The following is a 72,089-nucleotide window of genomic DNA, read 5'->3' on the forward strand; positions in this document are numbered from 1 at the left end:
ATAATAATAATAATAAAAAATATCCAAATATATTTATTTGAATTTTCCTTTTTTAAAATGTGTTCTTTTTGAGTGCATGTGTTAAAAAATATTGATTATCTTTCTCCAGCTAGGTTCTTGTGAGAGAGCAAACTACTTTAACTAATCAGTTTAATGTAGTCAGGTAACAACCTCTAAATTGCCATTCTGCTTTATGGTATTCTTCTATAAAATGCTATCTTCTAATTTGGCTGTGATGAGCTGCAAAGCGTGCCCACAAAAGCCCCAGATTACCCAATATTCGGTTTTTGGCCCACTTTGCTGATTAGTTACCCTCTTTCACATAAATACTTACTCACACAGACAGACTCCCAAATGAGAATTGCACCCATGGGACACAATGACTCCATCATACTTTAGCTAGACATAGACTGGGAATTAGTTGACTGGATAATCAATTTGACAGAGTGCCTCAGCAATAAGTGAGTGACTTGCACAGAAACAGCATGTTGGGTAACCCATATAAGTCTTAACATTTGTCAAACACATCACATGTAATCTGTAAGGAAAGAGAAGTGAACACTCAGCCCAACCCCTGTAGCAACCCCATTAAAAGAAGAAATTGATCATAATTTATTTTATGTCTTGCATGGCTGCTTTTCTAACCATACAATGCTCAATAGTGGAAGTGTTTTTGGGTAAAAATGTTAACCCTTTCAGTGACCGTCTACTGGTGTCTCATATTCCCAATCACTTTATAAAAAGAAAATATAAAGGGCATTTTGTCAGCATTTTAACTCCAATGCAGATAAGCACTAAACACCTTTAAAACCAAATTACTTCTGAATAATTATCATCCATAACCTTTTCTCTCAAGGGGGTGATCTAGTGAGCCCAGATGGCCACCAAAATAGGATATAAGTGCCAAATTGACAACATCACTCACACAGGGATTATATATCACCTAAACATCAACGGTAGTGTAACCTTGCTGAATAGGAAGAAGGTGTCGTCGATGACATGCCATAAAGGAAAACCAAGACACTAACTGCTGTAATGAGCACTTATTTCTTTGCAACTTTGCCTGAAAATGCAGGTTGAAAATGTAAGTATGGTTGCAGGTTTTAGTGGAAATTAAATTAGACTAATGGATTTGATTGTGAATATTGTGTATGGTGAATATGCCATCTTCTGTAACTTTGAAAGCATTAATATTGTTCTGGTGCCAGTCTTTCTGGACTTGAAAAAAGCCTTTGATACAATTTTCTACAAGGCCTTTGTCACATGTCAACCATTCTTGCCAAAAATGTTAGATTAGCCACCTCCCTGTAATTATTTATAGCATCCAAATTAGGACAAGGAAGAATGAAGCCACAAACATAGGAACAATATATGGAATATGAGAACAAAAATCGTCACAGGGATGTTATAAGAAATTAGATATTTTTGGCCAAACACCTTTCCATGATGCTCATGTGAGGATGTTGTGGCAAAAAGTAATGTTCTGATTTGTATTTTTATTTGTCAGCCCTTCTGCAGAGCATGGAACAGCTTCTAAGTATTTAATTATGTATTCAGTCATTGAGCTTATATGGTTAAAACTGCTAAACATGTCTTATAAATCATGTCTTAGGTTGCTAACAAGCATATTGTTTAGATTCCTTCCTGACTTCAACATCTTGACTCTTTTTACTTGGCAGATTTTCCGTGAAACCTCTCACCCTTCACGTTATTCATTTTCCATTAAATCTGCAAAGTTTGGGCGCATGTAATTAAGAAGTCAGGCAATGCAAATGAAACGTTTCAGTAAGTTCTTTATGACAGTGATTTATACAGCATACATCATCTTCACTTCTACTGACTCGCTAATTAATCAACTTTATTTATTCAGGAAAAAGCTAACTTTGTAATTAGCAATGGGCTTGATGTGGTGGAGCAAGCTCAGCAAGAATTACGAACTTTGAATTTGATCTGGAAGTCTAAATAAGTCATTAGCATTATGAGTTTGCAAATGTTACATGAAATCAGGGCTGCTAATGCCTTACATGTGCATGATTATGTTAGTCAGTAAATTAGTGCACATAGAAATAAAATCTCTGGGAATGCATAATGTGGTGTTTCAACAAGATCACATTCCGTCTAAAAGTGAGCTTGTGTTGACAGTCATTTGCTGTGTTAGGAGTGCATAAAGCTAACAGTAAAACACACTAATTTAAACCCTGTTCCCACCAAACAAAAATGTCTTTTGGTGAGGCTCAAAACGCAGACTGAGCCTTGTTTTTCATGCCAGAATTGAGCTCTGGAGCAGGCAGTGAGTGAGCACATTAATCTAATGCATCAGCAGGCCCACATTTGTTTTAATGCAAAATGAAGAAAAAGAAACGCACTGCATCTCAAGGGAGAAGAAGCTTAAAATTTCAATTTAATGATAATAAATGATAATGTTAATGAGTTGTCCAAACATAACAAATGGAATGAATTACCACCTTAGAACGAGTTTGGTTTCATTAAAATACAATAAAAGGGAAAAATTAGTTTTATGTGGGAAATAATGTTTCCCCTCTGCGTTATTGATGAAAGTAAGGAGCATACATACAGGTTGGCTTGTGTCTGTGGTCAGTATTGATAAAAATATTCCTGCTAAATATTGTAGCCATTATTCTTGTTTGTTCATATGACGCCAAAGTAGATAATGACTGCTTGTGTACACAAGTTAAGAATCATCAAAACTAAATCAGTCTCTGCTTAAGCTTAAAAAGAGAAAAAATGTTGGCCTTTCTAACACATTCTTCTGTTGTTCCCTAAAGAATGTTCTTTGATTTTTAAAAATACTCAATGGCATTGCCTGTGTTCAGAGTTTTCAGGAACTGTGGGATTATCTGCTGAGGCTACTCCTCTCCGAGACGACCCTGTCTTTGTATCAGTAGTGTTAGCCCTCGGCCTCGGGCAGTCAAACACATACTCAATCACCCCGTAACCCTCACAGTCAACGGCAAACTGCCGTGGCCCATTACTGCTATCTCAATTTGTATTTCGTCTCGGCCTGTGATGACTTGACAGAGAAAAATAAGAGGATTTGTCTTTATCTTCAACTCTCCCTTGAGGAAATAAGTCTTCTTTTTGACAATCAGAGACAAGCGTCAAACACCTAAAAATGATATTTTATACTGCAAAAGTTACTATAGCCTTCAAAATTATTGGTAAGCCTAGTAAAAATTTTAAAAATAATATATATGTGTGTATTATGTGTGTTCTTTTTGTTTTCCTCTTGTGTTTTTTTATTTTTTTTAATGTTTTCTAGCATAGTATTATCTACTCTGAATCATAAGTTGCAGATTAGACATAATCAGTTTAATTACTTATTTACTCTGTGTACAGTTCAGGGAACATTCTGTCAAAGCTGACTAGAAGAAGCAAAAAAAAAAAAAAATAGCTAAACAAAATATATATATATATATATAATATTGATATGCCCAAATACATTTGGGCATATCTGGCAATTTACTTTTTTCACCTCAGTGATGCCCTCCACACAAGGGAACCCTGGGCAAAGAGCCCCTTTGTTCATATCAGAAGCCTCTAATGAGTACATACATTCAGAGGGGGCAAACACTTCTGTTGAGAAATAATTGTATTTAATAAAATCGCTCATGTCGCACTTATTGGCACCACTGACAATGCCCAGAAGATAGAGATCTATTCAAGTTGAGAAATAACAAAGAACACTTTTATACAGTTTGCTGATCATAATGAGTCTTACCAATAATCCCACAAAAGCATGCCAATATCTACATTTAAAACAACAAATACATAGTTTAAATAACTGGAACTGTGATAAATAAATCTGTAGGTGCCGAGTATAGGTTAACCACTAAAGGGTCAGGAAATCTACAAAACCTGACCACCACAGCAAAGATTGAAATCAAGAGGACACAATCTATAAAAATAATATGTTTTAAAGCTTTTATACAGATTATACTTGATACTTAAAATGGGTGGATTCTCAGAAAATTGTTGTGTTCATCTGCAATAAATTTTCAAAGGCTTTGTTTAACTATAGTCAATTTGATGCATTACTGGACATTAAATTTTGCTTTTAAGTGGTGTTCTTTTAAGGGTTGCCTTTTAGGACAACATAATCTTAAAAGAAACAAGAGACATATTCACTCCTCCTCAGTGTATATTTTTTTAACTAATTTATCTGTTCAGTATAATTGTCTTTAAATAATTTTACAAATTTAAAGTTTTCAGTTTGGTTCAAGCAGTGTAGTTAAATGTCTACTTTCATAGTGAGGGAAACCTGTTTCCAGCCAGTCTCAGTAGAAACTACAAGCTTCCAACGGTGATGCACATTAATAGCTGGGACGTGAGCCTGGCCAGAACGTCACACAAGGTGGTAAACACCAAATGGCTATAAATATAAGTGGAGAGCGCTGCCAGTTTCACTCTTGTGGCTTAAATGAGCTCACTGATCGGGGGCTTGAAAAAGAAAGGGGATATCGGTGGCCACTAAATCATTCTGTAATCAGCCCCTCTATGGAGGATCGTCCATGCATGTTCAACGCCCCATTCTGGAAGGCTTTCGGCAGCAGGACACTCCAGCTGACCCCATCTGTACACCATCTCGTACTGCATTATCCCCAACCCATAAGAGTTCCATGTGGCACAAAAGAGTTAATGATTCTCTTTGTTTTGTTACGGGGAACACAACCAAAGCAAATGACAACAACAAATCCATCAAACTTAGCAGCACTGAGCACATCAGCAGTTTTCGCCAGCCCACCCGAGGCCTGAAATGCACATATTGCGCACCGGCCCCCCAAGCAGCAGGCGGCCCTGGGAGTCGCCAGCCCCTCGGTGGCCAGAGAGGACTTGATAAATGAGTGGCGCTAACTTCTCTGTCACCAGTGAGGGAGGAGTACCCACCCCCACCCACCAGCGCCACCGCCACAGTAAGCTACATCCTTCTTACAGCATTATTCTTTTTATGCCGTCTGTCGATACAGCGTCCTGTGATTGGCGTCACGCTTTGCACAGGTTAATTGGAATCCTGAACTGGAAAACAGCAGGGGAAAAGTGCAAATACTGTCACCTAGAGAGTCACCTAACGAAGAGAATGAATATGTGTCAAATCCAATTTGTAGGAAAAAAAGAATCATATGCTATGAAGCAGTTTTGGAAAATTATTTATTTGGGATGAAGAGTTTATTTTAAAAATTGTTTTAAAAAGATACTATGTATGCAAAAGTTTCTGCACATTTTTTAAATGAGTGTTCGTTTGAATGTGTGCCTATGTATGTTCAGTGACATATTGCATAAACACGACCAGAGCAGGATCTTTATTAGGCATCCCAATGGTGACAGAAAACCTCCACAAGATTTAGATCATGGCAGATCAAAGGTGATTTTTGTCTCGTAAAAGTACTGATACTAATTATTTATGTTTTGGAAGGTCTCCAAACAATGCAGTTTATAATTTGAAAATGGATTATTCACCAAGACTTTTCCATTCACAGAAAAAGGTTCAAAGTTTAGACATAAATCCACTTGAGATCTTTTTCCTCCCTCCTTACAAATATGTACATTATGTTGGTCTGTCACATGCAATTTCAATACTTTGAAGTCTGTGATTGAAAACTTTCAAAGTGTATGAATACTGTTGTAAAACTTTGCACCATCAACCAGAATTGGTGTAAATACAAACACACTGAGTATTTATGATGAAAGGTGGACCTCCGTTATCAATGTTTTTCAAAAATACTGATGAAAAACATGACTGATTAACGTTGTTTTTGAATTTCTGTTGGTTTTTTCTCTGTTTTCTCTGATTTTGCTGAGGTGAAGATGTTGGACAAATGCGAAACTATAACACCAGGAATGGACAGCCTTCCTCATCAGGTCGGATGGTGGACAGTGTCAGGTGGTTTTATTGATAAGTTAATGAGGCATAAAACACTTCCTAGAAAATTGACCCCTCAACTCTCTCCTCAAATCATTGATTCACACATTATTCAGACTGTAGTGTTTACATTGCGGATGTAGTTCAGATATTTAAATGCTGCATGTGTAAGTTAAATGTATCGTAGTCTATTGTCGTTTTTCCTCTATTCCCAATTAAAGTATGAGCACGTACTGATATGTTATCATAATTTTCCATTTGATCAAGAAAAATTCTTGACGAGATGCATAATGCTTGTTTTGTTGCATCGTAATGATTTTTTTTTTCTTTTGGAACATGTGCAGAAGAACATTGAGAGTCACCAAGACAGCAGATCAAGAGCAAAATGAAGTATGCAAATGTAATCATATTTATCAGAGAATGCTTATGGCAGAAAGCTATTAATTTCTCTGCTGCGTCTTGACACTTTAACATATGCATCACCTGCTTCTTGTAAATGATTATTTTTGTGTTTTCCATCTCCGTTTGACAGAGCATTATTTTCTTTCCCATTGCGCCTTGTTATTTTTCTAAACTTTCTCTGTCTGAAGAGTGTAATGGCCTTTGATTGAAAATTCATTCAGAAAAGAACTAAGTGAAATACATGTTGTGTATTTAATGGGAAAAATAATTGCACGTCAAGTGAAACAAACCATGACGCATAGTAACCAGGAAGACTGACTGAAAACACAAGTCAGCAAAGAGGTCAGGCTGTTCACGCTCTCATCTGTTGCAAACATCCGCTGCACCCATCCATTTACTCATGCAGACATTCTCCCACCTGACTCATGTATTGATCATTCAGTGTAGTCGGAGAAATAAATGGGACTTGCTAATGTGAACTGATGATAAGAATATTTATTTCAGCAATTTTTTATTTCAGAAAAATCATTTTATGCATAAAATGACATCATTCAATGTGAAACACATTTTTTATTGCTTTTTGAGGTTTTAGCAACTTAAGCCTCTTCAAGTTATTAAGATACAATTCTGAAGTGCCAAAACTTTCCAACATATTAAAATATTTTTGGAATCCGCTTGAAAGCATTAAGAAGTAAAGACAAACATTTTGAATAACATTTTGAAATACAGTAATCTGCTAATTTATTAAATTCACACCCCTCCATGTCAACTGGAATAAGAAAAAAGCTTGTTGCAGAGATGATATTTCATAGTAACGTCGTGGATGAGACCATCAGTTGTTGCCAAATACTGCTACTTCACTTCATCCAAAATCTGAGATAATAATTGCCCAAACACGCAATGCCTCAGCCTAAAGAAAAAAATGCTGAAAAAAGCCCATAAAAATATAAAATCAGAAGTAATGTGGGAGAGCAACTCCATCATGAGTGGCGCTGTTCTAGAGTTTCTTCAGAAGTCACTTGACGATTGAATAAAGTTAAATAGTTTGCAATCAGTAAGAATTATCTGTTAGTTCTGTGTAGAAGAAAAACTTAAACACATATCCCTACCAACAATAGGGGCCCAGAGCCTAAAGATTTAAGCAAAATGTGGTTCCACATAAAGTATTGGCTCAGGGAAGCTGAATTCAAATTATTTCAGATTGTAGAAATTTAGGAGACCGTGTGTCATTTCCCACTTCCTAATAATCCACTTTGCTGTAGTGGTTATATCATAGAAAATCCCAATAACATTCATTGAAGTTTCTGGTTGTGGGGAAAAGGTTCAAGAGGTTTGAATATTTTTGCATGGAACTGTGTTTCTTGCCTTGAGATTGCATGAAACATGAAACAGTTCCTTGCCTATTTCTTCTGACCTGTGGTTATTGCACTGACTGTATGCTGGTGATCACTGAATCTGCCAACATGCCTCTAACCTTTTGAGCATCACTTATAATTAGCAGGGATAAGACAAGCAAAAATACCAGATGGTAACATTATTTGATAGTCTCCCAAAATTACCACCACGCTCCTTTTAATTCTGGTTTGATAGTTTTAATTAAAGTGCCTTGTCAAAACGACAATTTACACTAAATTGATGCCATGCAAGATGCTATTAATACAATGTTGGTGACATTCCTATTAATTACCTTGACTACTTGATACTACACACATCTTCATTATTGACATAAAGATTAAAATTGCCTTAACAGTTAGATGAATGGATATCTCTTAGTGATGCATTTGTCTTTTATCCAGTTTAATATGAGTATCAGCTCATTTTGATGCAGCTTTAAATCATAAATGATCTACTTTACCTGTCTCGGACTAAATGTTAGACAGAATGCAAGGTTTTGAGTAAATTATCTGAATCAGGTTTTGAAGTATGGACATTACATTGATGTAGCAGTTATTTATTTTAGATGAAAGTTTATACCCACCTCACACAACTCAGATGTACTTGTGCTGCAGAATGTGCACATGTCCTACTCAAATAGCACAACTTTAACACCTGCTATGTTATGCAGATGTATTCCTCATATCAAATGCTTGGAATGGCTGACAGGGGAAAGGGACAGGCCTTATTGTTTGATTAATCATTTCAAATACTTATTTGACCACTTGAGGATAAGCATATTTCCATTTGAGCTTTATTCCAAGATGGCGATGGGATGCTTAAATCTGGCTGGGGAAAAACGGAATGATGTAACAATGTTGCAGGATCTTTGAGTCCTGCAACATTTAGATGCATCTGTGGTCCAACACACCTGAATCAAATTTCCTACTCAGCATGTCTTCAAAGAATACAGAGTCAAGCTATCAGACTAAATATTTGAATCAGGTGTGATGGCGCAGATGCATGTGATGCAGTGTGAGATATTTCACCATACAAAATATAAAGGGAAGAAAAATAATTTTCCACTGAAGCACAATATTCTGTAGGGATTCTATTACATAATGCATAGAAATTCAGTGACCATCTTTACCTTAAAACACCCTAAAAGTAGAATGAGGAATGAAGAAAAGAAAGCATGTTGTCCCTGTATTGTATTGGACACCTGCACCAAAACCCCTACTGATCAAAATTATATTTGAAAAGATGCTGCTTGGCCTGCGGTTTGTTATATGAGGCCGTGGATGCAGTAGGTGAACAGTTCAGTCAAGTCTGGCTGGTTCATCTGTTTTTTTCCAGTGACAGGGCAGTCATCTTCATTCTCTGTGTCCTTACTTTGGAGCAGGAGGTAATATATAAAGGTTCTGTGCTCACACGAGGTGTCTCCCACACCTCTCCAGTTGTCCTCCTGGACTGAATAATGTCTGGAGCTCAGCTCTTGCCTTGATATGATGAGTTATGTTCTGATTTTAGAAAGGTAGACTGTTTTTTCGTACTGTAGACGTTTTATGGAGTGGTTGGCTAAGATTGCATGGTGCAACAATAGCACAGTACCTGACAGATAAGAGTGTTTCCATCATTAGGTTTAGTTTTGCTTTTGTTAATCATATTTTTTGACATTGACAAAAAAGATCTTCACTGTAAAAATGGATATGAGGTGAAAAATAAGCTGTTTACCTTTAGGCACCCTTGGTGAAACGTTTAAAAATATCCAAAAATAGCTTGATACCGAACAATTTTCAGTGCTTCTCTAATGGTGAGATTTGAGATTTGGTTTACACATTGATGGAAAGTGGCCATGGCCAATTCTGTATCATTTGTCGCAGATCCAGTTTTTTTTAGTTATCACTCTGATTGTTGATATGGGCAAGTTTAGGTAAGCAGCAGTTTCCTTTTAGCCATTTCTTATTTATGACATTTTCTCCTTGTTTATAAATCACATGTTTACCTCTCTTTCCCATTTTGAAGAGAACTAAGAAGAGTCAGGCCTCTGTCTCATGTCGTGGTTATCCTGTGGACAAGAGAAGCCATGTAAAAATAGCTAAACAATTATTTGAAAAAAGTTTTCTTTTTAAGTGTTATTAATTGTACAGCAAGAGATTTGGACAAAAACAATTTTCCCTACATTGGATGGCTTGAATAAGTGTACTCAATACCTATTACACTTTTCTAAAATCTGTGATGATGCTGGTGAAAAATGTCTGAATTTGTTTTCAGACATCTAAAACATTGTAACAATCCCAATGAATTGTCTTATGTATCTCACAGGTTAGGATTTTTAATATTCCCTATGCAGACTAAAGCTGATTTGGTCACCCTTATTAATTCTTTTCCTTTTTTATGGCTATTTGTCCACAGCGCTATCCATTGTTTTATGGTGCCCACCACAGTGAGCACAAAGTCAAACTCAATATTATGAGGTATTAGCCTCCACCGCCATTTCACTCAGACGTGTCAAGGTCAGGTCACCGTGGGATTGTCTCCAACCCCCTCAGCAGTCGCAGCAGGCGCATATCTTTGCTTTGTAGGTTGATGCACATTATTTGTGTTCACCTCATCACTGCTCAGATGGGCTGTGCACAAATAATACCGCCCCTTGTGACCTCCTAAATGATTACAATTGTAAGAAAACAGCAACCGAGACTTGATTTTCATTAAAATTACAGACTGTTGTTTGGGTTGGCGATTTGTAACAGTTGTAGCAATTTGTTTTTACTATGTACCTACCCCAGGTACTGTGCCCCAATAAAATTCATAATACTTAAGCAGCAAAGTGACTAAACATCTTTAAATGCCTAAATTATGACTACTTGGAAAGAAAATATCAAGGAAATACTAAAGAATAATGAACAACTCTTCACTATTTATTTATTAAGTTTGAAAATTCACTTTCAAAGTTCAAAATGCACTGTTCATTATGTATGTCCAAACTTTAACATCGTAACCAGTGTTGTTGCTGTTTATCTATTTCTGACATTACACATTCCAGATTGTTACGTGTTTGGAGCAAAAAGAATCGGCAAAATAATTATAAAAATGATGGCGGCAGAATCATTCTGTGGGGATACTTTTCTTCTGCAGGGACAGGGAAGCCATTCACACCTGACTGCTACGTGGATATGTGGCAAGGTGACCTTGTTTTTCCTTTTGAGTTAGATTTTGATATTGTTTTGGATTGTATATTTTGAAGTTATTTTCTTAGTTTATTTTGGATTAAATGTTTTGTTTTTGCATGTTTTGATTGGTTGTTGGTCACGTGCCGCATGCGCCCCACGGCAGCAACACAGCTGATCCGCATCTTCATCAAGTTGTTTACAGATCAGGAGGAGTAAAAAGGCCATTGGGACTGTGACGGCGTGAAGGAGCGGCAGACGGCTCGGACTGGCTTCAGGCGTTGGCTACAGGAGGGACCGGCCCTGAGGACTGCTAATCTGGTCGCGGCAGAGGAGCGGGCGGCCGGCTAAGGAAGTGGGACTGCTGGGCTGAGAACCGGAGATCAAGCTGGACGTACAGAAGCAGTAAGGACCGTGTTCCCCTGAACGGAGCCGTTGGCTAGCGCTCACTGAGGTTCGTGTGACTGGAGGATTGTTTGGACCGGGCTGGACGTGTGAGCAGCAGCGGACCGCGCCCCTTCCTTTTCCCCCTGTTGTGGGCCAGTTAAGACTTTTTTATGGACTTGTATAATAATCCTTCTTCAGTAAATGTTTCCTTTTTAACTAGTTGTTTTTAAAATAAATTATTGTATCCCTTTTATCGGTTTGTTGCGCCTCTGTCCACAATCCTGCAGGTTATTTTGTATACAGAAAATTTGAGCCTCTCGGCCTTCACAACTTGGCGCTGTGAGCAGGGTCTGCGGGATTGTGAACAGTGTTTTATTAGACATTTTTTTTAATAAAAGGGAAAAGATGATGATGCCCATTTATCCTGGTGCCCCATGGATTCCTAAATTTGTAGGGCAAAATGATGATGTTAAATATAACGAATGGAAGGAGCAAATACAAGGTCTTTTAGATGCAAACGATTTGCCTGAATCGCATAAGGTAAAAATTTTGATTGGTGCCTTGTCTGGGTTGCCCAGACGCCAAATTAATGTGCTCTGTGATGATGAACGTGATAGGGTGACAAAATATTTTCAGTTTTGGATGACTTGTATACAAAGAAGGTTCCTGTGTCTGCTTTACGGTCACAATTTTTTGGTTGTGTGCAGAAACCAGGTGAGTCCGTTCAGGCATACGGACTCCGGTTGAGAGAGCTGTATCGTAAACTACAGAAACACAATGCGACTGAAGCACCCACTGATATTCACCTTAGGGACCAATTCCTGCTTGGCCTGGAGGATGGCGCCATGCTTCAGCTGCTAAAGCGAGTTGTGCGCCTAGACCCTGATGCGACCTTCAGCGCTGTTCAACAAGAGCTCTTCTATTAGAAGAGGAACAAAGTCCAAGATGGCCTGAAGCGACATGTGCCGCGGTAAGGGACCCTAACACTGTTCGATCTCAACAGAGTGATGTGTGGAAACAGGAGCTGAAAAAGGAACTTATGGAGGAGGTAAAGGCCCAGATGAAGGACCTGGCCTGTGAACTGATGAAGGACCAGAGGACAAAGGGTCCCATGCCAACATCAGCGTACCCCAGGATTGTTCCCCCACGTCGCCGAGGGAAATGGCACCCGGACCGTGACACCAGTTACCAATGGGATGAGGATGGTAGGCCTATTTGTAGAGTGTGCAAAAAATCTGGACATATAGCCAGATTTTGCAGAGAATCCTCTGTAAATCAGCCAGCTTTAAACTAGCACACCCTACTGTAGCGGCCTATACAGTGGGGTCGGGTCAGCGAGACCAAAAGGCCACGACCGATTTAGTGGGGAACTGCCCCTATGTGGAGGTGTTTGTGGAGGAGTCAGGTTGGAGGGACTTTTGGACACTGGCTCACAAGTGACACTTATGCAGCAGAGCCTGTTCCTCGAACATTTCCCTGACTGTGATGTTAGTAATGCGCCTACCTACATCCAGCTTAAGGCGGCAAATGGCCTTAAGATCCCCTGTATAGGCTACGCCCTAATGGACTTTAAGATTGAGGGTGTTGATATTAACCAGAAGGGTGTTTTTGTAGTGACTGATGAATGTTCTACTAACCCCTTTGTCATTGGCATGAATGTAATTAGACCCTGTTGGGATGTAGTCTTCTGCAACCCGGGGAAGCCTTTGTCTTTTTGCTGCCAGAGCCCGAGGTTCCAACGGGCATGGCGGGAGGCTTTTTCTCTTTGCCGGAGGATAACTGTTGCCACAGAGGACGACTTCAAAGGATATGTCTGGCCAGCTCAGCGACGAGGGGTTAAGATCCCGGCAAGAAGCGAGGTGGTGATCTGGGGACGAGCTCGAGCAGGACCAGCTGGGAGAGACTATTGTGGCCTGGTGGAAGCCTTAGAGGAGCCCGACACTGTTTCAGTGGCCCGCACCCTCGCTGTCGTCAGAAATGGTAGGCTCCCTGTTCGGCTGAAAAATTTGAATAACTTTCCAGTTACTTTAGGGCGCTACCGGAAAATTGGCCGCCTCTATCAGGTTGATGACGTGGATGTCCATGGAGGTCGTGATGTCGGCCTCACTGTTGATGACGGCGGTGTGGTGCAGGTTGGACTGGTGGAAGCTGTGGATTCCTTGGAGGAGAGCCGAAGCTTCAGCCTACAGAGACTGGTGGAACAACCAGTTTTAACGCCTGCTGAGGCCAGTAAGTTGGCCACCTTATTACAAAAATGGGAGAAAGTGTTTTCTAAACATGATGAGGACTTCGGTCGGACGGATGCCGTCAAGCACACCATTCTGACGGGAGATGCATGCCCCACAAGGGAGAGATTCAGACCACTGCCACCACTCATGTATAAAGAAATGAGGTCATTATTAGCGGACATGTTGGACAAAGGTGTGATAACTGAAAGTTCCAGCCCCTGGGCCGCACCTATTGTCATGGTCAAGAAAAAAGATGGGAGCTGGAGGTTCTGTGTCGATTACAGAAAACTGAACTCTGTTACTCATAAAGATGCCTTCCCTCTCCCTAGGATTGAAGAGACTCTGACCTCCCTCTCCAAGGCAGAGTGGTTTTCCACCTTAGATTTGGCCAGTGGATATTGGCAAGTCGAGGTTGATCCTAAGGATAGAGAAAAGACTGCCTTTACTACACCTTTGGGCCTTTTTGAATTTCAGCGCATGCCATTCGGCCTCTGCAATGCACCTGCAACATTTCAGAGATTGATGCAACAATGCTTAAGTGGTCAGATCGCTGAGTCTCTGCTTGTATACTTGGATGATATAATTGTATATTCACCTGATTTTGATACCCACCTACAGCACTTGGAAGAAGTCTTCATGTGTTTGTGGAAGCATGGCCTGAAGTTGAGACCTGACAAGTGTAACCTGCTTCAGAAAGAGGTGAGATTCCTGGGTCATGTGGTCAATCAGAGGGGAGTTATGCCTGATCCAGAGAAGGTGACTGCAGTTACAGAGTGGAATGCCCCAAAGACTGTTAAGGAAGTACGGGCGTTTTTGGGCCTGGCAGGCTACTATAGACGTTTCATCCAGGGGTTCTCTAAGATCGCATACCCACTTAATTCTCTGTTAACAGGCATCCCTACTGACAAGAAGCATGGTGCAAAATTAATTGATTGGACATTAGAATGTCAAATTGCATTTGACAAACTGAAGGAGGCGTTAACTCAAGCACCAATATTGGCCTATGCAGACTACACCCAGCCCTTTAGGTTGTACACTGATGCCAGCAATTATGGATTGGGTGCAGTACTGGCACAAAATCAAGAAGGAGAAGAGCGAGTAATCGCTTATGCTAGTCGTAGTTTACACCCTACCGAGAGAAATGATGCAAACTATAGCTCATTTAAATTGGAGCTTTTGGCACTGAAATGGGCAATTACTGAAAAATTTAAGGACTATTTGACTGGTGCCAAGTTCACAGTATTTACGGACAATAACCCAGTTGCCCACCTTCAAACTGCCAAACTAGGGCAGTGGAACAAAGATGGGTTGCTCAGCTGGCCTCATTTGATTTTGAGGTAAAGTACCGAGCGGGAAAAGAGAATGTTAACGCAGATGCATTGTCTAGATTCCCCAAAACTTCCATCAACAGTGGCTGTGCTGTGGCGACTTTAACAGAGGCAGATACAGAAGACGTGGCTTTACTGGAGTGGGGTGAAGATTGGCAGGCTCTACAATCGGCAGACCCAGACATACATCAGGTACGAGTGTATGTGGAAGAAGGGAGAACCCCAAATACGACTGAGCAGGCAACTCTAAGTGAACCAGCAAAAAAGTTGTTAAAACACTGGAAAAGACTCTGTATACACAAAAGGATTCTCTGTAGACGTGTGTTTGACTCATATGTATGTGAGCCCCGTTTTCAGATTGTGTGCCCAGATCTTAAGCGTCAGGAGGTCTGGGAGAAATGTCATGAAGCTACAGCCCACGCAGGAGTGGAGAAGACCCTCGCTCACCTAAGGCGCCATTTCTTTTGGCCAAGCATGGAAAAGGGGGTACAGTGTTTCCAGAATGGGTGTGTTGTCTGTAGTTTACAAAAAGACCGTGTAGAACCTCGAGCACCTCTTAAGCCCATAGAAGTGTCCTACCCGTTAGAGGTAGTAGCTCTTGATTTCCTTTCCTTGCGTCGGCCGAGCGACACTTATCAAAGTATTCTAGTAATGACTGATATGTTCACTCGTTATTCATGGGCTGTTCCTACACGGGATCAAACTGCGCAAACTACTGTTCGTGCAATTTGGTCTCATGTTATCCAACAATTTGGTTGCCCAGTGCGTTTCCATTCGGATCAGGGACCAAATTTTGAATCGGAACTTATGAAAGAGCTATGCAGTTTGTATGGCATTTCTAAAAGTCGCACTACCCCCTATCATCCAGCAGGTAATGGGAGAGTAGAAAGGATGAACCAGATGTTATTAAATATGCTTCGCACACTTGAGGTTGAAAAACAGAGTAGGTGGCCAGAGCATTTGCCAGAGTTATTACATGCTTATAACAATGTTATCCATAGCGCTACAGGGTTTACGCCATCTTACCTTATGTTTGGGCGTCATCTGAGGCTCCCGGTCGACTTGAGTTTGGGGGTGTTAGACACACAACCCCGTAGAGATTTGCAAGGATGGGTCTTAGAACACCACCAGAAGTTATCTTATGCCTATGAGGTAGCTCGGAATAGGATGAGTAGTGCTGCAAATAACGAAAAACGGCGTTATGACAAAAAAGCCAAGGCCAGTGCGCTTCTCCCGGGGGAACGCGTGTGGGTCCGTGATAGGAACCGACAAGGACAAGGGAAACTACATAGTTGGTGGGATCCAGAGCCATATGTGGTTGTGGGGGTTGTTGGAGATACAGGGCTGGTTTATCGGGTTAGGCCAGAGAAAGGTGGGAAGGAGCGAACTTTGCATAGAAATGCTTTGAAGATTTGTATTGCTCCTTCCATTGATGTGTTGAGAGAACAACCTTCTGTTGAGACACCTGAACTGCCGTTAATGCTCTATTACCCTGTGGTTAATGAAGAACCGGAACAAGGATTGCGCCGTTCAACACGCGCTACGAGAGGACAATGTCCTTCTCGTTATAGAGACTAAACATCGGCCGGGACGGGCCTCATTAAAGTGTGGGGGGGTGGCAAGGTGACCTTGTTTTTCCTTTTGAGTTAGATTTTGATATTGTTTTGGATTGTATATTTTGAAGTTATTTTCTTAGTTTATTTTGGATTAAATGTTTTGTTTTTGCATGTTTTGATTGGTTGTTGGTCACGTGCCGCATGCGCCCCACGGCAGCAACACAGCTGATCCGCATCTTCATCAAGTTGTTTACAGATCAGGAGGAGTAAAAAGGCCATTGGGACTGTGACGGCGTGAAGGAGCGGCAGACGGCTCGGACTGGCTTCAGGCGTTGGCTACAGGAGGGACCGGCCCTGAGGACTGCTAATCTGGTCGCGGCAGAGGAGCGGGCGGCCGGCTAAGGAAGTGGGACTGCTGGGCTGAGAACCGGAGATCAAGCTGGACGTACAGAAGCAGTAAGGACCGTGTTCCCCTGAACGGAGCCGTTGGCTAGCGCTCACTGAGGTTCGTGTGACTGGAGGATTGTTTGGACCGGGCTGGACGTGTGAGCAGCAGCGGACCGCGCCCCTTCCTTTTCCCCCTGTTGTGGGCCAGTTAAGACTTTTTTATATGGACTTGTATAATGATCCTTCTTCAGTAAATGTTTCCTTTTTAACTAGTTGTTTTTAAAATAAATTATTGTATCCCTTTTATCGGTTTGTTGCGCCTCTGTCCACAATCCTGCAGGTTATTTTGTATACAGAAAAATTGAGCCTCTCGGCCTTCACAGATACAGCTAAAAACGGGGTGAATCTGATGGAAAAATAACACGTAGCATATCATGCTATGAGTGAAAATTATTCTGGACTATTTTCATTCAGATATTTTGCGTTTCCAGTATTGTGTTATGTGTACCATCTACTTGCTCCTGCAAGGCTCCAGCGATGAACCCACCCACCTGCTTGATGATCTTGTACTTTAGAGCAATGAGACCTCCAGTTGTTTTGCCACTCTGTTTACAGTGAGGGAAGGAGGGGATCCATTTCTCCCAAGGTGAGCAACTCTCTCCAATACCCTGATGTTAAATAAACACGCCAAGACCTCTGGCCACCCCACTTCAGCTACTGGAACACCACTGGTGTGTCTGGATGATGGAGGGCTTTTGTTATCTATCGCCCCTGCATTCTGCTGAGAGGCCAAGGAGACGACCGGTCACACCAGTCTGGTACATATGGACTCGCCCACTCGTGTTCAGTTACATTTCTCACTGCTGAATAAAAATAGTGCAGAGATTTTCAGACACTTTTTTGCAGAATAACATCTGATTGAAGAGGGAGAGAGAGCGGCTCAGTGTGTGTTTCATCACCTGTGAAGCCAATGAGGGAGAGCGTCTCCGCGTCAACAACTGTAAAGCGTATCCCAGCTTCTGCCGCTCCGCTGCCACGCTACACTAATCAAGAATGTGTATTTCTGCAGATGATTAAATCAATACCATTTTGACAAGACTTGTTGGAACATGCCTCTTTATTTTACACAATTCCTTCCCTTTCGTCAGGGAGCATTTATCAACCTGCCGGGGCGCTGTCACCTAATGGAGATTGTTCTTTAGTCTACACTTGATAGAAGGGAACGATTATGATGCATGTCGATAGTTTACACAGATATTGACATGGGGAACAAAGAGCGGACCCTTGTGGCTGATGGTGTTTTATACTCGGTTTCTCATGAGGCGCCTGGTCATGTTTCAAATGTCTCCTCCCTCACCCTGATCACTTTCTTTGTTAAAGTGATCGGTTAAAGTTTAGAGCGCCCATATTCCTTTGGCTGGAGGAAATGCCTTTCTGTTTATTTGTCATCACAAGCAGGTGGATGTGTTTTCCATCAAACAGAAAAGTCTGTAAGACAAAAAGGATCTTCATAGAGAGTTTCTGTCATCACACTAATTCCAGCACTAAAATTGGTTTAATGCTAGAGGTCATTTAGCACCTGTTCTTTTTCAATTAGTCATGAAAGTAGATGTCTCTCCATATTTGCAGTAAGATTCAGGGTGTTTTCACATATCATAGTCTGGTAAATTTAATTGGATTGGGGACAAAAATTGCAATATTCGTTACAACTGGCGCAGTTTGCTTTTGCACTTTACTGTGGAAAAAGATCCAAACCCTTTGGAGAAAAAAACTTCACCCCTTTGCCTGTGGTGGTGCTAAATCAAGAATCTCTGCAGAAAACAACACAAAAACTTAATAAGTCACTGAGGGCAACTTTCTTCTTCACAAGATGTAAATAAAAAGGAGTCAGTTTTTGGTAGTTGTAGGATTTCTCTATTGTCTTTGGTTGTATTAATCCAGAATGCACTGCATTATAAACAGTTTCTTGCTTTTGGAGTGTTCTTCTGTGTGTTCACATATGCATTCAAACTGTGCCAGAATTCACTTCTGGTGCAGTTCACAAACCTACAGACCTAGGTCTGTAGGTGGAACAGAGTTTGTTTTTTTGGTCTTTATCAAAGTTTGAGTGTGCATTCACCCCTGAATGGGTAACCCGGACTTTCTAGGCAAACAAACTTGAGTTCAATTAAAATGGACTAAACAGGTCTGTTGTGCTATTAAAGCACTCATTCATGCCACGGCCTGGGTTTTTCTCCATGTAGTTTGCATGTTCTCCACGTCCATCTGGGTACTTTGCATTCCTTCCACAATTCAAAAACATGACTGTTAGGTTAATTGGCCTCTTTCAATTATTCTTATATTTGAGTGTTTGTCCTGTGTGTCTGTTTTGGCTTGAGATGGACTGTTGACCTGTCCAGGATGTTCCTCTTGTACAATGACCACTGCAGAGAGGCACTAGCTCCCTTGTGGCCCTGCATGAACAAGGTGGGAATGAGAGAGATTTTCACAGGGATAAATAATCTGATCTGTGAAGTTAAACTGTTCCCACTATGATCCAAAACTAAAACAGATAAATAGATAAGACATTTACAAGTAGAGAATTTATGGCAATGTAATGATGTGGCATCAACTTGGAGCTGAAATGTTATCAACTTAAGAATTGCTTCTGAACTAAATTGCTGGCTTTAGCAACAGGCCTGATGAAGCACAGAAACAGCTTTGGTAGAAAAATCTCTACTGTAGTAGGCTTTGGTTTGGCACTCAAGGAGTTAAGAATAAAACCAGCCCAGGGTGTGACAACAGGCTCTGAATATAATAAGCTTGAAGGAGACACGAATGAGAAAAGGTGGCTTGCATATAAAAAAAAAAGAGGGAGGAGTGCAGGAAAACAAACGACGGAGCCCCACCTATAAACTCCTCATCTGCATTGGCTGATTGGAATGGCTTTGACTACTCACTCAGCTGTGACTTAACAACCAATCCTGTTTGTAGGTTATTATTTATTCTCTGGAAAGTTTTGTCAAAACTTGAGGCTCCGATTTTCTTTCCAATCCCGATTTCCCTCTTGTGGCTTCCTCTCACACATGCTCCCCCACATAATTTATGACTGCCTCTGGTCCTGATGACAGATTATTAAAAGTAGAATTAGTTTTTTGCGCAAGATTTCTCCACTGGGAATTGGGGAAGGCAGCACTCTCTGCGGAAGGTCTCTTACGGGGTCTCCATTACTAATAGAAGTTTTTTTCCCCCTCTGATGGGTGGAGGGGGAGGAGGGTGGAAGGGGAGACTAATGATTTGAATTTACTGTGGCAGCTGTCACGTGGTCAGGAAGGCATCAGTCGAACAGACAAGAGGTTAACTTCCTCCCTGTGGAGAGGTTTATTGGATTGTTTAGCAGCAGAAGGATAATGTTTTTGTCATAGATTGCTGTGGCAAAACAGGGGAAGGGGAAGGAGGAAGATAAAAAGGGAGAAACGGCCAAGGAATTGATAGAGAAGCAGAAAAAAAAGCAAAATCTCAAGATCAGAGCATGGTGAGCTGGAAAAAGATGCTAGATACTTGTAATGTTGGAGGAGAAATGCCATAAGTGCTCCACTCCTTTTCAGTTCTTACACATGCATGGGAAAAATCAGTCCTCCTTTCACAGGCATGCGGAAAACATAAACACACACAGAAAGAGACAAAAAGAGAGATGTTAGTTCCTTTCACCTGATGGCCGTTTGGAGCTTGTACTCCCAGCATGCCTCGGCAGTATGGGTACCAGAGGGGAGTCACAGCGCAGCTGAGAGCCTCGGCTTAATCTTATGCATCATTAAGCACTCAGCGGCAAGCCAGCGCTGTTCATATACATCATCCACGCTTAATAAACATAATGATGACATAAGATGTAATTCTAGATGAATTTTCATTTTATAGGGAAATGGAGAATTCCTGTAGAAAGGAAAGGGGGAGAAAAACTTAAATTATCTGGGAAGTACAAAATAAATTATGTTTTTTTCCTCCCCACTTAGATAAATGTAAGTGTTTGGTGCATCTGAATAGGGGATAGTATGTACGGCTGCGCGGGTATGTGGTGTTAATGGTGGTGATGGTTGGATGAAAGGTGGGTTTGGAGGAGAAAAAGAATGGGGGTGGCTTTTGTGAAACGTTTGCAATTTTTAATTCCTAATCGCACCACATGATGGACAGGCTAAGACACCCCAGAGTGGAGCTCATCCATCATGAGAGAAGGAAACTGGGGAGAGAGAGAGCAAGAGAGAAGGGGAAATGTAAAATTTCAGATGGAGTTACCTTATGAGGGTTTCGGGAGGGGCAGTGGAGAGCAAGGAAATAGATTCCAGATAAAAAGGGAAGGATGTGGGAGTGAAAGGGCAGTGGGTACCGTGGCGGGGCCTGAGATTGGCTCATGTCTCCCTGCTGGGGACTCCGGGGTAGCTTGGCCTGGAAATGGCTTCCGCTTTCAGAGACTGTACCAGACATTAAATTCTCCAGGGAGGTCGACTCATTGCAATTCTGTTCAGCAGATAACAGACATGCTGTAAAATAGTGGTAACCTGGCACTGGGAAAGTGAATACAAGTGGGATACAGTCCTGTGCAAAAGCACCGTCCCTCATTTCTTTGTGAGTTGATTCCAAGGAGCCAAACTGTATTGTAATCTCTGAAAGTAATTATTATTATTTTTTTAGCAATGTTTCTTCAGAATTTCTGAATGTTCTTTCTTTGGATTTCCGCTACTTTTACTCATTCAAGAAGTGCAACTTGCATTTTTTACTTGTGCTCTTTTTATTGAAAAAAAAAGTCAGTTTATTCAAGATCTCAGTTTTTATAGAGACTGAGATTCATGAGATTGGAGTTTTGGCAGCGCTGTACAACCAACAAGTTGTCCAGCACAGAGGATATAAACACAAACAAGAGTTTTTGCTCTTTTTCTTTATCTACTCCTTCCTAGTTTTAGTCCTTTAAAACAGCAAGAAATTCACGGCTTGAAATCTTTGTGTCCACACATCTTCGATCTTGTTGTTTTAACACCAGCAGAGGATTTCACAAACTTTCCTTATGTACTAATAACTTGGGAAGTATTTGGATGGCAACTCAAACATGATTGTGTCTTATCACGTCTGAGAATTAATTAGTCTTTTGGTTGCTTTCCATTTTTGAGCTGTAATATGAGAATTAGACCTCAGCAAGTTTGCAGCCAATGGACCATGGAAGCCAGTAAGCTAGTGGGTGAGCCAAGTCACTCAGTGCATGGATCATTATTATCCCTTCCTGTGCTTCAAATTATTATACTCCTTTTCTTTATCTTTTTTGCATGTTTGCATGTATGTGAAAAATATATATCATATCATTTAGTATCTAAAAGTTACAACTGCTCTGATGTCACTCTTTTCATTAGTTAGCGCAAACATATCCAATCTCAAAGAAGCAAACGGTAAAAGCCAGAGAGAGAGAGGCTCAAATGGATCATCTAGAATCTCAAGTGGCTTGTTTTGAGTTTTAAAATCATATGCCTGAACTTTGTTTTTGGACTCTGAAATATACAGCGAGAACAAAATCTCAAAACTAATGAAGTAGCACTTTCTGCAACTCAAACAAACCCCTTTAAAACTCACATGTATAAGGAAATTTGAAAGCCTTGAGGCTCATGAGGTTGTATGTAGACTTTTCCTGCTGTGCCTCTTTGTGCCTTTCATAGCATATATTTGCTCAAAAACTTGTTCTTGCATTACAGGGTTAAAAGAGCTCTACTTATTTCCTGCAACGCAGCTTATGCCTCGGCTCTGTAGGCGCTACACATCCCCGGTACTGATGTACGCAAAAATGCTAATAACCCCACACCAGTAAAAGTTGACATTGACTCCTATGACACATTTTTTTTTCTGCTGAGGTAAGAGACAATTTAGTGTGTTAGTGAGTTAGAAGGCACCATTTACATCCCTAATTAGTTGTAATTTTCTCGACCTACATTAAAGAGATTCAAAGAGGGAGGTGAGATAAGGGGGGGCATAAGGGAAATAAAAAGTAGGAAGAAAGAGATGGATGGAGCATGTCTGTTTTTATCAGAATTAGCCATGACTGCAGTCCTGCTAGGTTACTATTGCTGATGGAAACACACTATCCCCAGTCACCACCACAAGCATGGGATGGATGTAAACACTGATTAGGAGGAGGAAATGAGGCCCTCACTTTGTCCTCTGTGTCATGCAGCACTGCAGTGGCTGTCTCTTGTTTGTCTAGTTCTTTCCACCTGAGCACGTTTCAGAGGACACCGTTAGCTATGCTTTATAGCCATTATTTAGATAGCAGCACAATGGGATGCTCTTTTTGCTCTTTGACTGACATGCCCAGCCATTTGCACCGCAACTCAACCCCATGCATTGAGCACCGCTCTGGAAAATTAGGATGTGTGAGTTTGTTTTAAGGACAGATTGGAGAGTTATAAAATGTATCTAGGGTTTTTTTTTTATTATAACGTAATTCCCCAGATGCCAATGTCGAGTCATTCGTGTCCTTTTTTATATAAAAAAGGGTCACTATGTAGTTATGTGTCTATAGGGATAATTTTTTTAACTTCAAATTGTTGTATATTACACTAGGATGGATGGAAGCTTACTAACCAAGCATTATGAGTATAAAACTTTATACCATTGGTGCCATTCTTATCTTCTTTATGCTGATATTGCTTTAACACAGAAAAACAACTGGTTTAAACTAGCCATTCCTTTTTCCCTAATGTTTGAAGTCATTGCCTATGTCTATATAATTTCTGGGTTAGGGTTAGGGTGCTCCCAATAAAGTCTCGGTATCCAAATATTCTCAGTACTTTATCCGTTCTCATCCATGCCAAGAAAATACTTTGAGAAAAGTATTATAAACCTAAAAATATTTTTGTTGACGACATAAAATTTGTCCATACGTGGTTTGAAAAAGTTTACTCTGTTGTTTCACCTTCTAAAAAAACAACATAAATACATGTTGTTGATTTTCTGTTTACTAGCTATACATGAACTATCTATCATACTGTTTACCTCTAATGTTACGATACATGCAAATCATTAAACTGGGTAATCCCCCACCCCCACCAACAATGAAATTATGACAAACCATTCAATTTAAACAACAAATCTGCTTCAACTACTCGGTGGCCCTTCATCCGAAAAGGAACAGCACAGAAAGAGAGCTGCACGGAAAACATTTTTCTTTCTTTGCCAGGGAAAAATGAACTGTCAACATTTAATGATAGATATTTGCATTGTGATACAAATCGTGTCCTTGGCCCTAAACATAAGATATAGATCCATTTATAATGAATTCAGATAAAGTGTCCTTTTTGCATTCTCGCTCTAATGGCTTTGCCAAGCCAGTCAGTGACCCTGATGCAATCGACAAAAACCTGCGCTGCTGGATGATCAAGACAGACATCTATCATTCCTCTCACACCTTCTTAGACGTTGCCGACACTTAGGAGCAGATGTATTTTTCCTTTCTCTCTCTCCTTCTTCCTTCCTTTCCTCTTTTATGGCTAAATGTATGTGCAACTTCTGCAAGCCGTCTGACTTTTTTTCATGGTGTTGTGAGAATGTGTTGAAGAAAGAGAGCAAAAACACATTAGATTTTTTTTCCATCATTAAGCTGTGTCTGGGAGATGATGTGCTAGCCGTATGTGGTCCAGGGGAAGTATTTATAGCCCTGCTGGAATCTTGCTGTGCTGCGTTGATAGCAGAGATAATGGGAGAGAATGGGACGCAGCGAACTGTTCTAATGACACCAACAAGACAAGAGAACAGCGAGGATAAATAAATGTTAGCCATTTTCTTTCGCATGTCATTTGCATTTTTTCTTGTTAAGGTCACTTATAGACTTAGATGTTAACAATGAGAAGAAGAAAAAATGCAAAACATGAAATAACAAAAACAGAACTACTTAGTATGCAAATAATTGATTTTATTTCTTAATAGTGTGACATTCAGTTAAAGATAGTGCCGCTTTTTAATTCTTAGCTGCTTTAATTCCCTCCTAGCTGCTTGAATGGGTTTCCTTGTGAAATAAAGGGGGAATACAAACAAGATTTCACTTCATTACACAGGAACAAACTGTACAGAAATTGCACTTACTTATGGAAATGACTGTTAAACATGCACAGCATTATGTGCTCTGCCTGGGCTGAAAGTGTAGGAAACAATAAACCACAAGTGTATGAGGGCAGACGGTGGAAACAGTTAAGAGGACCAATTACAAAAGAATTGGAGGAGTTCTTGTCCCAAGAATAGTTGAAAAGGACAACTGATTAAGAAATACATTGACCTTAAAACGGGCCTAATTTAATCAGGCACTCTTTGGCATGACTTAAATGCACACATTTAATGATAAAATGTCAGAAGAGCCATTGAAAGTTGTGTACAACTGCTAAAAAATAAATAGTTCCTCTCTTAACTTCCTTCTCACAATGTGTTGTACCAAGTTTAACTTTTATTAATGTGCAATGTGGATTTAAATTTTTTGAATTAATGCTCTGACTGTACAGGCAAACTTGTCCGTCTGTCCATTGATGACTTTATTTTTTGTTTTCCCATTTTGAAGAGCAGCCAAGAGAAATGGGTTGCTATGTCATGCGATATCTATATTTCAGTGAAATGAAAAAGCACAAGACACTTAAGATGGCTTAACATTATGATTAATTGTATTTTCATTAAATTTTTTACATAGTTACTGGTAGGGGGGCTAGTAATTGTGGCTGTTATGACTGTTGTGTTAAAAGTTTATTTCTTAACATAATGTTTTTTCCCCTACTGAGTTAAGGGGGAGGTTAAAAATATTATTGTCACTTAATTAAACAAGAACCCCCAAATTAGACATAAAATTTTCAGACATGATTTAGTTATAAAACAGATTACTTTTCCATATTTATTTGAACAAAGTAATATTCATACTTGTGGAAAACACTGTATTCACAAGCTCAGCTTGTGTGAAGGAAAATAAAGCAGACACTTCATTTCATACTTCCATCCCCCAGCAGCAGAATGTTGTGCAGAATCTTTGTGAAACAGAGGGTCATTAGAGTTACCTCTGGGCCCCGTTTTGCTGCCTGAAGGTAATGAGAGACAAACAGTGTGGTCAGCACTCGGCATAAGTGCCTGATTTTATGGGCACTGTGTTGCGTCCCGGGTTAACACTGATGCCACCATTTGGAGCTCTGTGTTTTAGCACCAGCCTGCTAATTGAGATGACAAAGGCCATAACAATGACATTGTTGGGGCCAACAGCGCTCTTTAGATCTGCGTCTGGCTTCAGTCAAGGACGTCCAGCGAGGCTGTAAGTGCAACCTTGGAATTTAAGATGCTGTCTAAACCTCCACGTGCATCTCACTATCAATTAGCGCCGCTCAGACGGGTCAACCCACATTCTGAAACTCCTTTTAAGTGCCAGAACCATAGACCTTGTCCTGTTTGTTTTTGCTTAAAACTCACGTAAACCACATCTGTTACTGGTAACGACAAGGTATAAATAGCCACGGAAAATAGACTGGAATGAATGTTGTGTTGTTATTACAAAAATAAAAAATAAAAATACAATTGCATCACCTTATTTGTCAATTATGTTTTTCACTACACATTGCAGCATCCTCATAAACTTGGAACATAAAACAAAATCAATTGACACCCTATAAAACATATATAACGTGTTAACAAGAGATATAAAAAGGGCCAGCTGTTGAATTATCTTTCACTATCCTAAAACTGTGTTTATCAATTAAGGCTCAGCCTCACAATTTCACATTGAAAACAGGATGTCTGCAGCTACCAAGCTAATAATAGTAATGCATATGGCAAGTGTTTTGATTAACATAATGGAAAAATAGCCCACATGATTTATTTTTTAAGTTGGACGGCTGAGAGCCAGATTGGAGCCTGAGGACTCAATCCACCTCAACATATGCTGCTATTGTAAGTCTCTGAACGTGGAGTATCTCGGGCCTTGTTCCCATGATATTTATTGAAAAACATTTGACTTTATGAGCTGCATGCGTAATGAATGCCTATTCATGCTGCAGCCCAACAGATGAAGCTATAAGAATCACAAACACTGTAATGTGCTGTTTCTAATCGGGATCTACTTTCATTTCTGGTTCTCATTTCTTCAGTTGCTATCACAATAGCTGATAAACTAAGTTTACATATTTTTCTTCTTCTAGCCAGATATTTTCTCCAATGCTGACTGCTTGCCATATTAGCCTTTGTCTAATAATGTTTGAACATAAAGCTTTTCAGAATTGTTTTTAAATATCTTACACTAAGTTCAAGGCTTTTGGTTCTTTGAAATAAACTACTCTTAAGCTTTTCTGGACATGTTTCCAATGAGCATTTTATAATTTAAAACACATTTAAACCTTATGAGAACTTTCCTCTAGATAAAGACCATAACCATCCACGTGTTGTATCTCCTTATGTTCCATCTCACATTTTACTTGGCTGTGGTGATACAACCTCGGCTGCACAATATGAAAATAAAAAAAATTCTTCCAGTGGCGATACCATTGGTAGATTTTGCGGTGGTTATAATGTCAGGTACGATATGCGTCCATTTTCTGGCAGCTGCGGTAGTTTGCTCAGCAGTTGGTGAGTTGCCTGTTCAATTCCCACTCTGCCTACCTCTGTCAGGAGCTGAGGATAAATTCAGGTCACTGTTTCAGGATTTTTTGTTTTGTAAAATCTTTTTTAAAGTCATTTATTGTTTTCTCCCACTTTATTGCATTAGTCTATAACATAAAATCCAAATGAAATACACTGAAGTTCCATTTTGAAATGACGAAATGGTGAAAAATTGTACTGGTTATGGTTACTTTTGAAATGCAGTGCATCAATTTATTTTCAGTCAATTTACCATATTGTTTTACTTTGTACAGTCTTGCTTTCCTTTTACACTCAAAACTTGCCCCAAAATTTATTTTGTTCCTGTCATTATGCTAACATAGAATCCAAGAAACCGAAAGATGAAATTTTCAGTTTGGTTTTACTTTATGACACGGGCCCATTCTTCAGTTAGCATTGATCTTAAAAACACCAGTGTGAACATATTCTTCTTAAAGCTATGCTTTTCTTTAGATTCAAAATGTAACTTTGGGAAAATTAAAATGAAAGTGAAAAAATAAATAGAGCCTTCCACAAAATAAACATTTTAAGAACATGGAAAATAAAAACTAATTTTAAATAAATTCCTTTATGAATATGTCTTTATGCTGTATATTGGCATTTTTCCAGTTTGTCAAACAAACATGTTTTTTTTTAAATATTCTTCTTCAGCTCTTAATTTGTCTGGAGTTTTTTTTTTCTTATCATGATCTGCCAAGAGACTGTAAATGAGGATTAACTAAAATAAAAATCAAAGTTAAAAGTATAAATTCAGTTTTAGAGACTGATAACTTATCAAAAATCTTAATTGGTTCTTGCAGGCACCTTTGCCTGATTTATGTAGAATTGGGTTGTGTTCCTCCATGTTTACACCTACTTCTGTGTTATGCAAATAAAATAAAAAAAAAAAACATAAGATAAGGCTTAGTGTTGAAATTATATCCATTGTCCTGTTGACTGGTCTCTTGGTCCACCCCACAGTTTTGTATTCAACTAAGAAAAGGTAGTTCAGATGTATCACCTTGCTGTGTTCAATAAAGGGGAGAAATATCCAGATATTTTACAAATCAAACCTTCAGTTGCTAGTTAACACTAGTGCATTGGTTTTACCCGAGCCAATCACCTATGAGAGAAAAGTTAAATGTATTCCACTGATTGTCTAGCTGCAAGGAAAAATCTATCTTGGAGCATCCTGCAACTGCAGGGCATTTATTGACATATCAGATGGGACATTGGAGGAGAAATTGGCCTCATTTGTTTCTCATGTCACCTTAACGGCAGATCTCTTTCAAGGGGGCGAAGAATTGACAAGCCCCAGGTCTCAGTGAGCAAACAGCAAAACCTAGTTTATTGGTTTCCTCTTCAGAGCTGTCTGCCTAATGCAGCTGGCTAGATGAGCCTCTAAAGTTTAAAAGATTCCCCTGAAAATATTAATCAAGTCTTGTGACGGATTGTCTTTGCATGATAAATTATATGCAAAGGGACGGTTTTCCAAAAGCCTAGGGATATAAATTGCAAACATACTTTAGTGTGAGCGTGGATGGATCTATTAAGCATTTGCATCTGCAGCTAAGACATAGCAAGAAGACAGAAGGTACACTAATGCTCCATTGTAATAGGAAAGAATGAGAATCAAGTGTCAGGCATCTCTTTTCACGTGGTTATCCACCAACAGTCATTGCTGCCAATACATTTACCAATCATTTCCTTTTTTTTCAGTGTTAGCATCTTGTTTCGTAGCCTGATTGAAGTTTCTTCATGTCACTTGGAAGTGAACAGGTGTCAAGCTAGCACAGGCATCTCACAGATGGCAGCATAATTAGCATTGATTCTGGCAGTCTTTCACAGACCAGAGTTTAGATGGGTGTGAAGACCAACTAACCTTCCCACCTCTTGATGGGCTACTTCTGGGACGGATCGAAGCTCATTTTACATCCTGGAATGGTAGCACACCATAGGACTCCTTAGTAACTCTCCTCATTTCAAGCATATAGATTCTTATCAACTGAAATAGTCTAAAAGTGGATGCAGTAAAGAGAATAAGAAGTGATTGATTCATCTTGATATTTTAACAGATTTTAATAGGTTTTTTTTTTTTGGTTTTGTCTTTCCATACATAACATTAATTTTGCATTTCCTCCATTTATTTCTCTACCTTCACAATTGATAATCATTTATGATAACATTTGGTATCATAAAATATCAATTCATTTCTTTCAGATTAAAACCACATGCTTCAGTGCTTTTTCTGTACCAGACCAATAAAAATAACTCAAAAGCTGTGAAGAAGAGAATAATACGTGGTTGTCAACATTTTGTGCAGAAAAGTGTGCTGATTGAAAACATACGACATACTTTCATCACATATCCTAATGATTTATACACAATTATACACTACTTTGTCAAATTAAATCCTAAATAAAGACACTAAAGTTTGTCGTTATTGTGCGAAAAAGTTAAAAATGAATGAATAATTTTGCATTACATGTCAGGCAGCTGTATCTTTACCCATTAAACAAGCACATTTAAAGGATGTCTATTATAACTGATAGGAAAATAAACATCCAATATGTTTAGATGGGTGAATCGACCTAAAGTGATTTTCTTGTCACTTTTGTGCCTCCTCCTGCTCGGTGCTTTTCCGCTGCACATTGCACAGCAGAACGTGGCCTGCCACTGCACTTCCCGCACTCTGAAATGGATCTCATCTAATCTTATTTCACCGTGTCAAATGGCAGCATGACATGCTGTTTTACTCTGTAACATTCGGTTGCAGTGAACCAGCTGAGTGCGTCTGAAGCGCGGAGTCCCCCCTCTACACCCCTTGTTATTATGAACCACTTATAGTGGTGTGTCTGTGGGGTTGTTGTCAGAGTCTGTGGGTCATGCAGACATGTTGGTCACTAATACAGCACAAAGAAAATTGCTTCTGTGGCAGACATGTGTTTGTTTAGTTTTTTTTTTTTTTTTTTATTCATTCGGGTATTTCAGCGTAACCAAGTCCATTACAGAAGCATTTTCTGAATTGCTGAACAAATTTACACAAAGACCTTTTAATAACACCCAGTGTGACTTCGGTATGACATCTCACCGTTTTGACTGCCAGGGTTCGTACCCAGTCTGGAAAAATCTGGACTTGGAGTTTAATCTTTTTCAGGCTCCAGACAAGTTTTGAAAAAGCTAATTAAGATTAAGAAAATGTTATTTTTAATTTTAATTTGTTCCTACTCTATTGCATTTTCCTTCCATCTTACTTGTTTCCTTGTGTCCTTCCTCCATTCCTTCTGTGTTTTGTCACTCCTTGGTTCCTTGTTATTTCTTTCCTTGCATTTGTTCATTTGTTATGTCTTACCTCACTTCCTTCCCTCCTGTTCTTCTTTCATCGTGTCTGAAAGAACTTTTTTGTCTCTTTTCTTGTTTTCTTACTTGTGTTCTTTCTTGTTTCTTTCCTTAAGTCTATCTTCTTTCCATGTGTTTTTCTTCCTCTTTTCTTATTCTCTACCTCCGTTGCTTCCTTTTATCATTCGTCTTTTCTTTGTTCCCTTCGTCCTGTCTCTGTTTTTCCACGGTCCATATTTGAAACCAGTTCACTGCGTAATTCTGTCACATAATCACTCTAATGTTTTTTTTTTTTTTTAATTAATGTAAAGGTCCAAGAACTCTGGAAAACTGTATGGAATTTTACATAAATATAAAAAATCTGGAATACCAGTCCTTTAGAAACTAAATGAAGAAAAAAAATAGAAGCAGAAACAAAGGTCTACTTATAGAGTTTGATGTTTTCCCTTTAAATGCTGTCAGCAGTGACTCTGTGATAACAAGAAACACCCATGCTGTACACCACACTGGTCAGGTGTCAGGATTCATTATATTTGGCTGAAATTTGCATAATGCAGGAGGCATCAAATTAAATTAGCATAATTCCTGTGATTACACTTGTTATTAAATGTGAGTGACATTGATTTACAAAATGGCCTTATATAAGGTTAATGGCAGATGTCACCTCCTTCTTTCTTTATCTTTTCTCATTTATAATAAAGCTCTCTTTTCTCCACTTGGCCATTTATGTGGCTATATTCATAGCTTAATGCTGTATGCATCCCTGCCTTCACCTCTGTGTTCCAACCACCTTCTCTTAAACCTTGTTTCTGTAATTACATAAGGTTGGAAGCAATTTAAATAGGATGAACAGCCATAACATTGGTGTGCCCTGGCCCATTTAAGCACTTCTAGGGTGGCTATTATTGACTGTAATTTGTCAAGAAAGGAGGAATTGACAGGGCTAAGAAACAGCAAGAAATAATGTTCAATCAAACCTATTTTACAGTCATAGGAGAAAAAGAACCCATCTGACTTAAATGTTTGGTTTTATTCCTGCAGAAAGCATAGGATCATAATACACTACTATCATTATAATACAAACAGCCTGTAGGCTACAAAATACAAGGAAGGCCATACCGTGTGTGTATCTGCACGCTTTCTGACAGAGACAGAAGGGTTTCAATCTCTTTTTCATTTCATCCTGATAGCTCTGCCTTTTATTACCGAGGGACACGAACGTTTCCCGAGGTAAAAAGGAGAGCACATTCCCAAGATAAAGTTGGACGTTTACAGCTATTTCCAGCAGTAATGTATTATTCCGTTAAAGCAATGATCAGGTAGTGTTGGATGAATGGGAGATGTTCAGCACCATTACTGCCTGGCACATCAGTGAGGCATTATTACATTATCGCTGCTCTTTAGTAGGAGATTGGGTGTGTGACCGGGTTCTGAATACACTCATCCCGCTCTCTGTGGCGTAAATTGCAGATTGGCTCATTGACTTCAATGATAAAATGTAAAAATTGCCAGTAAAGAGAACATAGACTCAGGTTACTCCTTAGCTGTTTGTCAACGGCAGATGTGACTCAGTTGGTGCAGAGCATGTTAAAGAGTTCCATCTCCCAGAAGTCAATGTCATTTGTGCCTAAAACTGGTAAAGCAATAGCTCATCTTGTCTTGGATGTGTCATACTGCACTGCCTTTGTCTGAGCATAAATGTGCTCCAGTGGTGGACTACAACCCCCTGAAGTTACTCAAAGATTTGCAGAAGTCAAGAAAGCGCCTTTATGACAAAATGCTAGATTACAAACGATTAACAATAAGGACACATTCAGCAACTAGGAAAAGTACTTACACCCCACTTTTATTTTAGATCTCATCACGTTACAACCACAAAATTAAACATATATTTGCATTTGTGTGATAAAATAAAAAGTGGAATATGATTGTGAAGTAGAAAAAAATGGAAAATCTTAAAATATTTAGGTCCTGATATTTAAAGTACTTGCACTTTAATAACTTCAAGTCACTTCTGGCTTTGTATCTCTTTTCCAATTTCTCCATGTAAAAAAGCTGAACCTCAGTCAGATCACCAAAAAGTCAATTAGATTTCAAAATAGGACCATCTAATAATCAATATAGTAAAAAAAATTTTTAAAAAGTTATTACTCCCACAAATGCCTCACCATTTTCAGTCTCTGAAATATTTTCTATGAGAATTACCAAGTATTTATGTCTAATAGCTTTTGCTCTAAGTCCACAGCATGAAGCTGCCACTATGGTGTTTGTGTGCATGGTGTTCAGCATATTCAGTCTTTGTGATATAGAGTATTATGAATAGAGGTGTAAAGTTTAATATCACAGTCCTCCGACCAGACCACCTTCTTTCTGATGCTTGTTTTGTTCTCTACAAGTCTTGTCACAACTGAAGAGCAGCATTCTAATGGCTTTCTATCTGCAATTTATGATAAACTTGCCACTTTTCAATGGAGGCCAGATTACTTGAGGGACTCAGCAGATATTTATCCTGTCAACACATTCTCACACCTGAGTCATGGATTGATGAAGCTCCTCCACAGTTAAGACTTTTGCCCTGGACTGTAGATTAGGTCAATAGTCATACTTGGTAGGTTGGCGTCTAGGTCATACTCTTTTAATTTTCAAATGATGCAGACAATACTGTTAATTAGGTGATGCATGAAGCCAATTAGTTGTAGTGAATTATATTTAGTGACATCAGAGTAAAGTGGACTTCTTACAAATCACCACCACAGATTTCTGTCTGTAATTTTTCTGCTACTTCACAACTGGGAACGACTTCCTCACATAATATCCCAATACAACTCATTGAAATTTGTTGTTCCAGTTTTATTATTGCTTTTGCATGGCACTGTATCACTTACGTATTTAATGGTGATGTGTGATAGCTGACAACTAATTATTTAAATGAAGCATCAACCATCCATCCCACAGAGCATGTGCTTGGCGTACACCTTGGTTCTGCATCAAAGAAAAAGCTGGAAGCGTTATTATTCTGCTTATTAGACCAGAGCAGGTTATTCTGGAAACAGATACTGCTAATGTTATTTTGCAAGGCATCTCAGAACGACATTAATCCATGATAATTACCTCGAAAGGAAGCAAATAAAGACAAACTAATGGCGAGGTTGATCATCAATTTTGAACGTGCGACTCCAATGCCCCACATTTTCATGCAGGAAGCGTCCAGTTGCCGCACTTCTGCTCGGAATGCCTTTTTAAGTGTATATTATCCTGTCCTTGACTGTGGAAGTGCGAGGAGAAATCATTAAAGCAAATTAGTCTATTAACATCCTAAAGAGCATTTATCTTGTGGATCAATAGGCTCTCATCTTCTTTAGAGGACCCTTTGGTATCCTAAAGTCATTATGAGCCAGATCATGAGTATAGTCAATTCATTACATGCAGATAGGCCAATAATTATTGACACCATCCTGGAGAGTACCAGTGATAATTTAAAGTGCAAATTTTTGTAGCTCAGGATTCAAAAACCAAAACATCTTTTTTTTTGGCTGAATATATCCCTTTGAATTTATTACCTCTTTTGCAAAATCTAGGAACAAAACAACCGAGACGTTTAGCTCATCCTCAAAGAAAGAGGGGGGAAGAAAAAGTCTCTTGGCATTGATGCACTTGTCGCAGATCAAGCAACACTTCACCATATGATCTTCTCTGCTTTGCTGGCTGTGTGTGAAGATGCCATACACTAGACAAGGATTGGATCTGCAGTCTACCGGCACAAGCTCTGTGATGCTCCAATCAACATGCAAGATGTTCAGACATTTATAATTGCATCATTTTGCAGCTTCCTGCATGTGACGTCACAGCTGCTTACTTTGTCATTTGTGCCTGTTGGATTTGTCAATGTCTGTACTTGTCATATGCTTGTGTTTTTTGGGGTTGTCTTTTTTTATTTTTTTACACTATTATGTGATTTCTTGCTTCAACATCCAGTACTAAATGTGCATTTAAAGGAGCCCAAAGAACAGTATAATAAGATTCTATGTGATCTGGGTAACATACAGAAATCCTCTGAGTAGTCAGTTTTCCATGATGCTGATTTGATGAACATGGGGTAGTGTCATTATCATCCCCCCGGGCCATTGTGAGCATGTTGACCGAGAGACGTATTGTGCAAAACTCATAAATCTAACCCCCTTTCGTTGTCCCAATAATAGCCCTAAATTGGAATGAAATGACTTTCCCCCTCACTCATCAGTTGTTATGCTAAAAACAGTAACCTCAAAGTGACCGCTGCCACACATAATACGCTGTGCTGTTTGTTGCGTGCTGAAAAGGCAAGCAGGAGCTCCTTCTGCTCCCCATATGGCCCCATTGTCTTGGTAATGCTGCAGAATGCGACCCCCTTCGGAGCGTGCTCCAGGCCCTGCTGGTCGAGGATAAACTGTTGGTTTCACAGAAGCGGGCAGGAGGCCTGTGGACACAGCAAGCGTGCACGATGTGAGTCTCCCATGTGCGAAGCCAGTCGATTTCCTCCCCTCAGCCAACTTCAAGCCAAGCCCTAGACGAACAATGAAGGAGTTCTCTGCATCACATTATGATCAGTCAGATTTTGTGTGTGTGAGTGTGTGTTGCAGTTTCAGGTAGAATATATGAATATATTTCATGCTTGTGTGTTAAAGCCTTTATTTAATTACTCTGTCCCTGTCTCACAAATTTAAAAACCTTTTATTTTTTTTAAAGAAATTCAGTTTGTCAGTCAATTAAAGCAGTCACAAATTTTTGCACTGACAGCTATTTAAACACAAGCTGCAGCAGTGTGTCAAAAAGCGCTGCAATTTTAATTAATTACGGTAAAAACATCATATTTTTAATTAGGATGTTTAGACACAGAGCATAAACAAATAATTACAGCCACTTCCATTGAGAAATAATTGTAAAACATTTTAATTTATTGTTTCATTAGTTGAATTGGCACAGCAATGCGGCACTGCTCGGGCTGAATATTTCCTCCGTAGTTTCCATTGTCTGGCACCTGGTAGCACCAAGGCTAAACTGATCAGTTAAGAAGTTGCTGAGTTGACACAGACGTGCTGAAAAGAGCATTAAAACAATGATTGGCCTCACCAGCCTGAGTCACATTTTAGTAGCTTTTCTAGCTAACCCTCAGATTATTAGTTCTTGAAATAAAGTTTAATTTGGTTTCATTATATTAAATTGTTGTCAACAGTTTTAGAAAACGTTGCATTTTAAAAACCAGGAATTTACGAAACAAAAACATTTCTTAAAACATCTGGTTTTCAAAAATTTCTAGCATATTCATTTTTAATAAGCTTTTACTCTTGTTCCTACATTGTAACCAAAATACATTAAAAACTGATCTTGTAGATGTGTAAAATATATTTGGCAAAATACTAAATTAAGTCTTGATGTTGTCAAAGAAGTAGAGGTCTCTGAAATATTTTAATTAGAAATTGTGCAACATTTTAACAAACTGAATCATGTATTAGATGCTTTTGACAAAACATGAAATCACCTGGCTTGGTCCATTTTTGGTATTATATTTCAATCCTTTGTCAAGTATTTTCTATAACCAACAAGTTGCAGTCATTTTTATGCCTTTTGCATTATAAATTTTAATATAAGTACATATTAACATTTTTACATTTCTTTTTGGATCCTGTCAACTAAACTGTTTTTGTTTTTTTCACCAGGGTCTATTTTTTTCGGTATCCTTTCAGGTATAAGTGCTTATTTGTAAATGTATTCATTGTAATAATTGAATTTGTTTCTTGATACATTTGATGCATTTTTCTCTCTCTCTCTCCTCCTCCTTCTCTGTCTTAATAAAGAGTTAGCCATGGCATTAATGAGAGCAGGGGGCCATGGACACGGACCATGACCGCAGCTGCTGGCTGTGGGAATGTAAGGGTCACTCGGTCAATTAATATGAAGGCTTCTCTTATCGTAACTTCTTCAATGACAAATAAACTGTTGGTATGTACACAATGATCTGTCGTATCATTTTGTGGAGGACAGGGGACATTTTCAGCTTGACTGCCTGTACACCAGAATTTGAGTCGGCCCTGGAAAAGCTGTTTGTTTGACCCTAAGGAGTGAGAATTGACAAAGCAAGCCAGGAGCATTTGTTTCATCTGCTAAGCCATAGATTGAAAATGATTTCCCAATGCCCCGTTTGAGATCCCTGTGAAGGGGGTCATCAATTATTTCCTGATACGTGACACAATATTGTACCTATTTTACTGACCACTGCTTTCTGGTTGGTCAGATAGCATCTCTTTCATCAGCCCATTATTGATGGTAAATGGAAGAAGAGTAAACAGACCTGTGGATTTATTCCTTTTTTTCTTGCTACCAGTTTTTCAAGATGAAAAGTGGAGCCAAACAAATAAGAGTATATCATTTTTTTTAAATTCCCTTCATGTTCTCTCACCTTTATTTTTTTAGCCAAAGAGAGGGACGTCCATTTAGTATTAAGAAAACGGCCGATAATTCAACCTTTTTATGCACCATGCATCACACAAAAGAAGAAAAGAAACAATTGCAAGACATTCATCTACTATAAAACTCTTTTAGGCATTGCTGTTTAATCTTCATTTTGCTGGTGTGAGTGTGAGTCTGCTGAAAGCACAGTGTTTTTGAGTAAATGGAGTTCTAAATTGCTTTTTTTAAGTACCACGCACCAGGGTAATGTCTAGAGGTACAGACACAGCATTCCGGTGGCAATGATTTATGGTGTGGGGCAGCCACAAATTGACTTGTATGCAAGAAATGTAAATGGAAGTGGGACATTTGATGGAGAAGCTCATTTCCAGCCTTAAATGTTTTAAATTAACCACACAAACTCACGAGGCAAAATGTTAATGGGTATTTTTTTTCTCCTTATTTTAACCCTCATTCTTCCCCCTCCTTAAGTTAATCTACATTACAGGTCAATTTATTAAACAAACAGCAATACTGCTCTAGAGTTGCAAGGATCAATGGATTTGACAAAGGAGATTCATTCCAGGAAATAAACCTTTGAAATTAAGCAGGGACTGAGGTGACTATTTGAAATGATGCATACTTTGCACAGGATGGTTAAAATGAACCTGGAAACAATGTGACGACAAAAGTCTACAAAGATGATATCACCTCAACCAGACTTTTCAACACAAAATGTGTCGGTTATCTATTTACTGCACAAGACTCTGTTGCTGGATTACATGATCCAGGAGACGGGGAGGGGGGGTGAAGCAGAGTCTGTGCCCTCAGGCTGGAGAAGAAGTGGCCTAGAGGGAGAAATTGTTTTCTAATAACAAGAGCTTGTGATCTCCCGAGGGACAATTACAACGTTAGCTCCCTTGTCAGAGTAAAAGCCGCTTTCAAGCTGCTCCTTTCATAATGCTATCATGTTTGCCCCTGAGATATGCCTGTGGTCTTCATGTCTCACTCTCTTTATTTCTCTCTATCACTATTGATTGAGGGGCCATTTATATTCACAGTAGGGGGCCTTAATTATGAGTGTGAGTGAGGCCAGCCAAATAGGACTAAGTGGTAACAGGGGGCCACTGCCACAGGGCTCTCTACCTATTTAACATTCAGTGCCTCACTTCATGATCATTGGCAGTACATTTATAAAATCAATGTTGCTTAGTGGATAATAACAGTTTTTGAAAATGCTTCAATTGAGCTTCTACAGTAAGAAGTGGCATTTTGTTTGAAGGACTTGTGTGGTCTAATTAACAGTTGTGTTTTATTCCAGTTGGAAAGCTTGAATTGAATGTTCTCTGCTGAAAAGATTAGTTTTCATTAATCTGTAAAAGTGTCCAAGCAACAAACAGTTCAAAGTATTTACATTATGAAAACCTAAAAATATTATAAACACATCACATAGTCAACAATAGTGTACAATATTATTTTTAAATATATTCATATGTTATTTTGAAAAATCTAGCAATATAACAAACACATAAAATTAGAGAAATTATTATAATTTACATCCTAATCACAGCTGTATTTTATTTACTCATGAGAAACGAGTGTGTAATTTTTAGGGAACGTAAAATGTAAGCAAATATTTGGGATGATAAACTTAAAGTTAGTGAGCCGAACCTCAGTGTCAACTCACAGTGCATTCAAACTTAATGAGGTAAAACATTTGATTATTTTTTTTTAATGTGCAAATTAACATAGTTAGATAATATTTAAATACATTTATTTTCATTTCTATTTGCTTTTGTATTGTATAGTTTACTATAAAAATTTCCATCCCTTGCATTTTGTTAGGTAAGCCAATTCTGTCAAAAATCTCAAGGTTGGAGCATTGCCTCCTTCTTAAATTTGGCAAAGTGAGGCCATCGTGCCAGTAAATGTTGTGGGTTAGCTTTAAGTCTCTAAGTTTCACTCAGTTGTGGAAACGAGCCCAAGCTGTAAGTGTTGCGTTAGCTTTGGTTTGCCAATTATCCACACAAAATAAGCTCTTCATCTTACCTCTTCAAGCCTTTTTGCAGTACAAATTCCTTCCTAAATGACAACTGGCAGGCAGAACAGCTGAAAACCCATTACTTGGTGCGTGGATGACATTTACTCTAGTTATTTTATTCAGTAGACTCCTAAATATGTGGCAATGGCTTTCATTAAGAAATATCCTTCACTTGTGGTTCCAGTTTGAAATAACAAGACTCCTTCTTTATCACATTTGACCTTAACTTACAGCGGAAACAGTTTTGGTTCAAGGCCTCTCTTTGTGTGGCGGTGCTCAGCGGTGTGGCCACCATGGCTGAAGTCGTGGTCCAGGGGTCACGTGGTGCCTGGCTCATAGGCCCTTGTGTCTGGGGTTGCTGACAGGAGGACATTGTGTTCCTCTTTTCTTTTCTTTTTTTTTTTTGGCTTTAACCAGTCAGCCATGGCTTACATGGTTTGTTGTGGCCCCAAGATCAGAAGGAGGAAGTTGAATAATGTCTTCCTATTCTTTAAAGGAAGGGCTACGGTTGGTTGATTATAGAATAGCTTTGACAGACCAGAGGGAACTATGGCTTTTGTCCAATTCCCCACACAAAGAAAGGTAAGTTCAGAAAGAGCTTGGGTTGGCTTTTTTAAGCACATTCCAGCTGACCTACTCCTCATCATCCTGCCATAAACTTATTAATACCTTCAGGGACTCCCACCTACACCTACGCAACCTGTCAAAGTACAGCCACTCTTCTAAAATAAGGCATCATTTTAATCCGAGGCCAGCATGAAGGGGATGAATGAATGTGGCATATACCGCTTTATATTAATCTAGTGTGAGAGAAAAATCTTAATACATCCGTGGTGGCATACGTCATTTTATCACTGAGTTTTCTTCCGTTTTAATCTTAAATTAACGCTTCTGTATTTGTGCTTTGATGTGATTTCATTGTTTTACAAAATTATTTATTTAGCTCCTCCCTTTGCTCATGTGCAAAGCCGCGTGACTGCAAGCGTGCACACAAAGACCCACAATCCAGACACAGTCAGTGAGAATTAGCATTTCCTTCAATGTAACAAGGCCAATATGTTTCCAGAAGTGCTACCATACTGAAACGAGTCCTTAACAAAACAGAGCCTCGGGGCTCAACGCTGACTCCAGGGACCCCGGCAGCCTCCACGGCCTATTTGTTCAGCAGAATCTGTTATTCTGTCACAGCAGGCCTGTCACTAGTGAAATCATTTAAATGTCCAATCCTGTATTTAAGCAGACTGTTTCACAATGAACAGATGAGCAGCACTCAGAATTTATAGCCAGACGCAACAAACGATACGACAGAGCAGTGTGAGACCTGGTGGAGCAGTCCGTCCTGTGGGAGCTGATTTAGTGTGTTTTTTCCCTTTTGCGACAGTAGCAAACATTTATAATGAATGTCCTGGGTATTCCTCATTGTAATTTCAAATTTAGCACTTAGACTTTACAGTAATTGTGATAGAGGGTAGCTAATTCCACTCATTTGATGGTTCCTGAACATTTACGGAAAAAAAAAAAATCACTTTTCAAACATTTCTCAGTAGTTTTTTATAACTTTCTGAGCATTTATTTGGGATACATTCTATGTTTCAAAAATAATGCATCAGCACAATGCTGACAATGGCTTCCAAGATAAAGGGCATCTTGACTACTTTAGCTCATCTCAGTTTGAAATCTAAACAATCAATACTTTATACTATGCTAAATATCAATGTTTGAAACATGTTTCTGTTTGTTAAAAAATAAACAAGTAAAAGTTGCGATATTTGGCACCTAAATAAGGTACAATTTAAAATATTATAAGAGGTTCTTAGATCTAAGTGTGCAGTCTGAAAATTCAGTTTTTTATCATTTGAGCAAAATAATAACTAGTAAATTCTAGAAACTTTAAAGTTTCTCTTCCTCTTTCCATACTAATCCATCCATCCATCCATTTTCTAACACCTTTGTCCTTAGTGGGGTCAGAACATACTAATACAGACCTGGTATGTATTTCTAAATCAATACTTTACAGATAGTGTATGGACATGCACTCTTGTAAATGAAAAACAAATTGCCCGCTTTTAGATAAACTCAGTCAGGTGACACACAAGATCAGAAAATAAAAGTGCTCCATTCACACAGGAAAAAAAATACCTGCAATATTTCAGGTTGTTTGTAATACTTCAAGTAGGACATAGTGGACAAAATGGTTCAGACAACCAAAAGCAGTTTGATGTTGGTGTGTAATGGACCTGTCAGCTCTGATGGATTTTCAGCTGTGCTGTGTTGTTTGTACCACTACTGACAATAGACAGTTAAGGAGATCGCCCATTCCAGTTCATTTTTGTTCACGACCCAACTTCCTCATGAGTTCAATTCAGACTGAAATACATAATTTTGAGAAGCAGGCTGCTCTTTGGAGGGATTTCTCATAGACATAAAAGCTGTTCTGAAAATTATGATCAATGGTGCAACCAAACCCACTTTAATTGCAGATTGTTCTCTGTGAGTAATGGGACCAAAGCAAAAACAGATAATGGGATTCCTTTGAATTTGTAAAGGAAAATAAATGAGAAAAAACTAGAAGAAATCCAAAACCAATACCCTGATTGGGAAAGCAGATGTAAAGGTGATCACCAAGTGTAAATGCAGTTCTTTCAGATGTAAAACAAAATGTAACTCTTCACCCCCTAATGTCTGCAGTTGATTCCTACCACCACAGATGATTTGTTTATTAGATTTCCAATCAGTATATAATGGCTTTGAAACATTAGCAGCTCTAGGGTAGATGTGGCTGAATGTCTCTCCTAGGAGTCCCCAGCCGTCTTGATTTCTAAACTCTTTTTCTGAGTGTAAACAGACCAGAAAGAGAATTAAAAGAGAGTGTATCATTGCCTGCCATGCCACTGTGCAATTCCCGAGAGATGAGCATTAAGCAAAAGGCAAAATAGCGGCATTATTTTTTATATAACTGTCATAAAGACCCCACCTTCTGCGATTGCTATTAGGCAGGATCACAGGAAATGTCATATTAACAATGAATGTCTAATAGTGAGGGAGATTGTCCTAAGTATGGGCCCAGCAGGAGGGTCTCCTTAACTCTAATTCACACTGAAGTCGGATCACCCTGCTAAGATCTCATCAGCTTTATGGCGCTCATTCTCAGCCACATCCTTTTCCAATGTCCATGTCTCTCCCACTGTGCAAGACAGGCTTCGGCCATCACACTTAGTCATTACCCCTCTGTTTGATTTCATATAACACAAACTGTTGTTGAGGAGTTAGTCTGAGCAGGCGGGGCAGGAAGTGACTGTTTTTGAGATTCTCTTTTTCTATACCAATTTTTAAAAGTTTTGTAATTCTTTGACTTCACACTGTAACTTCTTTAATGTTCCCAGTTGTTTGAAAAACAAAATAATAGATGCAACAATAAAAAGGGGCTCAGAGGCGTATTTCAGCAAATACCTGAGACCCCTCCAAAGATCATTAAAACTGCTTATTTTAACAGTTCAAGCACCAAATGTACCTTAATATGTATTAATAGCTTCACAGCCAATCAGCACTAAGGAGAGTAGAGGTCGCTCCTGGATTGGCTGCTTTGCAAACGCCAGTCAATAGCGCGTCAAGTAGATTTGCGCTTAAGTATTTCAGCTTCATCAAGTGCCTATTTTTGTGTATTTATATTTTAGAAATCAATCTGCAATTTATATTGTATACTCATTTTCTCTCAAAATGTTAAAACTGAAAAACAGTACTGTTATTAATTTTTAACAAGCCAGTACACTTGTTTTTCTAGTTGTTTTGTTTTTGCATAAAATGTCCACCAGATTTTATGTTATTTCCCATTTCTTGAAACTAGCAAGTTGCGCTGAAGTTGTTGGCATAGATAAATTTTTTCAAGGTAGAAAATATTCATAAAATGAAAGAAATTCAAACACAGATAAATATTTTGAGACCGAAATGACATGTATCACTTTATTTAATGAAATGGAGAATCCAACACAGCATAATTGTTCAGTCTCTCTGTGGAAACACTACTTCATCTCTGGAACATCCTGTCTAATGTCTATCACCAGTCACATACATTGCCCACTGCTGGTTTGTTTGAACTATGAAAACAACTGCAAAACAGCCAACTGGGTTTTTCAGAAACAAAGGTCCAAACGACATGAATTTTTCAGTTTCATAGTCGTAAGGTAGACGGACCATAACTATGAAGAAACAGCAACTAGATTAAAATATCCCTCCCTACTTCTTCTTTTAGCTGTCTCTGGGAGAAGAAGCATGACACCAAGTGAATCCAAGGGCTTGTTTGCAATAGAATAAACCATTCATCCATTATCTGTTTATCTGTCTTCAGTGTCGTGATTCTGCAGTAGGATTACACGGACAAATCAAAAGATAGATCTAATTGTATAACAAACAAAACATGCTTAATTTTACACCTCAGATCCATATTTGAAATTCTTATTTTGAAGCAAGAAAGGAAGTGGATATTCTTTTCTCCTCTTCTTCTTTTAGCTTCTTTATCAGGATGCATTTCAGAATTAGACAGACTGATTAACAAGATGCAAACAGTTTGTGTACACTGTGAGAATATTCATGACTGGCTAACGTTGGCTGCTGACGATACTGGCACCTGCTTTATTGTCATAGTCACTAAAAACTTAAGTTTTTTGGAGTCTGGATTACAGTTGTGCCTTTATAGTGGAGAATCTAAAATATTAAGTGGTCAAACTTAAAGGTGATAAATTACCAAGTAAATAATATCACAAACTGTGACAAAAAACTTTAAAGTATAAATAGAAAAAAAAAACTCTGATTATAAGGTAATTGTTTTCATGTTTATTTTCTTTCCTTCAAAAAAATGGATGGTTTGTATTTATGATCCAACATTATTTACTATGCTGTCCTTAATTAAATAAACTTTAAAAGAAAAAAAAAAGTATTTCTCTAACATTTTCTTATCTGGGTTGCCAAAGAGTGTGGATGCAATGAATAATAGGCAAGATACACAAGTAAAGATATGTAGATGTTATATATGACAGAAAATTATGTTTGGTATTGATAGTCTGGCATGAAAAAATGCAACAGTATTTATCAGTGTCTGTTTACCTTCTTATTTTATTAATAATAAAAAGGAAAACTTTAATGCAATCCAACAGTGTGATTTGTTATTTAATGAAACTTTGAAGAGATGCCAGTGTACAATCTAAAAGTATTTCAGTTGTAATGTGTGCAGGAGACAATGAAAGGGGTCGAATACTTCACTTGTTTTACCCAGCTGAATCGGACAGGCTGCTGCAGGCACAGAAGCCTCAGCGTCTTGATAGAAAACTTGATAGAGCAATGGGCCGTGGTGGCACTGAACACAGGCTTACATCGATAAAATTCAGCGTACTGTGTATACAGTACGTATCCAACGAGATGTGTATTCGGTTGAGACCATTAAAATGCTGAGAGAACCCTATAGCATAAATGAAATTGTTGTACATACTCACTGGGCCCTGACCGACAAAATGGAGTGCAAATGTTAAGTACTGCTAGATGTAAAGTACAAACACATTATGGGCAGGTATTAGCTTATAAAACACTACAAAATAGAATGTGAATAATCCTTGCACACTTTTTCAAAGCACTTGTTTTGCAGCAAAAAGCAAGAATTGATCAATTTAATGAAATGCCATTTGAGATTAAGGAGATTCATTAAAAGTTTAAATATTTTCAAACAAATATTTCAGAACCTAGACGCTTACTCTGGCTCTCAGACGTTTACAGAGTTCTGCAGCTATGCAGATTTTCTGTTAGACTAAGTTCTGTGATTGTGAAAAATTAAATTGAGCGTTCTATATGTGAACATTTTACCACTAACTATTCTTTTGTTGACATGGCCAAAAGATGCCTGTTTTACTTACTAAAATTTAACACAGCTTTGTGGTATTGTTTTCAGTGGGCCATGCTGTTCACATAGAGTGGAAATTTTCAATCCCTTCTCCTTACTTTATGAAGATCTGTGCTAACCATGAAGTTAGGATGCAAATCCTAAATCATTATATATGTTGGCATATATAAATATGTGTCAGCTTTATCATAATCAGAGTCCATCCATCCACCCACCCATCCATCCACTGTCTAACACCCTTGTCCCTCGTGGGGTCAGGAGGGGTGCTGGTGCCTATCTCCAGCTAAAGAGGAGGGGTACATCCTGACAGGTCGCCAGTCTGTCACAGGGCAACACAGAGATAGACAGGACAAACAACCATGCATGCACACACACACTCACACCTCGGGAGAGACCAATTTACCAGTTTTTAGACTGTGGGAGGAAGCCAGAGTACCTGGAGAGAACCCAAGCATGCAGAGGGAGAACATGCAAACTCCATGCAGAAAGAGAGAATCGAACCCAGGACCTTTTTGTGGCAAGGCAACAGTGCTACCAACTGCACCACTGTGCAGCCCCTCATTTAATTGACTCCATTGAATTGAAGTATTGCTCTAAAGATCCACGTTAAATATACAGTTGTATATGGAGATTTTGGTCTGTCTTATGCTTCCACCTCTTACATATTTTAGTCTATCATTAGTGCTTATAGATGCATATCCAAATGTAACAAACTGTGCAGTACCGGGGGTAACTGGTCAGAACTGTCCTCTAGTGGCTAGATTGCATAATAACCATGTCAACTTAATAAACAAATTTCATGCATGAGGTTGATGATGGTTTAGAAATGCGAAGAGCCATTTTTGTTGGTGAAGTTAGCATCAGTATGCAGTCAGGTTATTGCAGTTGGATTGTAATTATACTTTTGCAGATTTGTTTGTTTTGCAGTTGAATTGTACAGGATAACAGCTCACATGAAAGGTGTAAAAAGTTTTACACCAGGCTCATGATTATAAGCCTGGAAATCTGACATGTATGTCTACACTTTTAAGATCTTCTGCATTTTCCGGGTTCGAAGAAGTATAGTGTTGTTCTATCAAGTACTCTCTTTGAGAGGCAAATCATGTCGTCATTCAATAATGTTAAGTTTTATTTATGCCTTAACAAATGAATCGTGGTCCATTTGCTGGGCCTTTTGATGGCATTAAAATTTAGCCACATGACGTCTCTTAAAAATATACCTCAAAGTTTGGTGTGCTCTTTACTCTGAAGGGGAAATGCTCACTGATTTGTTACCACTCAGCAGTACTTTTCTTCTTAATGAATTTTTAATATCCTTAATGACAGCAGAAGAATGATGTCATTAGGAGTGGATGTTTGGAAAACGCTGACTTGAACTCTTTTGGACGACCATTTTTATAATAATTTAATATAGATTAACGCTCCATAGTAATGAGCACTTTGACTGTGAGGGGGCGCGTCCATTTAAAGAAAGACCCCAGTGTTCATTTAGCTGTATACAATAAAAAAGATTTTTTATGATCCCTGTGCCTTTTTTACTGAAGGTTAAACATGTTGTCGGATTAGTCATAAATCATGTCTAACAGTAAACAAGACTATCTATTATGATGTGACATCAATTCTGCCATCTTTTCTAAAAGCAAGCGAGTCATCACAGGATCCAGTCCTTTATTTAAGTATCTACTTCCATTCATGCTGGGATCATCTCCGGACAGAGCAGTAATGCCATGATGGCATAGAATTAAGATTGTGTCCTCCTGGTAATTTACCTACTGGACCTTGCGCGCTGGTGAAGTGTGAATCAATTTGTAAAGGATAGTTAAATTTCTATAACAACCTCCCCCTTCTTCACACTTGACTATTTCACATGAGCTATTAAAAATGAAAAGAGAGAAAAAAAAAATACGTAGTGTCTTATGAAGATGATCAAGGGGAAGGCCGCTGACTGGGAATGATAAAACGAGTGGCTGCACTTTCACCCCCTTTTATTTTTGCTTAGCCTACCACTGTACTGTACATGTACAAGCGTTAGGTCAACAGATAAAGAAACAAGCCCGGAAAGCTGAAAATGAAAAAAACAAAAAGGAGGAAACACGGCTGGCTGGAACGCTGATATCCCTTGGCAAAATATTTTATCATATTCAGCAAAGGAAGACCCCTTATTTTATTGATTTGAAGGGGAAAAAAATCCCAGAGGCAGTAAAAGGAACAGGCAATGATTAATGTCCCCTTCAGAAAAAGAAATTATATGGAATAAATTAAACTACTGCGGCAGCAAATTGAAAAATAAGGATGTAAATGAGGTTTGAATGCTTAATATCTTATAAAGAAAAATAGTCAATGAGGCCCAAAAAATGATGAGGGATTGCCAAAGAAACATAATGTTAACTCTAATGACCGAGGGTAGATTTTCTTTACTGTCAGAATTTACCTGTCACCAGTGATTTCCAGGGACATAAATGAAAAATGATCGGAGCACTTTAAAGCAGTTGAAGCTCATTTTCACAGCGTAAAGACAGGAAAGTATCATTCAGGAAATCAGATATATTTTATGCAGCCAAGTAAAATCCTGCACCCTCTACATCTTTTAAAATGTCAATAATTACCTTATTGGAACTGTTTGCAGGTGTGTATGGAGAACATTATGCTCATGTAAGGAGCTCGTGGTTTATCATCAGCTTCATCTCCAACCGCTGTCTAAACTAAAAAGCGGTCTTCATGTTAATGAAATGATCTGCGCATGATTTATCTCGCCGTACCAAGTTTATTTTTCTTTCACCGTCGTAGGAAAAGGTCAATCTGCTGAGACTCAGCTCCTTTGATATTTGTCACTTGGACTGTTTTAGATCATCCTCATCAACACTCTCTCAATTAGACCCAATCTGGAATCAGTCATCCTTCCGGTTACCGGATACACCGCTGTACGAGCAGCACAACGCCCGCTAAATGAGAAAAGCCAAAAGCAAGAGAGAGAGAGGGAGAGAACCTCGGTACGCTATTTGTCGAAGTCGTTTTGGAGTTGGCCCCCGGTTGTCCCATCCATCAGAGGTGGGGTAAAGATGAGACAGTGAGATGGGGCCTGGGGAGTGGCAGTCGGGTGCTTGCACTGCACCCCATTACTTTAGATGGATAGCAGAGGGGTGCTCCATATTAAACACTGTTCCCTCAGTCGGAACCTTTAATTATAACTCCTCAGTATCACTTACAGCAGCCCAGCGCAGATGTTAAAAACCTTTTGCGCCTTGGTTACCCCACCTTACTTAATCTGAAGGAGGGGTGAAGATACAGATGGCATATCAAGAGTCTGCGGATATGCTTCATCTCTGACAACAGAGGCAATTTTGCTGTTAAGTAGGGTGGGGGGAGATCAGTGTTTGTGTGTGGTAAAAAATTTCGGCATAATTTGTAGTGAAATCCCTTTGAGTCAGAAGTTGCCAGCTTGCCATAAAGGTTGGTGAGGAGTAAAATGCATCAGTGCTCGTCACTGAAGTGGTGTAGGCATTTCAGCCGGAAGCGAGACTTGTGCTCACTGATAGTGAGGGAGGATTGTAAATCTGTGCAGCTTTGAGCAGCTTTGTTTACATATTACAGTCTTTACTCTTGTCTGAAGGGTACAGCTGCCTTTACATCACCCTGCCTCTGTGTACGGCTCATAAAACTAAAGAAGAATATAGCCCTGCTCTGGTTTGTTGCTTTAACATGATGTTTTGGCATCACTGTTAGACTAGTACTCATGCAGCCATCATAAAACCTGTGTTGATTTTCCCCAGGTGCTCAACTTGTCTGCCTTGTCCAGATATATGTTTCAAAATATATTCACATTACAAATAAACTTCATATTTCAGTCATTTATGCGTTTCTTTGGAACAAGAGTTTTGTTCGAATTGCCAATAATTTGCCAAATAGTTCACAGCATAAGAGTGAGGCGTCTACAACTGTTGCTTTAATTTGACAGCATTTTTTTTAATCTATTGTGAAGTGCTTTAGGAATCGGTCATATACAGTTTACAGAATAGCTAAGATTTATTTATTTTATTCTGGTGGGTATCTTTTGAAATAATTGTCTGGCTTATTATTAATTTAAATTTTCTGACTCTGTGGTGACCTCATGTATGTTCTATGATGATGCCTGTTGAATCAACAGTTCATCTACAGTTGAAAAGAAGTAGTTAGATAAGTTCATCAGGAAGGTCAGCTCTATTCTTGGATGACTCTTTGTCCCAGTTCAGGTGGTGGGAGACAGAAGGACTTTCTCCCACTACTCTTCTTTTTTAGCACAGTTTAAAAACCAAATGACATTTTAGTGAATCATTCTCAGCTGAATTGTAGTAGTAGGCTAAACTTGATCTAATTTTCTGATAACCCATGAGACTGGTTGAGTTATAGACTCTCTGTTCATTTAATAAAACTAATAGTTGGTGCAAAAAATATTCATTTCAAGGACTGCATGTTTGAGATATAGTCAGAGCTGCAGTCCACACTTGTTTTTTTTTTATATTTAAATTTTTATTTGGAAAGGCAGGGTAAAATTACATATACAATCTAGCTTCCATCACAATGGGGATATGCGAAAAAATAACATAAGCCAAACCAGGTTTTTTTAAATATAATAACATAACATACATAACAACAGAGTGAGTGGGGGGTTGAGTGGGTAGTCCACACTTGTTTTAGTGGTGACAGTACAGCAAAAACATATATGAACTAAAAGCAGATTTGCAAAAATAAATAAATAAATAAATATTTATGCAGATATATTTGATATTTTATTTGACTCTTTATCTCCTGTTAGTTTCATCATTAAACAAGATTCTACAAGAATTGCTTCTTACGGTTGCCTCAGTAAGCTCAGAGCTGCAGCACATCCTACCTTTGTACTCACTTTGCTGTGTTTAAATTACAATGCACCTCCAAGAACCTCTCTATCCACAGTGTACCATTTTAAAAGCTGCTTACTGGAGTGCAATTTACAGCAGTGGCCTTGTGTTAAAAGAAGCTACAGAGACCTTTTGTTTGTCACTCGTATTTCCCACTGATCATTAAGAGGTCACTGTACAACTCTTGCATCCATAATGTCCCCCCTACTTCATAATAGTATTAATTACATCTATGTAATCTTGTAAAACATCACTTATTGCTGTCACCTTCAAGTTTGCAATCGCTAAACTTTTCAGTATATTAACACTCACTTCAAGACACCCAAATGAAAACACTTGTAAAGGTTTTACTTAATTACACATCCATATCTAATTGTATTTACACTACAAGTGTGGAGTTATATTGGATCAGTATCAAGGTCATAAACCTAGCCTGTTAACTTTCAGAGATGCAGCTCATGGCTCTCCTATTTATCCGGTTTATCACCCAGGATCTAATTAATTGACCTCTGTCATGGTCTATTGTAGTCACAGGTTGTCTGAGACATTGTCTCTGTGGAATAAATAGTGTCTGTTTCAGGAGATGTCTGTTATATATAGACATGGAATCTATTTTTTCTAAAGATGTAACCCCTCATTATGTGTCATTTCAACACATGACTTTTGATGTCTTAATTCAAGGTCCTATTACACTTTATAAATCAAGCAAAGTGGGACTTTGCTTGATTTTGTTCTATCACAACAATGATAGAACAAAATTATGACACAAAAAACAATATCAAAAGAATTATAAAAGCACAAGAAGAGTGAGTGAACAGTAAATACATAAAATAATAATGTCAAATTAATCAATTGATTCAGTAAAGTGTAATAAAACCATCTAGGATACTTGATGCTTCCATCAAATTTTGGATGAGCAAAAGTCAAACAGATGGACAGATTTTTTTTACAGCAGATCATGTTGACAAAAACACTCTTCAGTGTCAAGGTTATTATTGAGTGAGGAAGACAAAGTTAGCTTTTTTCCACTATCAGTAAGGTGTTTACAATAAACATAGAATGGACAACCCTCGAAAGAGTAGAATGAAATGTATATATATATATATATATATATATATATATATAAAACGTTTCTGCAACATATCAAGAAATGTTGCAGAAACAATAAAACCTCTACAGGTTTTATTGTGACACTGAGGTAACAATCTATTCCTATAGCTTTTCAATGATACTAGTAATTGAAAGATAGGAAGTGTGTCTAATTAAAGTAAATTCAGTTCCCAAACTCAGTTTTCCCTTTGTGGTATTAGTTGTGCTTAAACAGATGATTTCTTTGTGCAAAAATACATTTGAAAGAAAATAAATCATAAAATGCTAGAGAAATTAAAACTGCTGATTTATTCCTATTGTTCGTGTTAACATTGTATCTTATGAATCCACTATCAGAATCGAATACATGAGGTACGCGATGAAAACATCCATGCGGATATTGACTGATGTACTCTTGTTTTGACTCTGGTTTTATTATCTGGTATCTCGTAAACTGCAGAGGAGGTGACTCCACGCCGCAGCACAGGAATAGAAAACTTAACAGGCCTATGCATTAAACATATTGTAGAATACAGTGTAACATTCATCACTGTCAGGAGGAGAGTTTGTATAAATTTAAATGCACTGAAGCGTTCAGAGCATTTTTTTCTCTCCCTTTCCTTTGTCTATGGGTGGAAGTATATTTATATCACTATCAAGCTGCCTTATGTTTTGTATCACTGCAGGATTTAAAATGAAGATCTCAGCTGTACTCTGTTGTGGTTCTGTTTTTATTGTGGGCCACATAAGGATTATTTTGAATAAGCTTTACTATTAGGGCTTCTGTATTTCGCGTTAATGTGACCTGAAGTTAACTGAATGAAAAGAAAAGGAATTGCACTGAGGTTTGTTGGAACAGCTTGTTCAAAGATGTAGTCTAGTTTAAAACCAATCATGGCCTGTGGAAAATGCACTGGGAACAAAGACATGGCTCTGTAAGTGCCTGACAGTATTAACATTAAAATAAATTGCCTAACCTTTCCAACATCCAGTGACAAAAACAGGAAAAATGAAAGATAATGGGTTATTATTCACTAAGGGATCCTATACATAATAATGATCTCATCAATAATGTTACAGTGGCACTCACATACCAGGCTACTGTGGCTTTATAAAGGAAAACACTGAATGGAATTACTTATTTTAACAATAATTGATCCTGTAAAGAAGAAACATGTTGATAAAATAAGAGGAATTTACAAGGATGCAAAAATAATACATCTTTAACCTTTCCACCTTTTTTCACATAACAACTGCAAATTTAAATGTATAGGATGGGATTTGTTAGATGGACTAACACAGAAAAGTACATAATTGTGAAGTGTGGATGTATGTCTGAGGAAAACATCAAGCTATGATCAGAAGAAACAAAAATGTAACTTATTTCCTTACATTCAAAAGGATATGAATGATGAAACATAATGAACATGCCATCCACAACATAAATGGTGGTGGCAGTAGCATGCTGTGGGTAAGCCGTTCCTCAGCATGGAAAACCTAAATGGAAGGATATTCTGGGAGTCATACAGGAATAGATTATGCCTAATTAATAAGAAATAAATTAGCCAAGACGGATGCTTGCAAATCAAGCTGACTGAATAAAGAAGAATGATAATTTATCTTGAACTTTTAAAAAATAAGTCTGGGAAAAATTATACAATATTTTAAAGTTTGAGATGCTCGGATGTAAAACACAAAAAAAGCTCAAGAGTAAACACCCCTTTAGCAAGGCAGTGTCAGCTGAAATAAGAGAACAGGAAAACAGAACAATATAATATGGCAATTTTTTTTAGCCCTTTCCTATTTACTGCCGTCAGCCATTAATCAATTTGCCAAAAAAACACAACCAGAAATGCACAATTGAGGCACATCAGTACTAGCTTATAGTACAAGGCAGTAAGTAGGCAATAGACTTACAAAGTATTGCTGCGAACACCTGACAAATGCAATAAACAGCATTATCCTTCAGAGGCAATGCTGGCGGTGGTGGCGGCTGTGCTCCACAGCTCTGAGCCTACCTCCTCGTGGTGGACGCCCGGGACAACAGAATCATTTTGGAGAGTTGGAGGTAGTGGAGTGGAAGTGAGAGCTCTGGGAGAGTGGGGGTTGATTCTCATGGTCGGGAGGAGGTGCGGAGGGCAGTTGCTGGTAGACCGAGACTGGCACTGACATGTGGTGGGGTGTGTGCGTGAGGCAATGTACAGAACAAATGAGGGCACTATCTCCTGTCATATATCACATTTTCTTCTTTCTAAATAAGACAAAGACTGTGCAAGTTGGGCAAGCAGAAAGCTCTTAAGATTCATAAACATCTGGAGAATGCTGCACCTCCACTGCACTGTGACCTATGCTGCAATAAATCTGTAATGAGGGGATTTTGTTAAGGCAAGGTGATCAAGCAAATGAAATATTGGACGTTTAGTATATATTAGTGTGGAGAGGAGAGCTTCATAGCCTCTCAGAAAGCCTCACCTTTAAGGTGTCGGGTAATTTGCTATTCTTATTGCATGTTCTGTCTAAGAGAGCATTGAATATTTTATATTTTGCTGGTGTTGTTTGGAGGCTTGGAAACAGTAACGATGCAAATACGATTTGTGGATGTAAATGCTAATAAATTAATGCATTGCATTCAACAAAATCAGTGTTAACCCTCGTGGTTCCCATCCATCCATTGTCTACCTCTCTCCAGCTCATTCCAGGGAATGCCCAGACATTTCAAGGCCAGGAGCAGCACAGCGGTTTGCTCTCCTTGGGGCATCCTGGGAAAATTTTCAAAGGGAGGCATCCAGAAGACATCCTGATCAGATGACTGGAAAACCATGTTTTTCACTGCGGAGGAGCAGGGACCCTGTTCTGAGATTTCTTTTAAATAATAAAGCTCCTCTATCTGAAAATAAACTTACATTGATTCTCACTGTTCAATTGTGTGAAGATACAATAAAAAAACAGGTAACAGACAATCCTGCTTCTTATGACTCAAGACATTGAATACAAGGCATTAAATGTTTGGATAGTCCCAACTTTAGATCCACGTGGAACTGCTTGTTAATATGCAACTTATGAAAGCTTACCGGGTCGCATTGAGTTTGTCACCATGGATTAAAAACAAGCTGTGAGGTCACAACAACAACTTCACACAACTTTATTCAAAAATAACAAAATGATCAAATGACCAGTCAGTTCATTCCTTTTTTCCTCCTTCTGGTGAGTCATCTGTTGGTTCACAAATTTCAGTCAAGTCACTTTTAAGAATTTAAAAATGGTCTTAAAACTGCTTTGTAACCAATTAGATGCAAAAACTGTACCTAATACTCTATTTATTTTTCAAAACTAATTTCACTGAGCATCAGAGACTCTAAACTCCAAAATTATATAAATAAATAAGATATCACTTTGACCGTAATAATTGCTATGTGTAACATCACTTACATATTCAGTCAGACAGAGGTATGTTCCAACTTCATTAAATAAAACTTAGTCCTCACATTCTAAGCTTGACAGGATCAACAATTAACATTTTAATATACAGCAAATTATGAATCATTTCCCTGCTTTTTGTATTTTCAGATCAACAAAAATTATTTTCTTTTTTCTATAAATGAAACACTTGTCACATTTCCTACTGTTGTGTTGCTGACCATTCAGATAATCAGAAGAAACTCCTTATGTCTTGAAATACAGGGTGTCAGTAGGAGCTAGCTCTGACTGAATCTATTGTTCTCAGCCATCTGGAGTCACCTTAAACACTACTGTTGGTTACACTTCAAATCCAGCATGTTTTTGCTTTGTTACAGCTATTCTTTCTGAATGTTTAAAAGAGCAACACCGTTTCTTTTTTTTTTTTATGTTTCAACCTTGAGCCCTTGAACATTTCAGATTGATAACTTTGTATCTGAGCAAATATTTAAAGCTCATGCAGCCGCCAGGTAAGAAAAAGCATTCCCGTTCAGAGACTCTGTAGAGCTTTTACAAATGCTGAAACCAGCCATGTGGTGAACCCTGCAATTTTTTTTTTAATATCACTTCGTTCTTTAGCACAGCAGCTTTTCTCCTCCAGGCAGTCTCTCAGTCAGTGAGCCTCAGTTGGCATCCCTGCGCTCTGTGCTCCTGAGTCTATATAGTGATGATCTAGCAATGATAACTGGATCAATACCTCCAGCCATGTGGACAGACGGTTGAGAGCTGCATCACTACTCTCACAGGCGAACACCTTGCGACCACCTAACCCTCTCAGCCAGCACCGACCCCTCATCCCACCCCCTGCTTGCTGAGCCTCATAAGCTACCTTTAAGCTTCAAAAGTCCTCTGACACTTTATCACACTCTTTGTCCTATAATTTGATTGAAAAAAGTGCCACATTATGCCTCGCTCCGGTCGTAAATGAGAAATATGCACATTTTATGAACTGTAAATTAGTGCCTCTTCATGGTTGGTTATTTTAGTATCAAAATATATTAAATACGTAGATAGAAAGGTTGCAGATAATTTCATACAGTCAGCAGTATAGTTTCATTTATTTAAAACAATCCTTCTTCATATCAGTGCAGAATAATTAGATGGAGAATAAAAGATAGATAAAGTTAGAATGTAATGCTAATCGTTCAGCTTTTTCTGCAGGTTATAAAACATAAGGCAGCAGCTCAGGTAAACTCAATGAGATGTTACTTGTAAAAGAATGAAATTGGCTGATACAAAGGCATGTCGGTAATAACAATGTCCTTTCTTCAGTGACAAAGACAAAGTGCCTGCATTTGGAGCGTACAAGCGAGGGAGACAAGTGATGGCTGAAGGTAGACTTTGGGAGAGCATTTGAATTTCATGTCCAAGAAGAGGCAGCCCATCATTAAAAAACCCTAATTTCTGTGTCAGGTAGAGTTACAGCTAATCGATCATCTTGTCACACCGATTTATTTCTTTTTCTGCCCATTCAAAGACAAATCTACTTCTTTCCAATTAAACTTGTTGCTGAAAAAGAAAAATGTCTCGAGCTATTAAAGGTACATTTTGCTATGTTAGGTTTTTTTCCTCAGAGGGTAATTTCTTTGCATCTGAGAAGAGAGAAGTCGCAGGGAGATGCTGGCTTTCTGGCAATTCCTAAAGAACTAACAAAAAGCTGATTTTGGATGTCTGTGAATGTACTTACAGGTCACAGAATGGTTGTAAAAAAAAGTGAAACAGAAATAGAGCACAAGTATAAAGGGCATAACACACATTTAAGATGCTGGTAGTGGTGTGATGTGATAGGTCTGATTGATAGTTGAAGTCCTCTTGGGGTCTGATTTTAGTGAGGGCTTCCCTACCCTGATAGACTCACTGAGTGTGACATCCATGAACGGCGGCTTTCTTCCTGATGGTGTGTGCCACCAACGCATCAGGACATGTCTGCATAAAAGCCATTTATTGTTACATTTCTAAATGTTAAGGCTTGTCAGCTTCAATTTCTTGAATGAACCCTCTGCTCACCTGGTGGACAAAAGACTCAGGCAGTTCTTAAGACTCTTAGATTCTTTAAAAACCAACGCTGACAGTTTCTGCAGCTCTCCCTTTCACATTAAAGAGGGAGCTCTTTTATCTCTGGATCTACTATAGATTCATTTTGACTAGATGTATCTTATTTTTGAGTTTACCCCATAAGACTGGTTTGCATATATTTTATTAGGGTTAACAATAATCACTACTTTTTGAGTAGAATATGAAATACAGCTTCTTAAATTGTAAGCACTCAAAAATACATGATAGAAACATATATAGTGGTGATTCTAGGAACTAATAGTATAAATAATCCACATTTTATTTCCACTGTTTCACAATGAACTCAAGCCTCTTCATGTCTCATGCTGGCCAAATTTTGATAGCATAAAACCTAAAACTTAAATTCATAATTCATTAGAGGTGAGTCCAAGTCAGTGCCAGAGTTGTTAGTGAAACTTACAAAGCTCTGGTATTTGTTTTAAAATGCTTCAACTTTTTCATACATGCACAAATTTCAATGCAATTTATTGGAATGTTAAGTAAAGACCCAAGCAAATTGACAGATAATTAAAGTATTGAAAGTGTGTTGTGCATTTGTATTCATCAAACCTATTTGAATATTTTGTAGAACCATGTTTTGCTAAAATTACTGTTGTTAGTACTTTGTTGGTTTCTGCCAATTTTGCAGATTTTGCATTGCCTTGATCTAAAGGAAATCTCTGTTTTGCTTGATTTTAAGTTTTCTGACCGTTTTTTCCAGATTAGTGGAGCATAAAAACTGAATGATGCTTCTCCGTGTTTAGTTCTCGTTTAGAAATGTGGGTCTCACACTCAGACATATTAACAAAGCCATATAACCAGAAAACTTAAAAAAAATGTATCACCTGACAAGTACAAATAGGAATTGGCAAAGAAACTGAGCACAAAAATTAACTAAAATAAAGTACAGAAAACAGAATTTCAAAATAAATTAATCACAAAACCTTTAATAAAACAACATTAAGATAAGTAAAAACACTCAAAAAGTTTAAAATTTATAAGTTAAGACACTTCCAGACATCATAAGCTTACAAAGAGCAAAAAAAAAAAAAAGAAAAAATGTCTCTTGTTAATGACAGCCAGAGTTGTTGCTTAACAAATTGAAAATTCTAAGTTTCTTTTAAAGTTCCACTTTGGGTTAACTTGTCTTAAATGCTGCTTTGTGGGGCATCCACACCATTCAGTGTCAGAGCCAAGGCTGCATTCATCCTTACCTAACAGCATTTATTTGGACAGAGGTGCAATGGCAGCAGAAAAAGAGTGAAGGAGATAGAGGCTTGATTAGCAACAGCCTTCCCAGCATGCTCTGCTATGACAAATGACTGACTTCGAACAATATCTAAGGCGATCAGGATAAAGCACCAACCATTTCAAGGCTCAGCAAAATTCTAATTCTAATTAGACTTTGCACCACACACCAAATAAAAATTGTTCCCAGGACATTTCGGCCTATCAACTGTTTCTCCGATCACTGAGACAAAACGAATAAAGAAAATGATTAAAGTGATAACAAAGGCATAAAATTTAAATTATCGAGGCACCCACATCTGGGATCTGTTTGTCACCGCGCTGCCATTTGCACCCTCTCAATCAGCACTCTATTCTTTCTGCTTGAGAGGCCCTGCAAAGCAGAGGGAAGCAAGGAAAAGGAGCGGAGGAACAGGGAGAAACTGTTACATTACAAGGTAGAAAGCTATAACACAAATAGGCCTTCAGCTTTAGCGTTATTAATGACTCTTCAAAATTCTAAGACTTTTCCAATCTCTCACAGAAGCGCATGAAGGAGTCTGCAGATGAAGCTGACCTTCAAAATGTTCTTTGGTCTTTAGTTAAGAAATTCACTCGCCATTATGGCATCATTAAGGAAACAAGGATAAAATTACTCCATGGTTAATGGCCTATAGGATCCCCCACCAAAATTTGTTTCAGATCTAATAAAACTGTGCTTAACACACTCGAATGAATTATGAGGACTGTTATGCAGGGTATTAAAATGTGGAAAATAGATTTTCTAGAGCTTGGAGGACTGGACTTTTCAAATCAGATAGTAGAATAGGATTTTCTGGGCAATAAATTCCAGCATGTCTCAATTTAATTTCTTTCAGTTTTTAAATACAAAGGTATAATTTATTGCATTGGTTTGATCTACTTTAGAATACTCTGTTCCTCAGCATGGAAAGCTTAGAAACTACAAGATAAGTGTTCTTCTAAAACACAGCAGAGCGTTTCATTCTGAATTTTGCACTTTCACTTTATTAGGTGCACATGTTCCGTTTCCTGTTAGTATGGATTGCAGCACTTTAATGCATTTAGGCATTTACACCTTGAAGCTGATGTCACTCCTGTTGACCAAGAACAGAAAACTGAGGCTTCAGTTGCCACAGGTTTACCAGAAATGGGCATTAACTGTTTGCACACTGTCTTAGCCAATGAATATCTGCCGTAGGGTAAGAATTCAGGGTTAAAAACACAAAATCTTGGATCAATCCTGCTCCGAATTACAGGTAAGAAGTTGGTGTTAGTTTCCTGAGCCATTTAAGACCAATAGAACTTTGTCAATCTGAGTAATATTAGCCAAACCTTTATGTCTTTTTTTTTTTTGGTATATTTCCACAACTTTGTTAAATGTATGTCACACAAAAAATAAAGGCAGTTCTCAAGGCAATCAGGGCCAATTGGGGCACAACTTGTTACTAGCAAGTTGTACCTAATAAAGTGATTGTAAAATGATTTTTAAAGGCTAGATAAGTGGGGCCTATACAGTTGAAGGTATTAAATTCTTCATTAGATTGAAGTCTGCATTTGCTTAGCATTCTCATGAACACAAGGGTGTTTGAAATGGTTATTAGCATACTGCATCAGAGTGTAGTGGAAGCAAGCAGAAGGCTGTTAAGGAGAAAAATAATGCTGCAGGCTATTGAGGCTCCCCATTATCTCATACAGAACCATGGAGCAACCCTAAAGAACTGTCTCATTTCCACCATTTATTACCTGCTATTGTACACCAGACTCCGCCATAGTGAAATGCAGACTTATTATAAAGAGAGGGAAAAGTTAGCCCAAGATGGTGGCAAAGAGAGGTGGTTTGTGTGGTAATGGCATTTGCTCTCTTTAAACTTTAATCTTTCCTATTAATTCTCTGCAACTGGAGAATGTACGAGAGTTAATGTTCCATGAACGTGTTTCTCACTCCGCAATCTCTTCAAGCTAATTACCTTCAGGTGCTAAATGGTGGGAAATTGCCATCCATTTGGATGAGAAAAATTTCACCTCCTGCTCCCTAGTGAAGCATTTTTTTCGGCAGCACATTAAGAACAAAAAAGGGGTGAGGGTGGGGGGGGGCAGTACTCCACCAAGGTAAACAGTAGTCATAAAACCTCTTCATGTTTTTTTTTCTTTTTTTTTTCCATTCTCCGGTCTGAAACAGGAAACTATGTGGAGGTAGCTTTCTCCCACCACATTGCTTACCAGCAGAGGTCATTTGGAGGTCAACAGGTGCTCCTCTTGACAAAGAGAACAGAGAACAGATGTTTGATTGGCATGAATCATCTAAACTGCCCATTAGAAACTTATGATGTGAAAGGATATGACTCCTGGTAGGAGGACACTTTTTGATTTGATGGCCAAACAGAAAGGAGATCTTAAAGTCGCATGAACATTGTCATTAGAACAAGAAGTTTTTCCATCAAAGATGGTGTGTTTTTATTTAGAAGTTTGTTGTTTATATGCAATTTAGACATATTCCTGGTACAGCACCTGATTCAGATAATTGAATTATCTCCTCAGTGTGTCGTCAGCTTCAACAGGCGGCCTACTATTGAACTATTAATACATATTAAATTGTGTTCAATCACAGAAACATCTAAAACATGCATGACACCAATCCTCAAGGTCAATAATTACCAACTTCTGATTTCAAAATGTGACTATTTTACCCTCAAATCTAATTAATCCAGCAAAGTCTAATACGACATATTTCCATCTGAAAATATCTTTTTTAATCAAATGCCATTCATGAAATGTTTGTCTCTTTTTTATTGCAGGTGAAAATGTAAACATTTATTGTCATGTATTCATAATTATTTTTACAAACCAAAAGGAAATCCGTTCATTTAAAAAAAAAAAACTGACAGATGGAAACATGGGTTTTGCATGACGAGCTGTTTGTATTAAACATTTTTAAAAGCTGCCTTTTATTAAATAGGACATCATTGAACATCACTAGTTAAATACGCTAATTTGTACCTGTTTGTGCTGAAAACTGACTAACTTTATAATGTGTGATGTGAATAAAAAAGCATTACACACGTTCCCAAAATATCAGTACAGTTGTTATAAAACTTGCATAAGCCAACAGTCAAGCACAAAATTAAATTAGGTCAAAATAGTCTGTTCATGCCTATTTTTGGAGGCCTTGCACACAAAATTTGTCCTGCCACATTCTGCCTCCCGTGAACCACACATGAAATCCTTACGGTACAGTTCAGCGAGTTCTCAGAAAGAGTCAGGAAGATGCATCATACGAGGGGAGTAAAAAGGCCAGCTGGGATGGGTGGGCCACATTGTGATCACTCACCTTCATCCCTGATTTGTAGTCATTATCCCTACCAGCGTTTGAAGATCAAAAACAAGGACAGGGAGAGTGATGGGGGACAGAGAGAGACAGTCCTGCTCAGAGAAGGGGGGGGGGGAATGACTGAAGGAGGGCGGGTCAAAGAGACGGCTAGATGTGCGTTCAGATGTCTGTCCCAGTCACTGCCGTTTGCCCCTGTTTCTGGATGTAGTGGCGTAAATGGCGACGGAGCTGGGAGTGGGTGGGGCTGGGAGGAGGGTGGATGAGGGTGATAGCACCTAAAAGCCAACCAAGCTGCAAAAGCAATGAATATTAAATTCCCGCCTAAATAGCCCGGTCTATGTGAAGCATTACTGTATTATACTTTTAAATTTGTCACTGATGGGACTGACCTGAGTTGGGACAACAATGCACATGAATGCAGACTTCACTCCTCTGACGACGGCACACTTGTAAACTGATTGTAGATTTTATAAATTTGGCTTTTGGTGATTTAAAAAATAATCTGTATTGCTTGCTTTGTGCTTCTAAACGAGGTAAGAGGTATAAATAGGAACATATTACAATTACAGGGCAGCATAATATTGCATTTACCCATGCATGTCCGAGACAGAATGTAAAAGTTGAAGGACTCCCATCGGGCTATCGCATACATTAGCCCAACTCTTACTGTGCTAAAATCTATCCCCAACTGTTTGAGTGAGAAAACAAAGATTTTCTTCTCCTTTTTTAGATTTAATTATCTTTTGTTGTTCTTTTTATCTACCTTCCAGGATTGTCCTCGGTAGGGGGTTAAAAGAATAGGAAGTGGAAACGACAAGGGGGGTTTCTGTTTGAGAGTGCTGCTTTTTGGAGGGCCAGTTTGTCCTCTGTTTGATCTGACTGCCTCACAATGACACAGCGGGAAATTAAATATGAAACCGAAATTAAACCTCTGCCTAATGAACAACAGGAAAACAAAGTTGGCCTCATTCCAGCGTAAGTGAAAGTCTTTAACTTCTGAAAGCTTTATCTGTTTGGTTCAGCTCAGTCTGAGGTAATTTTGGCTTCATTTAGACCGAAAATGTTGGGATGTGTTTCATGCTTTCTGATCATTTTCAGGCATTTGACTGGCAAATATACCCAGAGACATGAAAAAAGTGGGAAATATCTTTTTGTCTTTTTTTTGTTGGAGAAAATACAATAAATTCCTGTAGTTTAATTACTCACTGTGTCGTATTAGAGGTGCACAGCGGCAGGCCGGCCCACACATTGATTTAATAGTTCGAACCTTTTTCTCCTCTGAGAGAAACAACACATGTAGAGTATTAGCTGAGTTGATGTCGGTAAATAATTTAGCATCAGTCTTTGATTTATGTTCATGTAAAAACATGACAGTACAGAAACAAAACAATATTGCTGCTGGATCAATTTGTTTTTCTCTAATTTGTTTTTACTTCAGTCTAAAATTTTTTTCTAAAAACATTTCACTTTTCTCATTTTCTCCAAACATTTGTATCAATACGTAAAAATCCCTTGGACAATCTTTATGGCATTTGGATTTTGTTTTTTTTTTGTTGTTTTTTTACATTTCGTCACATAAATTCACTGATGTCAAAATATTCTCTTTGGGTTTATTCTGATGTATCCAGGACCCATTGCTTAGTACAATTTAGAACCACCTTCAAATTAAAACCATCCGTGAAGAATGCTTTTACAGGTTTATCTCAATTTCAAGTAAAGTAAAGGCTTTGATTAGGCACGTCAATATTCTGTGGCGCGGGATCAATCGCCTTTTGAATCAAACCAGGCATTTTTTTTTCTTAAATAAAAATAAAACCTGCATGAAGGTTGGAAAATTAAGACATTTTATTAGGTGATATGACAATTACTATAATAATACTTGTTTTTTTGTCAAAAATCAAAGAAACACTTTTTTTTACATCTAATTTTAACTTTAAGAACATCAAACTTTTTCTACAGAAAACATGAGCACAATGTCTTGAACAAAAGGTTAATAAAAAATGTACAGTTTGCAGCCTAGAGAGGAAAAGTGAGAACAATAGACAGAACTATTTCTTTTGTCATTTGTGCCAACCTATTCAGAACATTTCATACTGAAAACCAACAAAGAAAAGCTGGTATAATTTATCTAGAAACACTGATTTATTTTGGCTCACTAATGTTATCACATGCGGCTGTGGATGACCTAAAAATATCTGAACCTCACTGTCAGGTCTTTTAGAGCCGCTGTTCTTCATGTAGTTATCTCCATCCATCATCCCATTAACTACAAGTGGCTTCACTATGTCTGTTGATGAAATGCATTTCCACAGCATGGTGCTGCCACCACCATGCATCATCTGTGATGGTCAGAAGAGTTTTGGTCCCTTTTGACAAGAGCAAAATCTTGAAGAAATTGGGGATAAAAATCTAATTTGATAAAAAAAAAAGAATTAGGTATGTGTGCCTCCATCTTCATTGCAATACCAATCTCAAGCTGCCGTATTCTACCTGTAAGCAAATCCAGAAATTGTTTTTACTTCTGACAGGTGGAAATGAGGAGAACTAATTTCACACTGAAAGCAAACTGAATGCAACAAAAAACAGCGTGGAAGGATGCCTTTGGCAGGTGTAACAGCTCCCCTGCCAAACTGTCACCATTTAGGCCCCGATAACGCAGGTAATTGCATTTCCAGAAGAGCAGGAGCAGATGAAACATGCTGTGGACAGATACTGCTGGCACGCTGGCCCCTTCTGTTGGAAAATTTCATTTTTCCACAAGGAAGCCATGAATGCTAAGGCAGAATCCAAATCCGTTTTTCCGCACTTTATCAGCGTGTGGCCCACCAAGTGGGGAGATGGAGGTAATTCATTCAGCTGAGACTCACCACCCTAATCCAATTTCCAGCCTCCCCCAGCAAGAGATAATTACAAGTATTAAAGCTGTTAGGACAGGGGGGGAAAGGCCTTCTCTCTGAAACTCTGCTGCAGGCCCTGGAAGTATTGACGGAGCGGGGGGATTTCTGCTGGGAGACCTCAAGCTAAGGTATTGTTCAAAACTAAGAAAGTGTGTTAACTAATGAGGCAAAGGGAAATCTTAAGGTATAAAAGAACATCCATAGCAACACGTCATAACAAACCCCAGGACTTCTTTTTCTTCTCTTTTTTCATGTGCTTCATTTGAGCTTGCACCAACAGTTGGTCATTTCATGTCTAGAACCTGCATGTGTTCCTGCAAAATCACTATGCATCTAATAGTTCTTTGAATGAGCCATCACCTTGAGCACTACTTGAAATATAGAACTATTCAGATGCACTGATTTCTATTTTGTAAAGCTTTATCCTGCCAATTCCAGTTTGTTGATTCCAGTCTCCCCTTTAAAACTACATCATGTGAAGATATAAGAACAGCATTTAAAAATATCTTTTTAAAGATTAATAATAACCATAGATTTAGCTCCCAAAAAATATTTAACTATCTCTTTAGCATCTTATTTTGGTGATTAACAAGGTCAGTGACTATAACTTCAAATGTGATGTTTGTATATTTCTGGAGTATGTGGAACTTTACCTTAGTTATGAGATTTCCAAAAAGCCAACATTTCCCAATCCTGCTGGTTCCATGACACTTTTCATCTACTGTAATCAGCCTTCCTGTTGTCTGCTGAAAGTCTCTCTCTTTCTCCTGCAGTGGCAAACGCCACACCAAAGAATGGTTTAATTTCAGCAAACTGTCAGTACTTTGTTGCATCTATTAACCAGAAAGAAAATCACATTTTTCACTTTCCGACCAGTAAGTTGGACAGAGCTGAAAATTCCATTCCATTTAGGCTCAGTCCATCTGTACCAGGGGAGATGTCTCTATAAAAAAAGGGCTTCTGAACCTGCCTTACTCTGTAAAATATATTTTTTTTAATTCTTCTTTTAAGCATTTTAACCTGCCACGCAAACTCCACAATCAGCTCTACCTTTCAGTGTCTTTGAAGTCGCAGTGGACAAGAGAGTCTGAAGCAACAACAGAGGGATTCTTTTTCCTTTTCTCCCATTGCTTAAACTTTGACTCTTCAAGAAGCGGAAACTTGCATAAAGCTCTAATTAACGGAAGCAGAGACGCTCCCTCGCTTTCCCATTCAGCGCTCCACAAAAGACAAACTCCTGAAGCAGAACCAGGAATGGAATATTGAAGGAATGAATGGAAATGCCTCCCAAATAAGGGACCCGATATCACCCTGTCTGGTCTTAGCCACAGCTTCTTTATTGTGTATGTCTCCTGAAGACGATCTGCCACAAGATTCCTATTCTCTGTTAATTAGTGAAGATCAAAGAGGGAAATGCAGAGAAGTATGTTGTGCTGAAAAAAAAAATCTAAATGACCTGAAACAAATCTATGGAAATGTGTTTCACAACTCTCAAAGATGAGCCATGCTCTGACTGAAGCAGTGTCTTCTGAAGGCGACACAAGAGGGATGAAAAGATGACATTGTTTCTGAGCCTTTGTTTATTTCATCAAAGGGCAAGAGAAAAAGGAACAATTTGTTATGGATTTGACAGTTCGAAGAACAAGATGACGAGTCCAGAAAATCTGTAAAATGTGGTTCAAAGAATAAAATATTCTTGAATATACCACAACAAGCACACTTGGAAAGTGATACTTGGAATACCAAAGAAGAGTCGAGGTTTTACTAATTTCATTACTTTCACAAACAGCTCTAATAATATAATTATTGGAAAAACTGCTGGAAACTAAGCTGACAATGTCTTCTCTCATATTCAGTGTTTTAGACACACTCAAGATTTCTATTCATATTTATGGCTGATATTAATGTTCCATGTTTTTTCCATTACAACCGATTAGTATTAGGGTTGCAAAACTGAACAACTATTCCTGCTTGAAAATCCCGATAAACTTGATTTTCATGTGGAATAAGCTTTGAATGTTTGCCTCCATGCCTTCATTAGTTTTGAGAAAACATTTTCTACAGCCAATTCCCTTTTAGCAAAGATAGTACTTGCCAGGAAAACTATCTGTATCAAGTAAATATATGGGAAAAATTCACGCAGATGAATGCTAAAGGCCAAACGTAAAAAGAAAGAATGGAACATAGTTTAAAAGTGGTAAAGGTGAGAAATGCTAATTAAGTGCCATTTCTCTCAAATATACATTCAACATCTCATGTTTTATGGTTATGATTACAAGACTACCACAGCCTAACATGCTGACATGATTAAAAAAAAATGTTTTTAAAAGCACCCAATAAACAACTTTCAGAATTGTTTAATAATTTTGTTCAAGGACTAATTCACATTTGCTTTCTGCCAACAGGAATTTCACTGGATTTTTTTTCTCTTTCTGACAAGTATTTTTAGAATGCAGATATAGTTTAAGGCAACTAATGTTGTACTTTAATAGAAAAAATAATCCAAGGAAATGGCAATTTGACAACCTATATGAATAAATGAAGCATTACGAGCATATACAATTCATATTCATTATCATTAAGAGGGAAGTAAATAATAATGTCCACAGAATTCACTGTTTATAGTTAAACTAACTCTAACATGTATTGTAATAATTATCCAATACCTTCGATATTACTGGATATAGAAGGTACTTCTATATCCATTTTATAACATTACAGTTAATTTTTAGATTTGCTGAAAGAAGTAGATTAATTCAAAATAAAAGAGGAAATTTCTGCTAGTTTTACTAGACAGTAGTAAGAACATTAGAACATTAAGCAGTTACACTGCCTTTATAACCATATTTGGATATTTGTTTAGCTTCCAATTCAAAAAAAGGATAATGGACATTTTAATGTTTGCATAAAATAATGAGAATAAGGCAAACTGAAGTCGGCCCTTTTAAACAGATGTTGCAGTGATTCTAAATCAGCAGATAATGACATCTATCATCACACAGATACAAAAAGCAGTGCATAATAAAAACCTTACTTTATGCAATTACACACAACATATATTCATTTTGCAGAAAATACATTTTAGGCATATTCCTTTGATGAACTGATACTGAATCGCTGAGACCTCTCTTAAGGAGTTTTACTTTAATATATTTACTATAGAGAGTTGAATAATATTGTTTACATTCACTCACATTTAGAGTGAAAGGAAATACAGATGTTGGAATGACATGTTCATGTCATGAAAGTCGTGTCATTCCTAGTTTTTTCCAGTGAACATCTTTCTTTGTTTATAAGCTTTATCCTCCTGAAATAATACAAACTTTGTTGCAGAGACGAAACAAAAAAAGAAAAAAAAAACTCCTCAGACTCTGGAGGAAAGTTTTTAATATGTCACAGGCATGCTGCTGCTTAGAAATGCAGTGTTTTGCTCAGCCCCCCCTCAATAATCTATTCTGTTCACCCAGGCGGATACATTGACAAATGTTTCCAGCATTAGGTATTTACCTAGTGGAATGTAATGGATGTAAAGAGTTTGAAAATGCCTAGCGCACTAACGGCACAGGCAGTGGCAAGACTATCTAGACTGAGGAGAAAATACACCATTCAAAACAGAATCAATGGTTCTGAAGGATGCGTGTGTGCGCGTGTGTATTTATATATATGTATGTGTGTCTGTGTGTATTGATGTGTGAGTGTGTGGCTCTGTCTGGATGGGTGTTTGTGTTCCAAATCGCTGGCTGTAAACTTACAATAAGTCACTCTAGACACAATAATAGTTGCTGCACCATTCATGCAGTGGAAATGTAAATATGTTCCCTTACACAAAGACAATTTAGATGCATTAATTGCCAGAGTGTTCCTGTCTGACAAATGAAACACAGAGTCCAGCAGTGAGGACTTAAAGAATAACCAGGAACCTGCAGGATTTGTTTTTATTTTTTAAGTATCAGTGTGTTCCACCACAAACAACAGTAATACTGCCAGAAAGCTCTTACTTTGAAAGTCTTGGTGAAACAAGACTTTCTCAGATGGGTCTTCTAATATTTTGAGGGATAACATTGATGAATCCAACATTTATTACTTTTGTCCCAAAAACTTAGTTTTTAAATAGATAAATCACCATTTGAATATTTGAAATTGATGAGCTACATCAATCAGATTTAAGATCCAATCATACCACAGAAATGGCACTATCTCCCCCTACATAGATTTAGGCATAAGGAAGTGAAATGGATTTTGTTTGACACAAAATCCTGTCATGTCTTTGAAGTATGTATGTCATTTTTAATCTGCTCTTCCTCAGAACAGTGTCTGTATATTAGGATCAAGGGTTTTTCCTCTTAAGAATCAACTGACCATCTGGCCTCATAGTGGTCAGATAAAGGTTTGCCTCATTATTCATAAAGTGCAACAAACTGCCAGTTTAACTTAGTATTTCAAGCAGTTACTGTAAACTGATTCAGTGCTGACACAGCATCTTCCTAGTGCTCCAGGTGAGGCAATGGATCATTTTATGCATTTTTTAGAACAGTTAGCGTCTATGCTAGCACACATGTACGATATGAATGGCTTGTTGACGCTTATTGGTTTTTGTTGGGAACAGTGATGGTCTAACAGCTGCTGGGAGGAAGTATTTCTTCTTTCCAAAATAATCCCAAAGATAAGAAGCAGTCGGGCTTCTTTTGAGACAAAATTGTGTATATGTCAGTTTTACATACATAACAAGGCAATGCTGGACACTTTATGATCCCACTGATATGAAAATTAGATAAGCAAAAGTGTGGCCAGTGTTTTATTATTTATAGGTTGATTTCTGAGTCCCATATTAACCACATATTTATAAGCTGCCATTGGGTGGTGTCATCAAGTTACTGGATTCCATTAAATTAATTTTCATAGTTGGTTTCTTTTGCGTCTCATCATTGACCAAATACCAGTTTATTGAGTTTCACTATTGTATTTCAGGTATCGTTCACAGATGGCAGAAAATTTACCATGTTAGTCAAGACCAAACTGTAGTTTTGCTTTTTACCCCCAAATAGACAAACTTCCACAAATGGTTTGGATAACGGTCATGAGATCTATTATAACTTGTGTGTTATGTTTAATCGAAATCAAACATTTTTTACAGAACATAAAAAATGCTTTATTCAACTGTAGAGCTTTTCCAGAGTGAATGTTCTCCAGTCAATCTAAAGGTTATCCATGGCTTCAAACTGCAGCAGATTAATTGCTGCAGTGCTCTGCTTGATTATTCTGAGAAGAACACAGTTCTTTACAGATACTATAAAAGTCAGCTGCAAAAATGCTGACAAGGACCAGAAAGCAAGTCTGATTTAAAACTTTCTGCACACCTGTGCATTTTAGAAACCAGTTCAAGGTGCTTTTTTATTGTTTTCAAAAACAATTAACACTTTTAACCCAACCTGTTATCCTGACTTTCTTACTTTACAAGCACTTGGGCCCCATCAAGTCTTCTGAGAAGGGTCTTTTATTAGTACCTAAAGGAAAACTAAAAGCTCGTGGTGAGGTTCCATTAAATTATTATGGTCTCGCCTTTAGAAGATCTTCCTAAAGACCAGGGCAGCTGATGGTTTTGAAAGTAACAGCACACAGTATCAACCTAACTCGTACTTTTATTTTACTCATTCTGTCTTATTTTCATCCACATTTTTTACTTTACTTCTTTGTCTATACTTTAAATTTAACCGTAAATGTATTTGTTTTGTTCTACAGCATTTTCATTTTGATCTTAATGTGTTGGATATATATGTCTTTTTTTACACAATTATATATTTTATCTCAAAAAATAAGTTTTATTTTTTTTATTTAGATTGGTCGCTGGTGTTTCCTCACACCTGCGGTTGAATTTTTTAGTTTTACATTTGCAATAAAACATATGTTGGTTGTTAAATCTTTGCATTTTGCTAAATCAGTATGCTTACTGCAATATGATTGTTTTATTTATTTTTTCTTTCCCACATAATTTTGCACAGAGCTGTGTGTTACTTTTGGCTGTGTTAAAAGTGATCCATGCCAACAATTTCATTGAATGATTGGAAAGCCCTTTAACACTTCTATTGTTTCAAACTGTATAAACAATCTGATCTTTTTTAAGGCTCTAAGTTCAAATTTAAAACAACACTCCCCAACTCGTATGCCATTTTGGAAGAGTTAAATAAAGAAAAATGTAGGCACAATTAAAATTTGCTTCAAAAATCTTTCCCAGATATTTATAGATATTTTCTTGCGTCGTCTATATAGATGTTTTTCTTTATGTTTCTGCAATAGTAAAGAAGGCATCTCATTATGCTGTTATTACTCTATGGAAAATACGTGTCATAATTATTTTTTGTTGATTTGACTTTTATTTATTTTCTAAAAGCTCAGGTAAGATGATCTTCATAAAAATGAGAAAAGAGAACAATATTGAATTAGTTTTCTTCTTTTGTAGAGAATATGAACCTAAATTCTTGTCTCCACCTTAAAAATTACAGTTTGAGAGTCCTGAGATCAGAGCTTTCCCTGGGAAGGAAACTTGTTTTTGGGGGGACAGTTATAAAGGGGACGATGCCTGGTTCAGCTTGAATTCTCCGCTCCTCATCTGTTAACTGGTCCCTTTTCTTTCTCTTTTTTTCCCTCTCTCTTTGTGCCTTTGAAACCACTTCTTCAACCCTATAGAAGTCTGCACAAGCTGCCTAATTCATTAAACGCATCGCACATCCTGTCAGACTCACACAGGAAGGAATGACACTCAAACAAAATAAGAGGTAAGTTATTTTCAAGTGTTACGAGGATTACGAGCAAACTGCTTTGTTAGTTGCAAGTTTTTTTTTTCTTTTTTAATTCTGATACAATTTAGTCAGAAAACTAGAGGCAGCTCCTTACACTTCAAACATATCGTATATCTTTTAGAAACAGGATTTATAATGCGGCCTACAAGACGAGGACTGCTATGATGTGAAGTCAATATATGGGAGGCACTCCCCATAAAGGCCTTGGCCTTCTTTCCGCGTGTGATTTATTGTGGCGGTAGCTCAGCTCAGACGGTCACATGAAGCCTTTGTAGGTCTTCTAATAACTGTTTGTGCTGTTTAAAGAAGAAACATGTTTAGCTTCTTTCCTGTCATGCTTTAATTTCTCCTTGTGCATTCTTACAATGCTGTGCACTTCACTTACTAGCAGAATGAAGATGTATTTACTGTCTTTGGATGACAGGGGAGCAGCAACAGCTTAAAAACAGTCAAACGTTTTTTAAGATGCAGGATGAATCGTTGCCTTTTTCTGATGCTTGTTCCTCACAGTTTAACTTTTGTTCATTGTCATTTTCCGCAACGCTCTGTGGTAATGACAAAATAACTATCAGAGTTGCTTTAGACTAATCATATTGAACAATAAATGACATTTTTGTTTCACTCTTAGTATTGAAAATGAGCAGCTTTTGCCAAAATATGTCTGCATAATGTCAGCTCTCACTGTTTTTCTCCAAACAAATTACATGCATGTTGATGATTAGGTCTTACATCTATATCAGACACTCTGCATGGGAAAGTATTTTTTAGGGAGGCACACCTTGGTCATTAAAACGTGCTGACAGCGATGGGAGAACAAGTTCCCCTCTTTGATCCGATGACAGATCTGAGCTCTGCCTTACGTCATCCTCCTCCTCTTCTCATCTGTCTGTTCTCTTCACACTGAAGTTCAGCCAAAAAGTGTCTTGAAATCTGGCAGACACACTTGGAATAAGTTTAAAAGGTATTTGAGAGTGAAGAGTGAATCTTTTGCTGAGTTGTTTAAACCTTAAGGAGGCGACCAAAGTCGGTCCCAGGAACAAGCAAACTAAATCAGAACGGATCGCAGGCCAGCAGGTGACCCTCAAAAGCACCTGAATTTATGTTCAAACGTCTCAGTTTTGTTTGCTTATTTGTTTTGCACATAATATATTTCAGCATGAGCATTTTACACTACAGAGAACTCTGTTTTTGATTTATATCTTTCAACCTAAGTCAAATTGAGTTTACAGAAAATTAAACCTGGATGTTAGAGTACTGGACATCTGGATAGGTTATTATAAAAAACCTTCATAGAATGGCCCACTTTACACATTCTTGCATACTCGTAT

Source organism: Poeciliopsis prolifica, unplaced genomic scaffold (assembly GCF_027474105.1).
Source record: "Poeciliopsis prolifica strain line A6 unplaced genomic scaffold, Auburn_PproV2 SCAFFOLD018, whole genome shotgun sequence".
In the NCBI taxonomy this organism is placed as follows: Eukaryota; Metazoa; Chordata; class Actinopteri; order Cyprinodontiformes; family Poeciliidae; genus Poeciliopsis; species Poeciliopsis prolifica.